This window comes from Petromyzon marinus, chromosome 23 (assembly GCF_048934315.1).
Source record: "Petromyzon marinus isolate PM22_M1 ecotype Great Lakes invasive population chromosome 23, UKy_Petmar_22M1.pri1.0, whole genome shotgun sequence".
In the NCBI taxonomy this organism is placed as follows: domain Eukaryota; kingdom Metazoa; phylum Chordata; class Hyperoartia; order Petromyzontiformes; family Petromyzontidae; genus Petromyzon; species Petromyzon marinus.
Window position 1 is genome coordinate 4,590,641 of NC_133689.1, and position 56,007 is coordinate 4,646,647.

General features: G+C 55.6%; 1 protein-coding gene across 1 annotated transcript; it reads left to right on the forward strand.

Annotated features, from left to right (window-relative positions):
- The first annotated feature begins 931 nt into the window (after positions 1 to 931).
- Positions 932 to 51,775, forward strand: APOB (apolipoprotein B). The gene is made up of 40 exons (XM_032959484.2): positions 932 to 1,126; positions 3,479 to 3,529; positions 4,092 to 4,207; positions 5,316 to 5,458; positions 8,797 to 8,950; positions 10,105 to 10,260; positions 11,001 to 11,125; positions 11,478 to 11,563; positions 12,211 to 12,433; positions 13,284 to 13,511; positions 13,874 to 13,991; positions 14,878 to 15,024; positions 15,612 to 15,823; positions 15,999 to 16,242; positions 16,946 to 17,119; positions 17,942 to 18,142; positions 20,996 to 21,163; positions 21,705 to 21,916; positions 22,181 to 22,363; positions 23,004 to 23,113; positions 23,256 to 23,475; positions 23,867 to 24,051; positions 25,321 to 25,532; positions 26,099 to 26,259; positions 26,904 to 27,105; positions 27,859 to 28,084; positions 29,339 to 37,327; positions 38,066 to 38,186; positions 39,358 to 39,541; positions 39,934 to 40,103; positions 41,194 to 42,856; positions 43,688 to 43,775; positions 44,367 to 44,582; positions 45,246 to 45,463; positions 46,065 to 46,189; positions 47,065 to 47,246; positions 47,606 to 47,766; positions 48,324 to 48,560; positions 49,474 to 49,723; positions 50,317 to 51,775. The coding sequence occupies exons 1-40, from the start codon at positions 1,066 to 1,068 to the stop codon at positions 50,478 to 50,480; spliced, it is 16,086 nt and encodes a 5,361-aa protein (XP_032815375.2). The 5' UTR covers positions 932 to 1,065; the 3' UTR covers positions 50,481 to 51,775.
- Positions 51,776 to 56,007: the final 4,232 nt, after the last annotated feature.

Consider the following 56,007-nt stretch of genomic DNA (forward strand, 5'->3'; position numbering starts at 1 on the left):
AACTCAAAGCGATTGACATCTCAACTAAAACATTTGAGGGGCACCCACAGCAGCAGCTGTCCCTGTGCAGCATCACGTGACGCGGTGGCGAGGTGTTAACTGCCTTGCATGGTATGGAAGAGGCTGTTGATTCAATTCTGACCCGTAGTCGCGTGGATTTTTCGCCAGGTCTTTTCGGTTTTCCCTCCACATTTAGAATCAACATTCGTTTAAAGTATTTGGCTGATACAATGTCCACATGATAAGCCACTTCGTTGAGCTATCTTATCTGGCCAGGTCACTTCTCAAACAGAGCTGCAGTTTAGTGGGCCTTTGTTGGTAAAATAAAAATAGGTTCATATACGCAGATTGACAAGCACCTTTGAATAACCGAACAGTAGTTTACTTCATCTTCGCGACTCAACTATGAAATTCCCTGTAATGAGACAACACTTAAGAGCAGTGGCGTAGCAAGAGCCGTTCCTCGGGTACGGTGACTCCGAATCAGGGCGACCGCCCTGGGCCCCGCGCCTTGGGGGGGGCGTACTTTGACGTCAAAGTGGCAAATGTAGTTGTTTGAAGGCATTGGGGGGCCCACACCGTGGGATTTGCCCCGGGCACCCCCCCCCCCCCAGCCGAACCGAGGCCCACGGGCCGGAGAGGAAGACCCAGCTACCGGGCTAGGCAGAATTAAGTACGGGGTAGGGTCCATTTTATGTATTGCACCGGGTACATGCCAACCAGACTACGCCACTCAGATAATAGTGGAGCTATCGCTATCATTGCCCCCCCTCCCTCTTCGAAACCCACTGCCCTCGGAGTATTACGCAATCGTGACCTACCACCCAACAAACACCTTACAACCCCCTACCTCCACCACCACCTCCACCACCTCCCACCGCCACCAACCACCCCCAACCCCGTGCGTGCGTGGGCTGTCCGAGAGTTTAAAACGCTGCGCCAGATTTGGCGTTGCTCACTTCGAGAGGGAGAGAGTGGAAGAAGAAGGAGGAGGAGAAGGAAGAAGAGCAAGGGAGAAAGGAGTGAGAGGCAACAGACGCTGCCAACGGGCAGCAGGGGCGCAACATGGCACGGTTATCGCCGTTCCACGTGGCCCTTCTGCTGGTGTTGGCCACAGCAACTGCACGTGAGTGATCTTGCACCTACGAAGCCTTTGGGCTCGAGGCCTGGTTGGGTCACCACTGCTTACTTGGGTGACTTGGTTAACCAGTGGTGGTGAGTCGTGTCCGGTTCTGGGTTCTGATAATTAAAAAGTTTGTGTGCCACGACAGCGAGATGTTAACTCGATTGCCTGGTGTACAAGAGATCGTGAGTTCGAATCCGACCCTGACGCCTGCTGTGTATTTGGAGTTTGCATGTTCTCTCTCTCCCTGTGGTCACGTGTATTTTCCTCCGGGTCCTCCGGTTTTTTTCCCTTCACATTTAGAACCATGCATTTATAGTATTTGGCTGCTATCAATGTCCACATGATAAGCCACTTTGTTGAGCTATCATTTGTGGCCGGGTCACTTCTCAAACAGAGCTATATAGCTCAGTGGGACTTACCTTGTAAAATAAAACGTAGTTCATAGTTTTAATGAGTACTCAGTGCGGTACGGTCCACGCTATCACTGGGGAAACAAAGGTGATCGGGTCACGTGCAAATCAAGCCGCTACTGTGTAATGTAAGCTTATTCAGCAATCGTGAATATTTTGTTTTTTTATATCAACAATGAAATTGTACTCTCTTAGAAATGTGTTGACGGTTTGACGAATATAAGCGTGTGGTTAATGTGATGGGCAGGCAATGTTGTGATGAGACTGATATGCATTATTACCACCAAGGGAATGTGCCTGCTTAATATGTAGCTAAGTTGAAATCTTCATGTTTCGGTGAGGGGCAATATAATTCAGGGTCATATATATTATCAAAGGTAACTTGTCACGCGATTTATGTACATAAAATGGCGCATAGTGACATAGGCTTTGATGTGATTAAGCTAAAGTCACAATTATAAATAACATTCACATACAGCTTAACATATGTAGCATTGCATAAGTATATGAAGGGGCCATTAAAATTAGTCATGGTCAATCCACCGCTAGTTCGAGGGCCTCCAGCTTTTTCAACAATGGGGAGTTAGACCATACCTCATCGTGTTTGGCCAGTACAGGTCTGTGAAGTGGGTTCTAAGACCGATTCAGATCTTAAATGTCCACTGGTGTCTGGTAGCCGTGGCTGGGAATCGAACTTGGGTAAATGGGTTCAGCCCACCCTCTCCACACTACAATACATTATACACTATACAGCATAGACCAGCGGGCATCTAAATGTGCATTATTTGTCTAAAACTTATTTGCTTTGATTTACAATTGCTGTCCTTTCAAATTGTTAAGTATGATATTGTTTTACCCAGGGCATAAAGTATATCGCTATAATTCGTGCATTATTACCAAGAGGGAGAAAAAAAAACATCGAAATATTTTTATTTTATTTCACCTTAATAGTGCGAAATAATGAACAATGTATCTTCATGTCAATTGTATGTATATGGATGTATTATACAGTATTGTTCGAGGTAGTGGTGATGCATTGGATAACGCATTGCGTTATGAACCTAGCCGACCGAGTTCGATTCCCTGGCCACGGCTAACATCAGTGGCGAGTGACATCTGAACCGTCCTTGAGTAAAATTTTGATTTAAAGCTTTCGTGACTGCAGGGATTCATATTCTTGGTTCTTTCGGTAAAGTCACGTAGAAGGGAAACAAAATAATAAAAATATAAAACAAAAAAATTCTCACGACGTTTCGACTGCAACACAAGCAATCATCATCAGGTGTGAAAACCACAGCAAAAAAAATTTGAAAAAAGTTCTGTGGTTTTTCACACCTGATGATGATTGCTTGTGTTGCAGTCGAAACGTGGTGAGAATTCTATTGTTTTATATTTTTATTGTTTTATTGTTTCCCTTCTACGTGGTGACTTTACCGAAAGAACCAATAAGTACTCAGCTTTGTTAATCGTTTTTTTAGTTAAATTCGTTATACAGCACGTATGGCGAAGCCAGATCAAAGTTTAAACCGAGCAAAACTTTTTAGTGTGGGCCCACGACTGGTGGTGGTACACTTAGCTATGCTTTGGCTTTATTTACCCAATGGCCTGTAGGATTTATCAGTTGCTATACTTTTTGCAATTCAGCCATTATAAATCAGTTTACTGCGCATACTTCTGGTAAAGGTAAAGGCGCAGCTTCTGCAACTGCTCGCCCACGCCACTGCTGGCGGAAGGGCCTACACTAGAGGCAGTTCAAGAGAGTCCACCCAAGCAGTATTTGGCCTATTCTTCCACACTGGCCAGACGTGTTGGGAAATGTTAATCTATAACTTGGGAGGCACCTAAAAATCTAAAGCCGGCCCTGGGCACGAAGGGGCGAGTTGAGTGTCTGGAAGATCGTGTGTTGTGACTCATGAAGCCTTCCCAAATCTTGCCCACGCAGAATACGCGGAAGATGACTCTTCCGAAGAGGCGACGTCAACAGACTGCCCGAGTGAGCATTCATAATTCCGCACGCTCGCTCCTCACACGCAGCTTTCGCCTCGCCGCCTCATCCTCCTCACTCTGCCACCAGCAGCACCGGTGGTGTCACCGTCGATGAATGACCATAGCAGACCTCTCCGAGACGTTTCCCAGTTAACGGGCAACGTTAGCCCAACGTTGGCATGTGGTTGGCACCGTTGGCCCAACGTCCGCCTACCGTTGGCATGTGGTTGGAACCGTTGGCCCAACGTCGGTCGAACGTTGGCATGTGGTTGGAACCGTTGGCCAAACGTCCACCCAACGTTGCCATGTGGTTGGAACCGTTGGCCAAACGTCCACCCAACGTTGCCATGTGGTTGGCACCGTTGGTCCAACGTTGGTCCAACGTTGCCATCTGGTTAGAACCATTAGACCGACGTTGGAATGTGGTTGGCACCCTTGGCCCAACGTCGGCCCAACGTTGGCATGCGGTTGGCACCATCGGCCCAAGGTTGCCATGTGGTTGGTACCATTGGCCCAACGTCGTTGCGCCACGTCGCTAATAAACTCGCCTGCTCCCTGTGGCCCTGCAGAGGAGGCAGCGCGCTTCAGGCCACTCCGCAAGTACACCTACAGCTACGAGGCCGAGGTGGGCAGCGGCGTGGAGGGAGCGGCGCCCAACCGAGCCGGATTCCGCATTCAATGCAAGGTGCTCCTTCCCACCGCTCCACTGCCCCCTAACTTCTCCCCCCCCGCCCCGCTCCCCCCCAAGCCCCCCGGCTCCCCCCACTCCATCCCCCCCCCCACCCGGTCCATTCTCCCACTCCAGCTCCACCTGAACCAGACCTGAACCATAACATTAGCCCTGTACCATAGACCTGAACCACAACAATAGCCCTGTACTATAGACCTGAACCATAACAATAGCCCTGTACCATAGACCTGAACCATAACTACAACAAATATAATAATTTTAGCCCTAACCCTGTGCAATTGACCTGAACCACAACACGAACTATAACCCTGACCCTATACTATAGGCCTGAACTTAAACCTAAACCCTTATACAATACCTATAACACTAACCATTGATCTGAACCCTAACCCCACGTCATAGATCTGAACTTTAACCCCCAACTCCCCTTCGCCATGAGCAAGGAATAATCATGATGATGGTGACGGTGATCATCTCAAGCATGATGATGATGATAAAGGCGATAATTATGTTACTGAAATTGGAAACTATAAGCAAGCAGATATCGATTCAGTCTCTCCATAGAAAAATATGGTTTAGTCCATCAGCCGATTGGCTTTCCAGACCAAATTTCCCAAGCAAAATTTGTTTAAGCAAGTAAACTTCTGGACCCGTTTCAACATTTTGGGACTCATCAGCAGTGTCAGGCTTGTTTAATCTTGCTAGATTACCAGATGTCATTGGCAAGCACACTTTATATAAACTGTGCATCCTCCTTCGTCACATAGAGCGCAACTCATGGGACATACACGTAAATAACAATTGTCCATCAGCCGAGTAGATTTTACCCATGATTCTCTGCGGCAACTCACAACGAGTCCGTGTTTTGACATCACGTGTTCTCGACGGTGCCAATGATGAGGCAGTTGATGACAAAACGACACATGGCGACGGTGTTATGCACGCTTGTGGCGGACTAAGCTAATAACAATTGCGTATTCTCCTGCATCTCCTTCTGTTGCTGCCACTGCTCCTGCTGTTTCTCTCGCTCCTCCTACCTTCTGTCGCTTCTGCCGCTTTTTCCCTGGCGCCGCCGCCGCTTCTCCTGCGCGCTTTCACACAGGTCGAACTGGAGGTCCCGGAACGCTGCGCCTTCGTGCTGCGCGTGAAAGACTGCGCGCTGCACGAAGCCACGTCCACGGGACCCAACGGACAGCCGAAATACAGCCAGATCCGCGGGAGCGAGCTGCAGCAGAGCCTGAGCCGGTAGGGGACACGCACTCGCCTGGCCTGTGTACAGACGTACGCAGACTGCCGACGCCACCCCCCCCCCCCGCTCGGTGCAGTTAGCGAGTACCTATTAAGGCCGGGGGTGGCGTGGACAGCACCACACCTGGCTACCTCGGTCTCCCTAGTGCACGTGTTTCCGGACTGGCAATGTTGGCAGTGGTTTAGGGTTAGTGCGATGATTCGTGATTGTTTTTGGTTGTTGTGCGTTACGCCACGTAGTAACCATCTGGCTACGTTTGTGTCGTTAAAACCCTCCACCACCCTACACAGCCAAACGAATTAATTTGTCGCGCGGGCAAACGTTTCAGCTCACTACCCCGGTAAGCTGAAGAACAATTCTCGCAACTAGATTTAGCGGCAGTCAGACACAGGCTTGGGGTGCCATGGTGGCGAGATGTTAACTACCTCGCCTGGAATTTAGGAGGTGGTGGGTTTGACCCTGACACCTGTATATTTGGAGTTGGTTATCTCTCCCCGTGGACAGGTGGATTTTTCTCCGGGTCCTCCGGTTTTCTTCCTCCACGTTTAGAAATACGCATTTAGAGTTTTTGGCTGATGTACATTTCCACGTGATGAGCCAACTTCGTTGAGCTATCATTTGTGGCCAGATCGCTTGTGAAAAAGAACTGTATAACTCCGTGGGCTCTGCCTGGTAAAATTAAAATAGTTGAGTTCAGATTGAGATAAAAATTAACACGGGGGTTGATCGCAAGGTAGAGGTTAACAAACAAAGCAGCACAAGGCGTATCCTACGTGTTGCATTCACGCACAAAGTGTGAACCGTGTAGGAGTCTACACTTTGTTCCACTTTCAGAGCAGCTGTTCATGACGCTATCACAATTAAACACGCCCGGGTTAGGACACACACGGTCATAAAACAGCAAAACATCTTGAGCAATAGGGGTTACCCCCTGCTCAATAACCCCCCCCCCACCCCCCGACAATCTTAAGAGCGCTGCACCTTTGCGCGACCCTCGGCACGGTGTGTAACGTGGCCCGGGTGGCTCAGCGGGGTCAGAGCACGGAGCCAGCGCCCTTTGAGAGCCTCGATTTAAATCTGGGTCTCGGCCAGAAGACCCTTCCTCGGTTGAACCGCATTCCAAAAATGCAGTGAGCCTGCGGTCCCGGTCCGGTCACTGGACACCTGTGGGAAAAGGGCTCCGAATTCTCATCGGATTTCTCCAGGATGAATAAAGATTCTAATTCAATGACTGCAATCGTAAAGAAAAATGAGAAATGACAGGGAGAAGTGGAGGGAACTCACTGGGGCCTCATGTCCCATAGGGGACGAAGCGGATTAATTAGCTAACGAACTAACCGAAAAGACACCCCATTGCGTCAATTTTTACTTTCCCACTTTAACTCGGCAAACGTTTGTGCCCTGAAAATGACCCCCCCACCAAAAAAATGTATCGCGACAATATCATGTTGACTGTCACGTGACGGGCATCTCTTTCTCTCTCACTCACTCTCTCGGTGGCGGCGGGTCCACTCTTCCCGACTGCCGCGCCATGCTAATTCCGTGCTAACGGATGATATCGACGGTCCTACACATCATTGCGCCTTTACCCCCACTTGGGTCGCTCCTACAATCACGGCCGACAATTGGCGCGCCGGTCTTTTTCGGCCCATTTTTATTTTTCACGATCGGCCGGTGACAACGCGAGATGACACCGTGGTTCTTTATCTCGATTGCCCGACGCCCCGAGGCCTTGAGCAAAGTCACGGCAGGTTTTCTAGGGCAGTTTAAGCCGCGACTATCGCGAGAGTTCATTCGGTTCAGGACGTGCTGATGCGGAGCAATTTATTTGCTTTATTGGTTCGCCCACCCCACCCCACACCCATATCGCGCCGCCAGAGTCAGCGCCACCTTATCTGCCGCGGGCCGCTATCAGGGCCCTGCTTGCTTGCAGAACAAATCTGAATGGCAACATTTCAGCACGGTTAATCATTGGCCCGGCGACCTTGGCTGGGTCTGGCCAATGCGATTGGTGGGACGCCCCCCCCCCCACCCCTTGGTTTAATATGACGCAACGGAGGCGCACCCTCTGCTGGGGCTTTGGGAGTTGTGAACGATGGGGGGGGGGGGGAGTGTGCCAATGAGGAGAGCCGCGCAGGCAAATGCCGGTCGGCGCCTCCCCGTTCAGCGTGGAGTCAACTGATCAATAGTCAACTGATCAATAGATACACATATTGCTCAATAATTGACCCTTAATAATCAATAGATCTGTATGTATCAATAGCCGCCCATGCTGATTAATAGACCTATAGTAATAAATAAACACCTCTACTGATCAATATATCTATTTGGATTAATAGACACCCATATAGATCAATAGAGACCCACATAAACCAATGGACAACCGTTCTGATCAATATACTGATATTGATCAATAAAGGTACGTACAAATCAATGACAGATCCATGTGAATCGACAGAAACCCATATTGATCAATAAGCATTCGAGTCACCCTTGCTAATCAATGGAGATCCATATTAAACAGAAACTCATAATCAATATTAGACTTGTATCAGTGAATATAGATTCTAGAGACTCGTATGGATCGATCGAGACACACATTCAGTAGAAACCCATAGACGTCAATAGGGACCCATAACAAATATGGTCTTTATCAATCAATGGAGTCCTAACCGAATATTAACATTAAAATCAACAATACCGTATCTAATAATCATAGTTAAGAGATAAACATACATACATACATACGATAAAATATAATAAAAATTGATATTTTTTAATCACGTCTTTTTTTCTAAAACAGCCCAATATTAATCAAGAGACCCAAAATCAGAATGTTGATTTATAACAGATGGAATCCGATGAGCGATAAAGCTCTTGTTCACAGATCTCCAGTAGAGTCGGGTCAGAACGTTACAACAACAAGAAATATAAAAACATGAAAGGAGTGCAAAGTACAGGGAAGTAAACAAATCACTTTAAAAAAAACTAAACTATTTTTATTTTACCAGTTAAAGCCCACTGAGCTATATCGCTCTTTTTTCAGAAGTCACCTGGCCACAAATTATAGCTCAACGAAGTGGCTTATGTGGAAATTTTTCGCAGCCAAAAAAATATAAACGAAACTATATTTATTTTAGCAGGTAAAGGCCACTGAGCTATATCGCTCTTTTTTCAGAAGTCACCTGGCCACAAATTATAGCTCAACGAAGTGGCTTATCATCACGTGCAAATGTACAGCAGCCTATCAAGACGAGCCAGGCGGCTCATCGATGGCGCCCCGGGACTAACGCATGGGGCAATGTGATGGTGGTGGTGGTGGTTTGTACGGCAGATTCGAGCTGGGATTCCGCACCTCCTACGGCTCCGTGGCGATGCTCTTCCCGCACAGCGACGAGCCCGAGGCAGTGCTCAACGTCAAGAGGGGAATCATCGCGGCGCTGATGCCACCCCCTACGGGGGAAGGAGACCGCGACACGCGCGATCTGGTCAGTCTCTCTCTCTCTCACTCTCTCATAAGCTCTCTCTTTATTTTACGCTATCTCACCCACTCTCTCTCTCTCTCTCACGTTCCCTATCTCTCTCAAGCTTTCTTTGTCTCATGCTCTCACTCTCCCTATCTCTCGCAAGCTCTCTCTCTCTTTCTCTCATGCTGTCACTCTCTCTCTCACTGTCGCAAGCTCGTTCGCGCTCTCTTACTCACTCTCCCAATGTCTATCTGTCTCTCTCACTCTCTCACATGTTCTCTCTATCACTCTCACATGCTCTCTCACTTCAATCATGCAGGTCACTCTCTCTCATCCTCTCGCACCCTCTCTCTCTCTGTCTCTAACTCACTCTCTCCCAAGCATGCTGGCCAGAGCAAAACTCAGTGTATGGGATGCCCATGCCTGATGTTAGCCTTGACCAGGAAGCCAACTCAGGTTGCAGCGTTCACAGCGCAGCGTGCGAAACGAAAGGCAGCATTCGTCATAGTTCATAGTTCCATTTATTTGGTATAGCCCTGTGAGCCATTCGGCTCTTGAATCGGGTGCAACCGCAACAAACAAAAAACAAAAACATGAACAAGAAAACATCTTAAAGTGACTATGTGACTGTTCAAACAGAAAATCCAGGAGAAAAACATCAAAATATTCCTGAAATAGCACCGTACACCAACGCTGTGTGCAAAAATCCCAGTGGGATGCAAGTCAAATAACAACTTCAACCACAAGACAACTAAGATCGATGAAGTAGCGGTGGATCAGCTACGGGAGAGAGGAACGAGACGGTTGAAGGCCTCTTCCCGCCACCTTCACCAGCGTGGTGAAGTATGGTCAAACAACCCCCTCGACTGACACGGTGCGGGGGGGGGGGAGGCTTTCATCCAGCAGGGGACAGACAGAAAGGGGCTGTAACCGAGCACGACTTGACGGTTGTGATCATGACGGCCCGGGCTAACGTTGCATGCGTGTCTCCCATGCGTCTCCCACGCGCGTCTCCCATGCGCTGTCTCCAATGCTCCATGCGTGTCTCCCATGCGTGTCTCCCATGCGTGTCTCCCATACGTCTCCCACGCGTGTCTCCCATGCGTCTCCCACGCGCGTCTCCCATGCGCTGTCTCCAATGCTCCATGCGTGTCTCCGCGCGTGTCTCCGAGCAGCCGAGCGTGCACGGCGGGTGCCCCACGGAGGTGACGGTGACCGCCCGCAAGGGCATTGTCCCGTCCGAGGTGACCCTGACCCGCGACCTGCGCTCGTGCGACTCGCCCGTGGGCAAGGGCGCCATCGCGAGCCCACTCGCCCTCGTCTCGGGCCTGGTGGGTAGCGCGCCTACGCACGGGCACACACACACACACAAAGATCCCCCATATAGCCTCAATGGGATGTTGGGGCAAGTGTCGTTAACGAGGAGCGCCTACGAAGGCCGGGACGGCGCACGAGGGGAGTGGGTGGTCGGCACCACGCCCGGCCGCCGTTGCATCCCCAGTGCCGATGTTTGATACACATCATACCGGGTACCCGTTTTGAGGTTGAGTTGACCTAGGGGAGGCCCAGGACCAGTTCAGATAATCGTCACTGGTGTTGGCCGTGAGCAAGGTTCGAAGCACAGTGCGCTAACCGCCACACTACCAATCCCCACACATACGCACACATGTACACGTGCACACAGACGAGGAACTCCCGTGCAGTGTACACACACACACACAGGCATGTACGCATTTACACGAACGCACACACACACACACGTACGAGCACGCACACTGATACACATGGCTACATATGCACGTACACTCATGAATATCCAGAGGTGGACACACACACGTGTGTGACAGGAACGTCGTCACCCGCAGAGCATCATTTGAGACCTCGCATGTACCCCCCTCGCTGCATCACCTGGGCATTTAGAAAATAACGATGACGACGACAATGACGTCATCGTCGAGGCACGTGCATCGCATCCGCGCGATGATCCCCCGATCGACGCTCGACCGACGTGACGCTTGCTCACCGTGGGGAGGGGGTTGGTGTGGAATTATCTCGTTGACGCTGTCCACAGACCACGTTCGCCACGTCGCTCTTCGCCTCGACGCAAGAATGCGCCTACAGCCTGGACAGCCGTCGCAAGGCGGTCAGCGAAGTGACCTGCACGGAGCGCCACATGTTCCTGCCCTTCTCCAGCAGGTGCGCGACAATACCGGAGGCGTTTGAAGGTGTTCAGACGCCAAATAATCGACGCGTATTTACAAGGCGCACATGCTTTGTGATTAAAACATGCACACAAATATGCTTCGGTAATGAGTGCGTTGTCCTTGAACCTGATTGGCCAAACACACCAGAGACGGCCTCCTTTATGGATTTGTCTCACCGGTGCTATAGACCAAAGGACGCCAATAGGCGAACAGTACGAAGGCAATGCAAGTCTCAAGATGTTGATAGCCCCGGGGTTGAACAGTTATACCTACGGGACCTTTTTGGCATCTGTGTTCGGGCGGCAGGAATTGATGTGGATTTTATTTTTTTCATCTCCTTCCAGGGGTAAAAGCGGAGCGGTCTCCACCGTGAAGCAGACGCTGAAGATGACCGAACAGGCCAAGTCCAACATTCGCAACTTTGACGTCAGTGAGTTCCCACACCTTTTCTCGATCTGGCAAGGAAGGAAGCGATGGCGAGGTGCGGTGGCCGCCGGTGTGGCATTGGATCGCGATGCCACACCGGTGGGGGTGGGGGGGGGGTGGTGAGAGAGGTGGGAGGGGCGGGGGGGTGACCGGATCGCCCTCATCGCTAGTCCCCCTCTTGCGGGCGAGGTAGCCGCGATGGGTCACACGGGGCTCACGAGTTGTACGAGACGAGCGGGGGGGGGGGGGGGGGGGGCGGGCAATTTTAATGGATCGCTCCCACCGCCCGCTCGCCCCCGCTACAAGACAAAGATCCCCCGTGTAGCCTTAACAGACTGTTGGGGCAAGTGCTGTCAGTGAGTAGCACCTCCGAAGGCCGGCGCGGCACACCAGCGGGTGGGTGGCCAGCACCACGCCCGACCGCCTTTGTCTCGTGAGTGGCGATGTTAACACGCCGCACCAGGTACTCATTTGAGGCTGATTCGACCTAGGGGAGGCCCAGGATGGGTTAAAATCATCGTCACCGGTTTTGGCCGTGAGCGAGAATCGAACCCCGAGTCGCCTTTTTTTCAGCGCAGCGTAGCGCTAACCGCTGCACCGCCGCTCTCTCACCCCCCACCAATCACTCCCCCCATCCCCCCGCCACCGCAGACGAGAAGAACGGGCGCGGGCTGACGTACGAGCCCCAGGCGACAGATGCCGCTGGGGAGGATCCGCAGCGCGTGCTGAGCACGCTGGCCGAGATGGTGGAGCTGGGCTCCGGCGCCGACAACAAGCGCCAGGCGGAGCTGTTCGCCAGCCTCCTGGCCGGCCTGCGGGCGCTGTCCAACGGGACGCTCTTCGAAATCCTTCCACGCCTGCTCGAGTCGTCCAGGTGCGCGACGCCGCCGATCGACGCGGTCGGCCACGCACGGCGCGATAGAAGTTCAACGGGCATCTGTACACGGGGAGGGGGGGGGGGTGTTTAAGGGGGAGCGCAGGGGGAGCTGTGGGAGCGCAGGGGGAGCACAGTGAGTTGTAGGGGGAGCACAAGAGGAGTGCCGGGGGGGGGTTGCCGGGGGAGCGTAAGGGGGAGCATAAGGGGAGCCACGGGAGCACAGGGGGAGCACAGGGGGAGCACAGGGGGACACTGGGGGGGGGGGCGCAGGGGGAGCACTGGAGGAGTGCAGGTGGAGCGTGCACAGCTGACGGTGGCGTTCCCCCTCACTGCTCGACTCCCACGATGCAGTTCAGCAGTCCCAATTGTCGAGGGAGAAGCGCCTCTCGCACTCCCTCCTTCCCGTTATCCGCGCGCCCGGTTAGAGACGACTCGGGGATTTCTCAGTGTCCCCACGTGAATGCATGAAGTTCGGAGAGCCAGACGAAGGCATCTTTAAGATTCTAGTTGTTCAGTGTTAAGTGGTTGATTGACCTGCGAGTCAGGCTAAGGCAACTTTAGGATGCATAAAGTGCAGTGCCAGTACCCAAGGTTAACATAAACAGCCACTCTTAAACAGACCGAGCCGCTCGAATTGTGGGGTTCAGTGATTATGACGTTCATGATGATGATTATGATGGATAGTGATTGTTTGCCTTAATTAACGATGATGATAATGACGGTGGTTACGAGGAAGACGTTAATCAACGTGACGAAGACGTTGGCTAAATCCCTGTCACACCATGTGCCGTCCCCCCCCCACCCCGCCCCTCCTCGACCTCCTGCGCCCCCCCCCCACTCCCAACAGCTCCATCACCCTGCAGTCGCTGCCCCAGTGTGGCACGGCGCCGTGCTACAGCGCGCTGCTGCAGCTGCTCCGCTCCAAACGCGTTCCGCCGGCGCTCTCCGGCGTCGTGGCCTACGCCCTGGGCTTCCACCCGGCGCCCTGCACCATGGTGGTCCGGGACACGCTCACGCTCGCGCAGGCGGCGCCGACGCGCGCCAGCATGCTCGCACTCAGCATGGTCGTGCACAGGTGACTCGCGGCGCCAAACGACGCGCGGGAAGCGGCCGTCGCGGACGCGGCCGACGCGGCGCCTCTCTCGTGCGCCGCGCTGAGCTTCCGTCGCGCGGCGCGCAGCCAGCCGTGCTCATTGTTACAGGGCAACACCCCGGGTTTACGGCGGGGGATGCGTCATTACCCGCGTGAACAAATTAAATCAACTGGGGCACCTACCCCGATGGAAATGCGCGGGCTACACTTGGGGAGGGGGGGGGTTTCTGCGTTTGTGTGTCAGCTGTATGCACACTTGCGTGCGTGTGCAAAGCAGTTGGTCAACCGTGCTGCTGCAATGCCCTTTATTGAATTTGACCCACCCCCCCCCCCCCCGCTTGCAGGCACTTCACAACACACAAGCAGGTTGGGCCGGAGCTGCAAGACGTGGCCGCCTTCGTGCGGTCGCAGCTGGGAGCCGACTGTTCCGGCGACGAAGACAAGACTTACCTGGCGCTCAAGGTACGGGGCCCCCACATTCATAATACAGTTTTGTTTTTTTGGGGTTGGACCGCGTAAATATATAAATGTGTCGTTAAAGCCGCCACCACCCGAGACAGCCAACTAGTAAGGTTCGTCACGTAAACAGAACGCGCCAATTTGCTACTAGTGCAGCACACCGGTGTGTTGGAGAGCAAATCCACAACATTTACAATCTCGGTACAACGTTTCGCCAGTAATTACAACTAGCATCATCAGGCGACAGCCAGACTTGTGGAGAAATACCCCTCCTGTTTCATTCCTTAAATTGAGGGATAGATGTGATGACGTCACTTGTGAGGCCTTCTTGGCTATATTATGGATGATATTGGTCGCGAAAGCTTTACTACGTGTTAAACTGACATGTTATTTAATTGCAATTATTATCATTATAGCTTAGTGCCCCAATTGTTTTTCTTACTACAACAAAACGTGAGATGGTACAACACGCCGAAATATTCCAGTGATGGGGTACGGAAAATCCACGGTAATAGGGCCCCTATGTTTTTTTTTTAATCTTGACACATTTCCATACCACGAACACCCCAGGGGATGTTCCAAGATCCCCCACCCGGCATCCAATGGCGAGGGAGCGACTCGCATACCAGTCAACCCACTCGGTTTACCCCGTATTCTTGTACAGGAAAATTTAGTTTTCAGGTCCATACTGCATACAGCCGTTTCGATACAGGCAAAAAAAGGTGTCTATTTGTTTGTGTTTGTCCCTTGTGATGGGACTTTGTGGGATGAACGTTGAGATTTATAAGGGGTTGACAGGTATTGACTCGGGCAGCAGGCAGTGCCGCTGACCGGTGGTGCGACGGGCGACACATGACGTGGCATTCCCCTTGTGTTCGGCTCCCTGCAGGCTGCTGGCAACATGGGCGGTGCCCTCCAGGCGGCGGACGGCGCTGTGGTGGACACCCTGGCAGCGTGCGTGGGGAACACGCAGCTGCCGCTGCCGGTCCAGATCGCCGCCATCCAGGCGTTGCGCCGGACCCAGCTCACCGAAGGGGTGCGGTCAGAACGCACGCTGGCACCGACACAAACCCCTCTCCCCGTCGTCCGTGGTCGGGCCTGATCGTCACGGGGTGGCAGAACGCTGTTCGGATTCTTGAATCTGCCTTCGCGGGAGGTTTCAGTGGTGCTCGTGGGAAAGAGCGGCAGTGCGACGTTCGGCACGGGAGAAGTTGATAATGCAGGCGCAGTGGCAATGCGGACCGGATCGATCACCCCGAGCGCAATCGATCGTTTCGGATCTCGCTGGCTAAGCAGGGGTTTTTGAGCCTGCCCAGGCACTTGAACAGGAAGGCAACCTGGGCGCGCTCGGTGGTGTGGTGTTGGGTTGCTGCCAAATCACAAAAAGCAGTTCAAAAGTTTTCAGTCGAGATGGTTTCAGAGTGCATAACTCCGAGACGCTTCCTAATATCAGAAAGGAAGAGCGTTCCAGACGGCCGCGGAAGCAGCGCATCTGAAAGCGCCGCGCGACGCGGCGAACGTCTGTGTTTGACGGCCAGCCAGAAAGGTCCGCAACGCCGCCGTGGCCAACGCTGCCGCCGCCGTCAACCTGAACCCACCCGCACCCCCTTCTCCCTCCCGCAGACTCGCACGGCTCTGCTGGACGCCTACCGCAACTCGCGGTCGCCGGTGCAGCGCCGCATCGCCGCCTACCTGGCCCTGATGTCGCAGCCGGAGCCGGAGCTGCTGTGGGACGTGCTGAACACGCTGCCGCGGGAGGAGAACAAGCAGCTGCGCAGCTACGTGGTGTCGCACGTTGAGGCCCTGCGCACCAGCAAGGGCCCGACCGCCTCCGCGTGAGTGCACGGAAAACTCGGCGGCACCAAATTAGGAGGAGTCCGACTGTGGAGTTTTCCGCGCCCCACTTCCCCTTGTTGTTGCTCGCGTTCTGGAGTAAATATATGTTATTATTCAACTACGACTCGGTGTGGCTCTCCACGGAATAAATGAATAAATTGGTCTTCACCGCAGGCTGCGCAAGAAGCTGGAGCAGGTGATATCCGGGATGGAGCTGCCGGCGTCGTACGCCTACAGCTCGCTCAAGTACTCGCGCAGGATGTCGGCGTCGCGCGTCGTCAGGCTGCCCGGCGCGGAGCATCCCGTGACCGGCACCGTGCAGCTCGACGTCATCCTGGAGCCGAGCGGGTTCCTGCCGCGCTCCGTCGTGCTCGAGACGTCGCTGGACGTGCTGGGAGAGTCGCTCGACGTGTTCGAGGTGCGCGCGTGCGAGACCGGACGACCCGCGGCCGCCTTGTCCGCGTCTTTTCGCGAGCGGTTGTGCGCATTGTCCCCGCGTCTCGAACTTGTGCGCGCGGTGTTTTTATTTTTTCACATCGTGACGATCGTCTCTCCTGGTGCCCGTCGCTCCTTTTAAACAACGGTCACGTGAATGACCAAAGAAAGAGCTGCCCCCCTATTATCTGTCGTTGTTCCCTTGTGTTTACAAATGTGTTTTTTTTTTACGGTATCATTCGACGTTGCTTTTCTTTGATGTCGCTCTGTTGCGATAACTCTGCAGAACCTACCGGGCTGCTTGCTGGCCAGGAGATGACTACACAGCTAGCGGGTTCTTTAACAACCGATCTGGGGAGATATTTTTTGGTATTATTTATATCCACTCGTGGGTGTTGTTGTAAGTCACCTGTCAGGCGGCTAAGCGGTCGAGCGTGCGGCTCGCAATCGGAAGGTTGCGAGTTCGAATCCAGGTTTGGGCATTATCATCCCCACCGGTACTCAATAAAATGAGTACAGCTTTATTGGAGAAGCCAACAGTGGTTGTCCTCTGGATCGACGCGCCCCCACCGCCATAGGAACGTGAACACTTCGTAAAGTCTCATTTGTTTTTGCCAGCGTGGCAATGCGTGTCCCCGAACGGACGAACGACGTTCTGAGCGTGATGTTCACGATGTCGACGACAGATCGGCGTGGAGGGCCAGGGCTTCGAGGCTCCGCTGGAGGCCCTCTTCGGGCCCAAGGGCTTCTTCCCGAACAGCGCAATGAGCGCCGCCTTCTGGGTGGACGGCAAACTTCCCGAGCAGCTGGCGGCCGTCCTGCGCAAGTGGACGGGAGTCAACCCCGACCAGCGCAAGCAGGTACGGGCACGAGCCACTTCCACCCCACCCCACTCTCCCGCGCCCTCGCCTGGCTCACCGCCGCAGGCAGCCCACCCGGGAAAAGTCCGTGAGTCAGGAACGCGTTAAGAGTCCTGGATTTTTTGTTGTTGTTGTTGTAACTTTCGTTACGAATAGCGCAGGCACGCTCAAGATGACGCGTTCACATGGGCGACGTAACAGACGCTTGGATTAGAGAACACGCGCAGTCAAATTACATCGGTCACACCGTTCACAGTCGCAGCAAAGGAACGGAGCGCGTTCCAGAGGACCACCGCTGCGGAGGTAGAGCAATGAAATCGCCTCGTGTATAGGTGCTGGCTTGATAATAACATAATAATTAAATAGAAATTCGATCGTACAATTCGTACAATAGTCTCGGAATGTTTCACGTGAAGCTTAAGTAACGGGGAAAGCTTGCTGTAAAAACACGTGAGTTTTGCGACGAGAACGAAAGAGTGTAACAGACTCAGATTCCCCAATGGACCGATGAAGGAAGGGAATTCCACGATCGTGGAGCCTGGCTGCAAGAAGCTCCGTCTCCCATCGAGCAAAGTTCTGCTCTTTGGAATAATGAGCAGACCGTAATCAGCAGATATACGTTTTGTTCACAATGGAATATAAAACTAGAAGCAGATGGGCGAGATATATAGGAGCCAACCGATGGCCACATGGGAGGATTGAGAGAGAGGGAGATGGCGGATGGCTAGGCGAGGCCTTCGCGAGTGTGTCCGACGCCGATGATGACGCACCAATGACGCGGCGCCTACCTCTCTTCTTTTTTTTGTTTTCCCCGTGTCCCAGAACATCGACCTGCCCAAGGAGATGTTGGGCACCATGCAGAAGCTCATGCAGGAGGTGAACCTCCAGAAGCTGCCCATGGAGGCGTCGGCGTTCCTGCGCGTCATGGGCACGGAGCTCGGCTACGTGCGGCACAGCGACATCAAGATGCTCATCGGCTTCGCCACCATGGCCGGCCGCGGGCTCCAGGCCCTGCCCAAGCAGGTGAGATGGGGGGTGCCGCCTCGTGGCGAGGACTCCTGTCGTACGGCGCCTGCCTAGGTCGACTCGGCCTCAAATGGGTAGCCGGGTGCGGCGCGTAAAACATCGCCGCTCGGGAGACGAAGGAGGCCGAGGCGTGGCGTTGGCCACCCGCCCCCCTCGTGTCCCGTGCCGGCCGGCCTTCGTGGCTGCTCGCTGACACCGCTTCAAACGAATCGCAAAAATAACGAAGCGCTTTCCATTCAAACACGAATTAACAAACGGTATTGCTGTTTGAGTGCCACTTGAGGTTTTGTGCCAGCGTCTTCGTCGCTATTTGAATAATGGCCCGCGAATACCCAACCCGGGTGACACACGGCATGGCACAAAACCCCTCTGCGACCGGCAAGATGCTAGAGCAGTGGTTCTTAACCTTGTTGGAGGTACCGAACCCCACCAGTTTCATATGCGCATTCACCGAACCCCTCTTTAGTGAAAAATAAAATGTGATTTTTTTCAAATTCAAGACATAGATATGTTTTTTACTGGTACACAAAATGAGCCGTGCATGAACATTACCTTGTTCAAAGAATAAAACCAACACAATGCATAATCTCACAACAAATTACATACCTGGAAATCAATGTGACTTCTGCTGTTGCCTTTGAGAGATCAGTTCAGATATGTGTGGCTTCACCTTGGCAAGTGCCACTCTCATGTCATTTTCACAGCAAAGTCTGTTCCTTTTCTTCGTTTTTATGTCCAGCATCCTCGAAAAGGATTGCTCACAAAGATATGTTGTAACAAATGGTATAAAAAAATCCAGTGCTTTCTTAGCAATAACTGGATACTTGTTCATTTGTCGACACCAAAACGTTGAGAGCGTTGTTGTTCTGAAGAGTTGCTGTTGAACCTGGCTCTGCTGAATTTCAATGATTTCGTCGAGGAATTCATCATTGACATCTGCTGTTTCAACAGCAAACGTGAACGGCTGTCTCACCCATGCTGGATATGACTCTCTTGTAGGGAAATATCCGTCGAGAGACTTTGCAAGCTCATCTAAGTGCGTGGCAATTGTTTGCTTCAGTTCCGTGGATACAGAAATATCTCCGATTCCAGACACATCTTCGATCTTACTTGCACAGTCGTCCAGAAGCGGGAAGTTTGCGAAGTTATTGTTCTCTGTTCGTCGTTTCCATAACGGTAGCTTTTTTTGAAAAGCCTTCAGGTGTTCTTCCGCTTCCATGATATTGACTCCACCACCCTGCATCTGCTGATTGAGATGATTGAGAGCTGCGAATATATCAGCCATGTACGCTAAAATGAGAATGAACTCAGGATTTTTGAAGCAATCTGCATGGCAGTGTTGGTGCTCTTGCAAAAACAGGGCTAATTCCACACGCATGGCAAAAACACGATTCAGCACCTGTCCCCGGGATAACCACCGAATATTAGAATGGAGCAGAAGTACCTCAAATTCAGAGCCCATTTCTTTACACAGCTCACTGAAGATGCGGTGCCTCAGAGCACTTTTTCGCACATAGTTCACACATTCCACCACAGTTTTTAATACTTCTGCCATTTTTGGAGGTAAGGTTTTTGTTGCCAACGCATGCCTGTGCAGAATACAATGCGTCACAATGATGTGTGGTGCATCGGCCTTTACTAGCGCACCAAAACCAGACTTTCTTCCCAGCATGACTGGAGCTCCGTCCGTACAAACTGCAGAAACCATATCCCATGAAAGATTGTTGTCTCTGAAGAAGTCATCCACAAGCTTCTTCACATCGGCTGCCTTCGTTGTTGTTGTAAGAGGCTTACAAAATAAAAACTCTTCTTTTATCATGTCGTCTTTCACATAGCGTACAAAAACAGCAAGCTGGCTTAGATCAGAAACGTCTGTGGTTTCGTCGAGTTGAAGGCTGAATTTTGCCGGGCTTGAAATCAGATCCGCGACTACTTGAGCCAAGATGTCTTTACTCATGTCTTCTATTCTGTCACTGACGGTGTCATTTGAAAGGGGAATTTGGGATCATTTACCTTCGGCCGCTGTTCCGAGTATCAGATTCGCCATCTTTAATGCAGCTGGTTTCACAAGTGTTTCACCAATGGTGTGTGGCTTGCCCTGCTTTGCGATCAGGTAAGCAACTTCGTACGATGCTGTCAGGATCGGTTTGTTAACAGGTACAAATCCAAGAGCAGGCAGAGTGGCCCTTTCATCGAATCTGGCTCTCTTCACCCTGAATTCAGCAAGTGTTGTGTTCTTGTATTCCCCGTCTCCATGCAGCTTCAAGAAGTGTTCCTTTAGTTTTGCCGGTGCAAGACTAGAGTTGCTCAACTTGGCGTTGCAAATCATGCAGATAGGACGCTCACTCCCATCACGTTCCGTGATACATGAGAATCCATGTTGTACATATTCGTCCGACCACTTTCTTCTTTTGCCCGACATAGTTAGTATGGATAAAATATTAAAGAAATCACACGACGTACGACAACAACAGTCACACGTTGACTACTGAGTACGCACTAAATTCCCCGCAGCGCTGATTGGCCAAGCAGTGTAGCATGATCATCTGCAGCCAGTGATGGCCAAGCGGGCCGTGTGTGTCATCACAAATTTACACAATAATTCAAGTGTGTCCGGACCTCCGTGGCGGGGGCTCTGCCGAACCCCTGAGATCGACTCACCGAACCCCTGGGGTTCGATCGAACCCAGGTTAAGAACCACTGTGCTAGAGCTTGCGCAATCGCCGGCTTTCCGTCCGTCCCGTGGTCTCGTGCACTGGCGAGCGAAGCGGCCCCAGCGCTCCCCGGCTCCTCGCTCGTCATCTGACTGCCATTTCTCACGCCTGCTCTGGTGTCGGTCCCCGCGCGCAGATCCTGAGCGCGCTGGCGGGCGGCGTGGAGGCCGACCTGTTCGTGCACTACGTGTTCATGGACAACGACGTGACGGTGCCCACGGGCGCCGGCCTGCCCCTCCGCCTCGCCAGCACCGGAAGCCTGGTCGCCGGCGCCAAAGTCAAGGCCTCGATGCGCCCCGGAGAGGTGCGTGTGTGGGCACGCGTGCGTGTGTGTGTGTGCAAGTATGTGTGTGTGTGTGCACATGGGGAGCGGTAGTGTGGCGGTTAGCGCTACGCTGCGCTGCGATTCACGGGTGGTGCATCTGCCAGTCATCTCAGACATTCAATCCAAGGGAGTAGTGAGCACAGCGAATGGCTGGAGGTGCCACTCACTGCCTGGGCTGGGCCAGTAATGTGGAGTGAGCTGATGGGAGAGAAGGAGCGAGGGTGGGTGGGGGTGCCAGCTCAGCATATGCCCTGGTTGAGCCTCCCAGAAATGCGGTGGCCTTTTTGGTTGCTGTAAAAACCCAGCCCGGTGGAAATCCACCGCCGATTCAATCCCTAATCACGTGACGCATGCGCTGCCGGCATTTCTTCTGTGACGTGAGCCGGCACAACCGGAGTGGACGCAACCACGTAGTCCGCATTTCGAGCTGTGGCCGAACGACGTGGCCCAGGTGATTGGAATGCTGACGCACGTCTAACCCCCCCCCCCCCCCCACGTCACATGTCCGCCCCGTCTCCAGGCGAGGCGAGCCTCCGCCGCCCCGTCGCTCTCGCTGGAGGTGGTGTCCTCCATGGAGGTGCTGCTGCCCGGCGGCGTGGCGCGCGCCGGCCTGCACTCGGCCACCAGCCTCTACCACGAGTCGGCGCTCGGCGTGGCAGTGCAGGCCACGGGCGGGGAGCTCCGCGTGACGCTCACGCCGCCGCAGAAGACCAACCGCCTCCTGAGCGTCGGGTGAGTCCTCGGCTCTTGCAGCCACGCGGTGAATGTCCGTTTATATAACCGCGGTCGGTTGGGGGGGGGGGGGAGGGTGCTGGGTTCCAGGTCGTGTTTTTCCTCCCACCGATGGAATTGTGCAAACGGTGTAAAGTAGGTCCACGTCGAACCGTGGCCGGGATTTGAACCTGCGGCCTTTGCGATGGCGGGCTGCCACCAGGGCTTCACGGCCCAGAACTTGTTGACCTCTAACCCCTCCCCCACCACCCCGGTCACCCACAGGAACCAGCTGAGGCTGCTGCACCGACAGAGGGTGGAGACACTGCCGAGCATCGAGGAGAACCGCGAGCAGTGGCAGTCGTGCCGGCCGCTCGTGTTCGGCGTGTCGCTGTGCCAGAGCGGTGCCTACTCCAACGCCAGCTACATCGAGGCTGCGCCCTGGTTCCCGCTCACCGGCGCCACCAGGTGAATTCCGTGCGCCCCCCCCCCCCCACCACCCATCCGCGTCCGAAGCCCGATTCCTCCCCTGGAGCGGAGTCGAACACGCCGCCGCTAAGTCGGATACACGCTCCGGCAATTGTGCTTACAAAGGGCAGCTGCGTGGCGAGTTTGAACGCTGGTGGCGTCGTTCAGCGATGGAACTGCGCTTGTCAAAAAGTGCGCTTGATGAACAAGTCATCTCGGTCAAGCCATGGCAACGAGGTCTGTCCCTTGGCCTTCTGTCAGCAAGCAGGTCTTCGACACTTCACGTGGCCTCAAAGTGCACCTAGCACAAGCACCGTGGTGACATCACCGCCACTTAGTGTCGAACGGCGGCCGTTGTCGTTGTTCATGAGCCGCGATGGGTTTTCCAGAGAACAACAACCTCAGGTAGCCGCGTGACGTCTGCCCATGATCCCATGGGGAGTTTTGCATAACAGGGCAACTGAATTCTTTGACAAACGAAACGCGGTGCACCAAACGTTGCGGGTGACCGTTTGCCGATGACGGTCGTCCCGAAAGTTCCCCCAGGAGCGGAGGCCTTTCCGCCCGCGGTGTTGCCGAGTGAGCGCCTGCGAGCGACACAACCTTCATCCATTCTTCCCCGTCACGTTCTGCCCGCTAGGTTTGAGATCTCGACAGAGCCCGCGGACGGTGTGACTGAGTACTCCGCCATCGCTGAGATCTACTCGCGGGCCGGACAAGAGAACCTGCAGTTCAAGGTGCAGGCCACAGGTAAGGCCTCCCTCCGCACGATGCAACGTTGCACAGTCCGACGTAACTGCGTGCGTACGTATGTATATCTGTTGAACTTCTTAAAAGTCGGTGACCCCCCACCCCGCTCCCACCCCCGCCGTCTCCCTCCGTCTCTGCGAAGGCACGGGAGAGACGAAGGAGCTTGGGAGCATCCTGATGCTCGACCGTGACCGCCACCGCATCCAATGGGACCTGGACCTGCCGAGCTGCCCCGGCTGCCTCAGGGTGGAAGTGGGCGTCGACGACGAGTCGGACGCCCGCCTCAACCAGGGTGGTTACGCGGCCTCCTTCAACGTGAGCTACCAGGAGCAGCGGGAGGCCTTCCTGCTCGCTCGGATCAGGTAAGGTCGGCATGCGCCGCCAGCAGCAGCCCCGAGATTGGCGGCGACTGGGCACCGACGAACGGGGGGGGGGGGGGGGGGGTGGGTTCATATGGAGGGGAAGGGGAAAAGGGGTAAGGGGGAAAGATAACGAACACACTCGGGGGGGAAGGAAGGGCACAGGTGAGAGGAGGAGTTTGTTGTCCTTACCCCGCACCTCCGATTAGCACGGTTGGCTACGTACGGTGCGAAAGAAGTTCAACGCACGTACGTACAGCGGAAGGCGGGGAACCGGTAGGGGGGTGAGCGGGTGGGGGGGCGCCACGAGTTTTTGTCTGACGCGCGGGCGGGCGAGCGGGCCGGTGAAACCGTCCCCTCTCTCTCTCTCCTCGGCGGTTCCATGCACGCGCAGGCAGACGGTGACGGACGCTCGCAGCCTGCTCTTGCAGTACTCCGCCGGGGTGCCGCGCCTCGACCTCCATGGCAACTATGTGGCGAGGGCGCTCCTCGGCCAGGACGACCGCATCGTCGTCAACGCCGAGATGACAGGATCAGGCCCTTTCTCCTCCGCCTCTTACGGAAGCGAGGTGGTCTACGGTACGTCGTGCCCACCAGATGGCCGGTGGGAACCGGCGAGATGTTAACTACCTCGCCTGGTGTACAGGAGGTCGTGGGTTCAATCCTGACCCTGACGCCTGCTGTATATTTGGAGTTTCCATGGCCTCTCTCCCCGTGGTCGCGTGGATTTTTGTCTGGGTCTTCCACATTTAAAATTGGATGCTATAAATTTCCACGCGATAAGCCACTTCGTTGGGCTAACATTTGTGACCAGGTCGCTTCTGAAAAAGAGCTACGTAGATCAGTGGGGCCTTGCCTGGTAAAATAAAAAAAATGTTTAGTTTCAATAACAAAAATTGTTTATAGTTTAAAGCCAAACATCCACCACCGCAATGCGATGCGGTGGTGAAAGCCACCGAGTGTATTCTTTTTTAATATGGAATAACGATCCGCACGGCAGTGTTCACTGTCAAGAAAAATGTAATGTTAGAGTTTGGCCGAGAGGCAGGGAACATGCCCCTCGCCTCTTGGAACGCTTCATTAGGCTCAGCGTGTTGGTGTTAGTGGTAGTAGTGGTAGTGATGTATATATGCATGTTGAACATCTTTCGCACCGTACATAGTCAAGCGTGCTAATCGGAGGTGCAGGGGAAGGAAAACAGACTAAACACAAAAAGCAGTTCTAAAGAAGTTAGTTTTCAATCTATATTTTAAAGTGCATAGCTCCAGTGGCTTCCTAATATCAGAAGGAAGAGCGTTCTAGACGGCTCCAGAAGCACATCTGAAAGCGCGCCATGCGGTGACCGTCTTTGTTCGATGGCCAGCCAGAAGCCGCTGCGTGGATGACCGGAGTTCGCTTGATGGTTTATGCTCCCTGACGAGATCAGCGAAGTGATATTAGTGGTGGTGATGGTGGTCATCCTATTGACTGCGAAGAAAAGTAAGAGGGCTTGGCCAGGATACGTCAGACGATCATGACCGATGTTGCTAGGCTAACGACGGATCGGCAGCCAGAGAAGGAAACACGCGGCAAGAGGATGTCTCCCACAGCCGAGATCAGCTCTCGTGCAGGAGCCGAATGGGTAATTACACACAGCAGGAGCGTGAGAGATGACAACGGCCAAGGGGTTGTCCTTCGTCCAGCGGTGGGCTGATCACGGCTGCTGATACAACGATGAATAATCGCGGGGAGAGAGAGGGGGCGGCCCGGAAAACGTGCGTCCATCCGCCCGGGATTGAACCGGGTCCTCGGGGTTGTGGTGGCGTGACACGTGACTCTCTCTCTCTCTGCCTTCCCCGCCCTCTGCAGACCTCGACAAGGTGCAGGCCCAGTGGAGCGCGGAGGCATCGTCGGACCCGAAGGGCGCCTTGGAGGCCCTGCGCGATGGCCTGGCACGCATCGACGTGCCGTCCCCCGATGAGTACCGCCTGCAGCTGCAGAGGGCGCTCAACGCCATGCTGGAGGGCCGCGTGGCGCAGACCGATATGACGCTGCGGCACATTGTCGTGAAGGGCCTCGAGGTGAGCGGCGGGCCCCCACGCGTGCGTTGCCGGCGGCAGAATTGTCGAGTCAATTTATATTTCTTGGTGAACGCGCTGGCGCCTGTCTGGCAGGAGTCTGTAACCCGAAAGCGCCATCGCGCCGGTATTGTCATTGTCATCATCTGCATCGCCGTCATCATCAGGAGCAGCAGTGGCGGCATTGTTACGAGCAATATTCCCAGGTCGCCCTTGCAAAAGGCGCAGTGCTGTTTCACGTGTGTCACTGGGTTCATTTGATCTCCGGGGTTAAATAAAGGACACGTCACAAAAGAACGGAGTAGCAGCAGCAGCAGCAGTACAAGCAGCAGAATTGTCGTCCTTTAGTATCATCTGCCTCATCTGTACTGTCTTCAGCAGAAGCAGCACTGTTTGTAGAATCAGCATTCATTGCATAGGCAGAATTGTCGTCATTATCATCGATGTTATCGATATCATCATCACCAGCAGCAGCAGCAGCTGCAACTGCCCATTAAGTCGCTACACTTGATAGCCCGATTTAATCCTCTCCTCCTTGACGATCGCTCGCTTGGCGTCGTGTCCCTCAGGCCATGGACCTGTGGATAAAGAAGTCGACAAACAACGGCAACTGGAACCTCTCGCAGCTGCAGCGGCTGCAGACGCAGCTGTCACGGGGCCAGGAGATCACTATCCCCTCGCTCAGCGAGTTCATCAACATCGAGATGCCCCACAGGACCTTCGTGTCGAGGTGTGTGTGCAGTCGCCAGATCTTCTCAAGTTCGCCTTCACTCTGTCTCCACCGTCTCCAGCTTGTCTCCTCTCTTCTACCCACCTCAGCGTTGGCGGGCTCATTATCTCTCTCTGTCCATCTCTAAACTAAACTATAAACAATTTTTATTGTACCAGATAAGGCCCACTGAGCTATATAGCTCTTTGTCAGAAGCGACCTGGACACAAATGATCGCTCAACGAAGTGGCTTATCATATGAAAATTTAGAGCAGCCAAGTACTCTAAACGCGTGTTTCTAAATGGTGAGGAAAAAACTGGAACACCAGGAGAAAAATCCCCGCGACCACAGGGAGAGAGAGCAGGCGTCAGGGTCGCTATCGAACCCACGACCTCCTGCATACCAGGTGAGCGAGTTAACATCTCGCTGCCGTGGCACCCAAACTTTGGAATTCTCAGAACCCAGAACCGGACACGACTCACCACCACTGGTTACCCAAGTCACCCAAGTAATCAGTGGTGACCCAACCAAGGCTCGAGCCCAAAGGCTTCCTGCGTCCGTAGGTGGGGTACGAGATCACTTACGTGCAGTTGCTGTGGCCATCACCAGCAGGCAAGGTAGTTCACATCACGACACCGTGGCGCCCTCTCTCTCTGTCTCACAGCGCCGTAACCGTGGGCTACCAATTCAACAAGCGGTCGTGGACGCTGCAGATCCCGGTGCCCATGGGTGGGCGCGTGACCGAGCCAGTGCGGCTGCTGCCTCGCACGCTCCGCACGCCGGCGCTGAGCATCGCTCCTCTCGGCATCAACGTGGCGCCACGGCAGTTCACCATGCAGCCCGTCCACCTGCCCGGCCTAGGCATGGTGAGTTGATAATGGAAATAAGTAAATATATAAAAATATATATATAATCGTCACCGTTCATGCAACACAGTGCATCTCACAATCGCCGAGGAATGACAGGCAGGCTGGCAGGCTGCCGGGCGATTGAGCCGGCGTCAACAATTGCTCTGCGGATCTCTACATATTCAGATGTTTTCAGCCGATTAGCGAGTGTTGTTATGGATTTTGGAGAGAACTGCAGCATCCGGAGACAACCCATGCGTGCGAGGGGGCAACGCTCTATCCCGTTCAGAAGGGATCGATGGATATCAGTCCACGCTTTGCTGCACTGCATTCTGCTGGCGAGCAAGGCGTATGGCACCTCGATGCCCGCGGGAAAGGGGAGAGTGCACCAACATTTTGTAATTTGCACGGTGATCCACCAACTCTCGCTGCCACATTGCTGGACTACAGGCCACGTGCAGCACAGCCACCACCGCCTGAGTTGGTGGCCGTTATGTCAGTACGAGAGCAAATGATCGATTTTGATTTACGCGACATCCGTTATGAGCCAAGTCAAAGGCATCTCGGCTTTGCATGACGCCGACGGCATTCCTGCGTCGTGTGTGCGTATGAACGTTGAACTTCTTTCGCACCGTACGTGGGCAACCATGCTAATCAGAGGTACGGGGGAAGGACAACAGACTAAACACAAAACGCAGTTCTCAAGAAACAAGTGTTCAATTGAGATTATTGAAAAGTGGCTTCATCTGCAACCCCGTGCCCTTCGCGCAGGTCGACTCCATCCCGGCCTTCAAGGTCCCCGAGCGTGTCACACTCAAGGTGCCGCTGTTCGGCGAGCTGAGCGTCGATGCCAAGGTGAAGAGCAATGTGTACAACTGGACGGCGAGTGCGCACGTCGCCAACATCGTGGGCGACGAGGAGGACCCCTCCGAGATCCGGGTGCGCTCCGGCGTAACGGCCGTGTGCCCCTGCGACATGCTGTCGTACGTCTTCAACGGTGAGAGCCGGGGGAGGGGGGGGGGGCGAGACGCGCGTGCCGAACCTCGTCGTGGCGACGATGACGACGCAGCAAAGGCGCAACATTTATCGCTTGGCTTTGAGCCGGCTCGCCAGATCAGCGGTGCCCAGAGTGGATAGCGACGACGAGACGACACGATGACGACGTTGCCCCCCCCCCCACCCCGCGCGTGCGTGCCGACGCTAAAGTGGTCGGGCAGGAACCTCGCGGTCGAAAGTTCACAATCGTCGACGACGCGCGATGTTTTCCCCCGCTCCCAGCGGAGCCTGGTTGCTACACCGGTGGCGCACTTGCGGCGGAGAGTTGGGCACGGGCAGTTGCCCGGTCGCTCGAGTGGCAGGGCGATCTAGACACAGGCATGACGCAAAAAAACCTTTGCTCCCTCTGCTCCGTCGTGAGAACAGGAACCCTAGTTCGCCGGTTTAACGCGAGTACCGCCAACGCCACTCGCTCAGTGATGGCGGCACCGTGACGTTACAATAAAAATCTATTTATTCATTTATAATATGCGTCCAAATGCAGTGAGACCTGTGAAACAGTGGGGCCTGTGAAACAGTGGGGCCTGTGCAGTCACAAGTAGCGTCATAAAACAAGGATATAAATATGATTATCATCACTATTATACGTGAATCAATTAATAGATGAAAGTCCTGATCTTGGGCAATTCAATTGCTGGGAATTGCCAGCAAGGATTGTAGGGGGTGGGGAGGGACTTCCAGACCGTGGGTGCAAAAGCAGAGGAGGCAACCTTCCATTGAGTGGCGGTGAACAGAGGGTTCTGACATAGGGCCTTGGTTGCCGGAGTGGAGAGAACGTGAAGGGGAGTAGAGTGATACAAGCAGCGGTGCATCCACGGGCAATCTTGAAGATAGCGAGGGCCTTCCTGTAGTTAAAACTATAAACTTTTTTTTTATTTAGCAGGTAAGGCCCAGAAGCGGCCTGGCCACAAATAAAAGTTAAACGAAGTGGCTTACCGAAGACTCTAAATGCACGTTTCTAAATGTGGAGGGAATCAGAGAAAAATCCACACGACCATGGGGAGAGAGACAAGCAAACTCCAAATATATAGGCTTCAGGGGAGGGCTTGAACCCACGACCTCCTGTATACCAGGTGAGGAAGTTAACATCTCGCCACCGTGATGTGGGAATGGATTGGGAACCAGTGTGGTGATTCGAGTGACGCAGCCTTTTGTGACACTTGGCGCTCGCGCTGACGGCGGCGTGTTTCTGCAGGCTACACGGCACTGTCACACAAGCACTGGAGCACGTTCGAGATCCGCACGGACAACACCATCACCAGCCAGCTGCTGAACCTGACCACCAGCTACAAGAGCACCGCGGACATGAGCGAGGGCCTGAACGTCAAGACCGAGTTCACCAACCGCGTCGCCACCGGCCTGCTGACCACCACCGCCAACGTCGTCGCCTCCGCGACGGGCGATGCCACCCAGTCGTCCTTCGCCGGCGAGCTGGCCGCCAGCGCCGAACTGCCTAGGGGCATCCGCGCCAAGGTGGCATCGTCGTCGTCGGGCACCGTCAACTTCCGGACACGCAACCACATGCTCAATGGCGAGCTCCGTGTCGACTCTGACTTCCACTCGCTGGCGGCGACCTGGCGGAGCGACAACGACGGGTCGCGCTACTCGATGGTGGCGTCGAACGATCTGACCGTCGGTGCGGGCCTCGTGTCGCGCAACCGCATTGAGCTGCAATCGGGGCTGCGCGCAGACAACCTGGCCGTGCGCACGGAACTGGCCTTCCGTGAGGAGAACGTCACCAACGTGCTGAGCGTGATGTGGGACGGCCGCTTGTTCCGTATGCAGGACACGCTCCAGGGCCGCCTGCTGGGCTCCTCCTTTACACACGCATCCACCTTTGATGCGGGCGAGGAACGGGCATCGTTCTCCGGGCAGACGGACGGGCTTTTCGGCGGCGTAGGCGTGACGAGCAAGCTGAACGCCGCGTATGCCACCGGCGCCCTCAGACTCAGCGCGGAGAACAGGGCCGAGTGCGCGCGCGGACGCTTCGACCACATGCTCACGGCCGGCGTGACGGCCGAGGGCCTGGAAGTGTCGGTGGAGACGAACCTCGCGGGCGCGCCCGGCCGCGCCGCCTACAAGGCATCGCTCGTCGTGGACGCGGCCGGCGCCGGGGGCAGCGCCAACGCCGCGGTAACGTACGGCCGTGTCGTGCTGGAGACCTCTGCGGAGGGCAGCGCCCGTGCGTCGGGCCTCAAGGTCACCGCGAACACAGTGGGACGGGCGGAGGGCAGCAAGGTGCAGCACAACGCAGAGGGGAGGCTCGACGGAGGCGGCCTGGCCCTCGTCAGCGCCTACTCTGGGCAGATACTGGAGACGGACTCGAGCAGCACGGTCAACTTCGAGCTGAACAGGGCAGGCCTGAGCTTCGTCACCAAGACCGTGGCCTCCTACGCCGAGAACAAGGTCGACCACGGCTGTAACCTCAAGGTCGCACCGTGGTCCGTCGACTTCACCGCCGCCGACGAGGTAAAGGTCCTCGGCGCCTCCTTCTCCAACCAGTTGGCGGCCAAGGCCGGCTTCCTCACTGCGTCGGTGAGCGGTTCCGCGTCCGGCGACTTCCTTGGCAATGAGGTGCGGCACACATACAAGCTGGGCTACGCCGACCTGGCCGGCTCGGCCTCCTTCGACACCGTCGCGAACCTCAATGGCGGCAAGCTGCAGAACCAGCTCAGTCTGGAGTTCGCCGGGCTCGCTGGCAAGGTGGGCGCGACCACGACGTGCGAAACGCCGGCGCTCAAGTTCTCGAACGTGGCGCGCGGGGCGGCGCTGCCGTACTCGCTCAGCCTCGAGGTCATCACCGACTCCCAGGGCAGCCTCAGCGCCTACGGCGAGCACATGGGCAGCCTGTCCAACAAGTTCTTCTTGCAGGCCGAGCCGCTCGCGCTGGTGCTCTCCAACGAGTACCGTGGGTCGACGCAGCATGACGTCGCGGGCGGCAGCCACGCATCGGCGCTGCGCCACAAGCTGGGCGCGCAGGTGAACCCGACGGAGCAGAGTGTCGGCTGGGAGCTGACGGCCGAGCTTAACGACAACCGGTACGTGCAGAAGCTGGAGGCGCAGAACGACCCGCTCAGCGTGGGCGCCAAGCTCAGCGCACAGTCGACGGTCAACCTGGGCTTCCTCGACGTCAACTTCCAGACGCCTGCGCTGACGCTGCCATTCCTCAACGTCGCGCGGCCCGTCCGAAGCTACAACGTCATCTCCAGCCTCGGCCTGGACCGCGCTGTCGTCAGCAGCCCACAGGACTTCAGCGTGCAGGCGTCAGTGAGCTACGACAAGAACCAGGATGTCCACGTCATCAGCATCCCGTTCGTGGAGAGCCTGCCCGCACTCTACGCGCAGCTGCGCCATTACATCCGCTCCGTCCTGGACAACATGAGGTACTCACTGACGCGTCAGGAGATCCAGCGTTACTACCAGCAGTATCAGAGGGTGCTGGATGAGATGCCGGGCAAGATTAACAATGCCATTGACCAGCTGGAACTGAAGAACAAGGTGAAGCATGTGCAGGGGCAGCTCCTGCTGGCCCTCCAGAACTACGACCCCCGTGACCTTTCCGCCCAAGAACTGATGGAAAACTTCCGTCACTTCTCAAAAAACGTGGCATCCTGGGTCAAGAGAGTGCTCTTCTACCCACTGTCCGCACTCGACAGCGACAAAGTGAAGGAAAGCGTCCAGTTGTACATCGAGCAGGCAGTACGGAGGGCTAAGGAGTTCGATCGCGAGTACGGGTTCACGGACACCCTGATGAAGGCCATCGAGCAGCTGATGGACAACGTCAGGAACATGGACCTCTCCGAACTGACGAGCGGAAACAGATACGTGCAGGAAAAGGTGATCCAGGCTCTCGATGACCTCAAGCAGTGGCTGCAGCGGTTCGACGTCGATCGGGTGGCACGGCAGATCCAGGAGGCGATCAGATCAGTCGACGTGCGTGAAGTCCTAGGCCGAATGGAGCAAGTGATCTTCGTGGAGATGCAGAAAATTATGGAGAAGATCGCCAGCTACCTGGAGAACTTCATGACCACGTACAGGGTGCGGGAGATGGTGCAGAATGGCAAGAAGAATTTGATGCAGTTTGTCGAGAACTACGAGGTTTCTGAGAATCTGAACATCATCAGGGACACTCTGGTGGGGCTAGATTTAGAATATCAGTTTAGTGCGAAGGCCCAGAGGATGATGCGTGACATGAAGGCCATCGATTTGAAGGGCTACCTCGAGAAGCTGAGCCAGGCGGTCAACAGCATCAGCCAGAAGCTCATGTCCATGGACTACCCGGCTTTCATCAAGAGTCTCAACGAGCTCCTGAAGGTTGCCCTGGAGCATGTCGAGAACTTTGACTATAACCAGTTCGTGGTCACGGCCAACTTATGGCTTCAGGAGCAGACGGCGATGGTGAACAACAAACTCCAGGAGTTCAACATCCCCGAGAGGGTGCAGCAACTGAGAGAGCGAGTGAACACGGTGTCCTTGAACCTCTTCAGCTACATGCAATCGTTCTCCATGCGTGACGTGGAGGCCTATGTCTCTGACTGGGTCTCGGCGCTCTTCGAGATACCCGCTGTTCGCCAGGTGGCCAACCGGGTCCTGGAGTACGTCGAGTACATCCGTCTTAGGATGGAGGAGACCGACATCCAAGCTGAGATGCAGAAGTTCTGGAAGGGAGCCACCGCCTCCATCTCGGACGTCGCCCGCTCCGTCGCCGAGTTCGACATCAATGCGGCGGTGACAGATGCGGTCGAGCAGCTCAACGCCATGGCCGCGAGCCTCGACATCCAGGAGGTCATCCAGAAAATCCTCCGCTACCTCGAGGAAGGCGTCATCATCCCACGGTTCAAGCTCTTTGGACATGTGTTCCACAGGACCGAAGTAAGCCTCAGGGCCCTGCGCAGGATGCAGATCTCGACATATATCTACACGCCGCCGCTCATCGTGCCATTCACCAGCCTTTACCTCCCACCGGACCTCGTCGACCTGAAGACGCTGTCTTCCATCGAGATGCCGACTCGCATCTCCTTACCGGCCTTCACCTTCCTGGGCAAGTTCCATGTTGAGCCGATCACCATCGACTTTCAGAAGATCAAGCAGCAAATCATCGAGTTCCTCGACAAAATCCGCAACATGGACATGGCCACGGTCCACAGGGCAATCCAGGACTCCACAGCACAGATGGGAGAACTGACGCTCAATGACATCCCCTTCGAGAAGTACCTGGTGGTACCAGAATTCCGTTTCCCTGAAATCCGTATGCCAGAGTTTAACTTGCCCCAGCTGAACCTGGACGACGTCAAGTTCATCAAGATGCCCGAGTTCCAGCTGCCGCGCATCCCTCACGAAACGCGGCTGCCAGCGCTGGGCAAGCTGAACGCCAACCTCAAGGTGATGTCGCCATTCTACACGCTCACGGCGACCGCGGGACTCCACAACTCCACAGAAGTGTACGGCTCGCCGGCCCTGCGCTCGTTCGCCAACGCGCAGGCTACATCCATGTCGAGCCTCCTTGCGTTCGCCGTGAGCACGGAGGCACGGCTCTCTGCACCGCGGCTCCAGCGGCTGGAGCTGAGCGCCAACGCCAAGCTGACGCATGACCTCTGCGGCCTGACGCACAGCTCGGACGTGACCGTCGACCGCTCGGGAGCGACGGCCCAGTTCAACACGCAGGCGTCGGCTAAGTCGGCGCCCTACACCGGCGAGGCGAGCTCCGCGGTGACCTTCACGCTGAACCGCGCCGTCACCTGGGAGGCGACGGGCAGCTACCGCCATGTCCTGGACGTGCCCGCGGCGGGCACCGCCGGCTCGATGAATGTGCGGAGCACGGCGAAGCTCATAGCGCAGGGGGCGAAGCTGGAGGCGGACGTGGTGACGACGGGCGAGGCGCAGGGCATGGTGTATGGCACATCCCACGAGGGCATGCACAAGACAGAGGCGCGGCTGCGCGTCGATGGCGCGGTGCTACTGCTCTCCGGCAAGGTGGACTCGGTGGAAAAGTTTGGCTCGCTCAAGCACGAGGCGACCCTCGAGGTGGCGCCATTCGACCGCGTGGTGTACGCACACAGCGGCGACACTGCACTGACTGGCCTGGGGCGTGGCAGCGTGCAGGTGAACGCCAAGGTGCAGGGCCTGCGGGTCGACGTGACCGTCCGCCACTCGGCCGTGGGCACCAAGCTGACATCCGGCAAGATGACGAGCGCGACGACGTTCCATGCTGAGCCATTCCAGCTGCTGCTCACCTCCAATACGTTGGGCGGTGGGAAGCTGCAGCTGCCGCTGCGCCTCTCCGCTAAGGTCGAGGTGGTCAACAACTTCACGGTGTCGCTGGCACCGAACGCGCAGCACGCTGACTGGACTTTCGGCGGCGACTTCAACCAGTACCGCTACCTCCACGATGTGTCGGTGGACAACAACGCTGAGCGCGCAGGGGCACGCATCTCCATGAGTGGCAATGCCAACCTGGAGTTCCTCCGCAAAGAGGTGAGCCTCCCGTCCGTCCTCCTGCCGTACACCAACTACCGCACGCCCGAGGTGCGCGACTTCCGGATCTGGGAGCACACAGGCCTGGGGGCGCTGCTTAGGACGCCGCAGCAAACGCTTAATGTGACTGCGCAGCTGCAGTACGCCAAGAACAAGGAGTGGCATGCGGTGCGCCTGCCGGTCGTGCCAGCGCTTCACTATGCCGCCGAGCGCTACCGCCACGTTGCCAACGCGGCATTTGAGCGCTACCGCGACGCGACGCTGCAATGGGCACGCGAAGCCTACGATGACACGCGCGCGATGGGCGCCGACAACCTGCCGAAGCGGTTCACCGTGCCAGGCTTCACCGTGCCACTGCTCAACATGGAGGTGTCACCTTACACGGTGGAGCTCCCGGACACGAGCATCCTGGTCGCGCAGTCATACCGCACCCCGCGTGTCTACCTGCCTCTCGTCGGCTACCGCGTGCCATCCTTCGAGCTGTCGCTGCCCAGGGTGAACCTACCTCCGATGAAGATCCCCGGGGCACTACGCCGGCTATCCCTACCGGAGATCAGCCTGCGCGCGCTGCCGACGGCGCTGTACCTGCCGGCAATGGGCAACCTGACGTACGACTTCACCTTCAGGTGCTCTGCCATCGCCGTCGCCATCAACTCAGGCGTGTACAACCAGAGCGACATCGTCGGCAAGCTGTCGGCATCGTCCGCGTCGGAGCACACCATCCTGAACGGCGAGCTGAGCGCCGCGGCGACGCTGTCGCGTAAGCGCGGCGTCAAGCTATCGACGGCACTCGCGCTCTCCCACCGCGCGGCACAGGTGTCCCACAGCGGCGTCGCCGTGGTGAATAAGCGCGTCGGCGAGCTCACATCTGACACAACGGTGAAGGTGGACATGCCGTACCTGCGCGTCGACTTCAAGCAGGCGGTGAATGCTAGCACGAGGCTGCGGCCACATGTGCGCGTGCGCCACGTGCTCTCCTACAAGGTGACGGCGCTCGAGCTGGAGGCGGACCTGAGTGGCAGGCTGGAGCACAATGGCACGGCGGAGGTGGCGTGGCCCAGCCTCTCGCTCGACTCGAACTTTGCCGGCGCGACGCAGTTCAAGCAGAGCTCGTCAGCGAACGCCTTCTCCTGCAAGTTGGACAACATGGCCAACCTGTACATGGACCAGCGCGGCGTGCGCTCAGCCCTGCGCAACGAGGCGCAGAGCAAGGCGTCGCACGCCTCGGGACTCGCGTGGGACATCAACGGCAAGCAGGAAGCTGACCTGGAGATGTCGCCGCTGCGGCTCTACGCCATCGCTAAGCACATGGGGCGCAACCAGCTGCGCGGCGCCGGCGTCTTCAGCACGCAGGGAACGCAGAGCACCGAGGCGCGTCTCGAGTTCGTGCAGTGGGAGCTCAAGGGCCTCGCCAAGGGCGAGGCAAGCCAGGGCAGCAGCCTGACGCCCAAGGCCGCCTCCAAGCAGTCCCTGAGCCTGGCCGTGAGCACAGAGAAGCAGCAGCTGGCGTGGACGGGCGAGGCACAGCTGGGCAGCGTCGCATACGCACACGAGGCGGCGCTCTCCAATGAGCGTGCACGCGCACGCTGCAGCGTCGACGTGTCACTGCAGGGCCACGCCGCCTTTCTCAAGGGTGTCGTGCTGCCCGTGTACGGCCGCAGCCTGTGGGATGTGCTCAAGATGGACGTGACGACAAAGGCCCGTGACGTGCAGGTGCTCCGGGCCGCCTCGTCGGTGGAGTACACCAAGAACCCCAACGGCTACGTGCTGGCACTGCCTGTGATGTCCGAGGGCAACGGCTACAGGGTCAGCATCCCGGAGATTCGCCTGAGGGTGCCCGAGTTCGTAAAGCAGATCCCGGCGGCCATCCAGGCGATGCTGAGGGACGTGTTCGACAGTGAAGTCGTCGGACCGCCCATGCCCATCAACATCCCGGCGTTCCGCGTGCCGTTCATCGAGATGTCACTTGGGCCATACACGATCGACCTCGACAACCTGGCGGCGCTGTTCGACTTCCCCGAGGAATTCACGGTGCCCGCATTCCGCGTGCCTCTCTTTGACGTGTATGTTCCCGCGTACACGGTGCGCCTGTGGGACATCACCTTGCCCACTGTGTTCATGACACAGTCATTCCGAGTGCCATTCACTAGCATCGTGGTATCACCGTACATAATTGACCTGCGCAACATCCAGGTGCCGAAGATGCTCCGAGTGCCCTCCTTTGCGTTCGAATTACCCGCGCTGCCCAAAATACCGATGCCCCAGCTGGACGTGACTCTCGAGTACGTGACCATGGCGGAGGACTACACGGTGCCCTTCTTCCAGCTCATCGTGCCCGCCTTCCGTGTGGAAGTCCCGAGCTTCACGTTGCCCAAGGAGCTCAACATCCCAGCCTTCTCGTTCCTCGGCCTGGACTCCCCACGCTACGTGCTCAGGCTTGACGACGTGTTTTCGTACGTCGCCAACTTCGAGCTGCCAACCTTCACGCTGCCAGCCGTGAGCGTGGAGGTGCCGGCCCTGCGGCTGGCACTGCCCACGGCGGTGACGCTGCCGGCGTTCGGCAGCCTCGTCGGCAGCGCCAAGGTGCAGTCACCCGTCTACAACGTGACGTGCTCGTACAGCTCGTTCGGCGGAGAGGACCCCGACGCATTGCTCATCATCGACGCCACGGCCAGCTCCACGCTGCGCTTCCTGGAATTCGACGTGGATGGTGAGGAGGAGGAGCGGCGGTCGAGCGGCGCAAATCCCGTCGTCGCTTTCACACCGTATTGCAATCGAGCCAATGTGGAAATATATAACGGGGTCAAGCCACAGCCCCTGCAGTTGCTCGTTCATGCCACTGCTGGCGGAAGGGGCCTCCACTGGAGCTCTTAGAGAGCCCCTCGAGTGTGAGGGCCTCCACTAGAATGATTTTCTCATATAGTTTTGGCACTGTGAACCACTCGGCAGAATAAAACATTTCACCTGACCACCCAGCCACCCCCCGCCCGGCACCCCTGGTGACAAAACGCATTCACTTCTCTCTCTCAATACCAGGAATACAAAATTATTCATATTACCAGAACGTATAAACAAAAACATTTTAAACGCAGCTACAGGTAAAAGGTTGTTTTTTTTAGGGCATTTAGATCTTAGGGTTAAGGTAGTTTAATCCGGATAGTTTACCTTTTTTTAAAATCACATGTAAAAATATTAATTAATGTCTGAAACAAAAGGTATAATAAATGTATTATACCTTTTTGTATATCAAAAATACGAACAATGGTCATTTCTTCCATGCGGAAGAAGTTCCAACATACATACGTTGTCGTAGTCAGTCGTAGTCAATCTGCCACTGGATGAAGGCCTCCCTACGAAGCAGCTGCCAGCGATCGCTGCGACATGCCCCTGGCAGCGAGGCGTCGCTGATGCATCTTTCGACAATGTGTTTTTTTTCTGCCGTTCGCAGTCAAGTCCAAGATCTCACCCAAGGAGGACGGCAGAGAGATGAGAACTCAAGCAAGCCTCTCCCACCCTGAGCTCACCGTAGAGTTCCTGGAAGTCCTGACCTTCTCTGACAGCGACACCAGGTTTGACGCCGCACAGTTTCTCCTGGCCCCACATTGAAAGTGTAAAGGCTATATTATTTGGGTGTTACGGTAAAGTCACGTAGATAAATTCAAATAGAATAACAAATAAACTGGTTTAATTTTTTTTTTTAAACAACGGTTTTATCATAACTTCGTTTAACTCATGGTCGAGAAGTACGTCAATGGCGCCTGAGACACGCGGCACCTGCTTTTTGTGCGAGCCGAATCCACAGTTTAGGGACCGCGGCGTTCTTGACCTACACAAATATATATAAATAATAAGGCGTCCATACAAAATGTAATTTGCTTTAAAGTAGCGAATTCATTGATTAATTGATGCCGATTTTGATACTGGCATGCAATGTCACCGGATCTGAGTACGTATGCAAAATGTAGAATTGATTGGACAACGGGAAGTGGACGAGATTTTGATTCCAAGATTTGACCACGACAAACAGAGGAATCAAGTTAAATAAAACCGTTGAAAAACTACGTTTCTATCGCAACACAAGCGGTCGCCATCAGGAAAAGGGGGTTAGCTTCTAAGGGCAAACTGTTTATAAAGATTTGAAATGGGCGTAGCCCAAATGTCAGCAGCTAATGTTATTGTAAGTGGTGGGCAGCAACCACGATGGTGGTTGGTTTTCCACCAATCAAAGGGCTGCCAGGTAAAAATTTGCATGTTAATGTAAGATCAGTGAGCGGCCTCCATGGCGCACGTGCCGAGTCAAGTCAAGTGTAAAGTAAAGACTGCCCGCTGCAGCGCGGCCATGCAGTGCATTCGGAAATGTGTGCTGTGGTGTGGTTAATGGCCAATCGAATGAAATGCGTGCGGTTGACAAGATTGCTCAGTCGCCCACAACCGTGCGCTTATTCAGACGCAGACTAATTCACTAATTCACCCATATAATCGCTCACATACTCCTTCACCCACCCGTCTGATCACTCACCCACCCACTCAATCATTCGCCCACCCATCTATTTAGTTACCCACTCACCCACCCATCGAATCACTCACCCAATCACTCACTCACTCACCCACCCATCGAATCACTCCCCCACCCACTCACCGATTCACCCGCCAGTCTATTCACTCACCCACTCACCCACCCACCTGTCTATAATCGTTCGAGCACCCACCCGTGCCGGGAATGGTTTGCGCTGAATGCAGTGAGATGTACGAGGCGACCATCGATTTGCTGAGCCCCTCTCTGACGGACGCGAGCATGCGCTTGAGCTACGGCAACGCGCGAGCGCGCATGTCCATGTCATCGCCCTCGCTCGGCTTCCTGGGCTTCGTGGCCGAGAGGCAGAGCCCGCAGGTGCTGAGTGCGCAGGTGTACGCCCGTGACACGGTGAGCCCCTCCCCCCCCACCGCCTCCACACACCCACCAATGCATTCACTCGGTCCGTGTGTCCGTCAGTCCATCTGTCCGTCTGTCCGTCTGTCTGTCTGTCCGTCTGTCAGTCTGTCAGTCCATCCATCCGTCAATCCATCTATCTGTCCGTTCATCTGTCTCTCTGTCTGTTCATCGGTCCATCTGTCTTATCAAGCTGCCCATCTCGACGTCGCTGATTAAACACAATTCCGAGGAAGCGTGTGTGTCAGAGAAGCGTTACGGAAACCGTGGACACGTGCAAATGACTGTTACCCTTCGTTTGCAATCGTGATCGATGAGCGTCTGTGACGCGGCCGTTACTGTGCCGCCGCTGACGGTGATCGCCCCTCGTGCCGTACGGCGGACAGGCGTCGCCGGAGTCGGACGTGCAGCTGGCGCTGCTGACGCTGTCGCTGAACACCCCCGACATCCTGGGCGTGGAGTCGCACTGGAAGGGGGGCATGGCTCACGACGCCGCCTCTCTGGTGCGCCGCAGCGCCCCACGTGCCGCCCGCAGCCTCTACAGCGTCGTCGACAAGTACGTCGCCCCTGGAACACCCCCACCCAGAACACCACCCCACCCAGAACACCACCCCACCCAGAACACCCCCACCCAGAACACCCCCACCCAGAACACCCCCACCTGGAACACCCCCACCTGGAACACCCCCACCTGGAACACCCCCACCTGGAACACCCCCACCCAGAACACCCCCCCACCCAGAACACCCCCACCCAGAACACCCCCACCCAGAACACCCCCACCCAGAACACCCCCACCCAGAACACCCCCACCTGGAACACCCCCACCCAGAACACCCCCACCCAGAACACCCCCACCTGGAACACCCCCACCCAGAACACCCCCACCCAGAACACCCCCCCACCCGGAACACCCCCACCCAGAACACCCCCACCCAGAACACCCCCACCCAGAACACCCCCACCCAGAACACCCCCACCTGGAACACCCCCACCCAGAACACCCCCCAACCCAGAACACCCCCACCCAGAACACCCCCCCACCCAGATCACCCCCACCCAGAACACCCCCACCTGGAACACCCCCACCCAGAACACCCCCCCACCCAGAACACCCCCACCCAGAACACCCCCACCCAGAACACCCCCACCCAGAACACCCTCACCCAGAACACCCCCACCTGGAACACCTCCACCTGGAACACCCCCACCCGGAACACCCCCACCCAGAACACCCCCCACCCAGAACACCCCCACCCAGAACACGCCCACCTGGAACACCCCCACCCAGAACACCCCCACCCAGAATACCCCCACCCGGAACACCATCACCCAGAACACCCCCGCCTGGAACACCCGCTAACCAGAACACTCCAGGCAGAACACAAGGAACACATGAACCACTCCGTACGTAACGCACCGAGCACATGAAACACTCTGGATGCAAAACAAGGAACACCCAACAATTACCAGAACACCCTTCTGCAACATGCGGAGCATTGTGACAATGAATCGGTGCCATAGAAGAGGTGCATCGCTGCGTCGCTGGCAGCCTGCACCTCCCTTAGCGATACGAGAACGCCCACCACGGCGAGTAACGAGTGATCGCTCCTGCCACCCCTCTCCACACGTTCCCCAAACCCCAGGTACCACACGGAGCACCTGGGACTCACGTTGGAGGAGTTCCCATCACGGGCACAGGAGTCGCTCGACGCCTCCAAGGAAAATCTGCGCTCGGCGATCCTCAGGGCCAGGGAAGCGGTGGGGCCCATTCCTGATAGACTACGCAGCCTCATCCAGGAGCTCTTGGGCAAGGTGGGGGTCTTCGCCGAGCAGATGCAACTCAACCTCGTGACCGCCATCCGCAGCATCCAGGAGGGCGTCCGCCCGTTGCTTCGGCAGCTGGCTAAGAGGGCGTCGGACCTCGTCGCGAGGATCGACGCAGGCCTGAAGGACGGCTTCGAGAAGGCCAGTGAAGCCCTGGAGGTCTCCGCCAAGTGGCTGAAGCAGACGCGGCTTCAGATCGCCGGCTCCAGCAAGTACTACACGGTGGAGCGCCTCTTCAGCTCCGCGCTGCAGGTCACCACTGAAGCCGGGGAAGCCATCCTCCAGGCACTGCATGTGGCATACCGCAACCTGCACTTCCAGTTGTACCACCTCGAGTTCCGCGAGCCATTCGCGGGCCAACTGGTGAAGGGCTCCGACCTGCTGGCGACATTGGAAAGCTCCATGGAATACGCGGCGGACCGCGCCGCGCTCGCCTACCAGAGCCTGGATGTGAAGGCCGCGTACCGCGACGCTTACTCCAAGGCGAGCTCCCTCGCGGACGACACGAAGCGTGCGTACGCCTCTGCCGTCAACTACGACTATGCCGCCGGCGCCTCAAGGGCCATGCTGAGCCTGCGCGATACGGAACAGCTGCGCCACATCCACCAGATGACGCAGGAGTTCTTCGTCTTGATCGGCGACGTCGTGAAGGCGACGCTCGACGAGCTCACCCGTTATTTCAACGGCATCGTGGAAACCGCCCGCACCATTCAGCGCAAGTACCTCGAGGGCACCGCACTGGACTTGAACCTCAAGTACTGGGAGGTGGAGGAGCGCGCGGTGGCGCTCATCCGGACCGTCCTCGACTACTTCCGCCAGATGGGACCCAAGTACTACCAGGACGGCCTGTCGCTGGTGCGCGAGCTGGCAAACGAGCTGACCGAGGTCGCCAGCGCGATCAACCTGGACCGCCCGGAGAAGATGGGCGCCAAGGCGATGGAGCTGTTGGTGCAGGCCAAGCGCGTGGTTGAGCGCTTCGTCGTGGCCACCACGGCCAAGCTGGGCGAGGTGTCGGCGAGCACCGGCGAGCGGGCGGTGCGGCTCTCGGCCGAGGCGCGCGAGCGAATCCGGGAGGCGTACGAGCGCTTCGCTGAGTCCTACGACGGGCTGCTGGAGCGGGCGTCGCGAGCCCTCGACTCGTCGCTCGAGCGCTACGCCGGCCTCGCCCGCTCGCTCGTCGAGTTCCTGCGCCGGCTGCCGCGCGCCGTCTCGGGCGCCCTCGCCGACTACGCGGTGGCGCGGCCGGGCCGCCTGTCGCTCCGGCTGCCCCAGGGCGTCGTGTCGTGGCGCTCGTTCGACGAGCTGCCCCGCCTCAGGGACGAGGCGGTGAGCGGCATCAACAGCACGGTGGCCATCGGGCGGCAGATCATCAACGAGCGGCTGGCGCAGACGCGCGCGCTCATCAGCGCCAACCTGGCCGTCCTCGAGATGACCATGGCGGACGCCATCCCCAAGCTGCGCCAGGGAGTGAACGATGCGAAGGTGAGCGACCCCTCCTCGATCGATATCGTACAGGGATCAGGTGCAGTCCCACTTTGATTAACAACTGTCAGGCATGCGAAGAGTCCAGCAGTTTGATTCGTACACGAACAAAAGCTGCACCCATGCAGCTTCCGTTCATATACAAATTAATTTACGCATTCACTAGAAACGTGGTTTTAGTGTACGAGTTTAACACAAAGCTGTAATTGCTACATACTGCCAAATAAAATACAAATTAGACTACTGCATCTGCCATCATGCAGGTCAATGTAAAAATATATAACGCGGTAAAGGAACAGCCCTGCAAATGCTCACTCACGCTACTTGCTCATGGGAGAAGCCAGCCGTGCCATGACCGGTCGACCGAGCTGCGCCACCCTCCCGTGCAAGCAGTCCGCTACAGGCTGCTGGCAGGGTCAGACTAGGGTCATCCTGGTTGGGGATAGGGGTGGCTGGCTCGTCAACCGTTTTACTGCACACGTCATCAGCAGTTGGGATGCTCGAGAGAGGGAACTTTGGCCTACTCTTCCACGCCGGCCGGACATCTTGGGAAGATGTGCGAGCCCCAAAACTTTATCTCCAGCGCACATGACTTGCCGATCGACCAATTGGGGTGCACGCATCTATACGCGCGTACACATATATATACGTACCGCTGGGTGGGATTCAAGATACTTGCACCGTCGGAACCAGCGACCTCTGGCGGTCGTGGCATTCCCGTTTTGTTCCCCGTGAGCGTGTGTACAGACGATCACTCGTATTCCCCCCGCCCGCCCCCCGCTTCCCTTCACTCGCTCTCATTCTCCCGTATGCCCGCTTGTCTGTGAACAGGCGATCGTTGACAACGCGCTGTGGTTCGCGATGGACCCCACCGTCTACATAGGCCTGCCCACGCTGGACGACTTTCCCCCGTTCAAAGGTAAACCGCGTGCAAGCGAGCGAGCGGAGAAGCCACGGCGCCGCGTGTGGAGGAGCGTTCCCCATGTGTCCTCAGCCTGGCTCCCATTTGCCTGCGAGCAAAAAAAAAAATCGACCTGAACGGGTCGGTTCCCCCATCTACGGCAGATCCAGGGCCGGATTGAGGCCTAGGCTAAGTGAGCTACAGGCGAGGGCCTCACATTACGAGGGGGCCTCTAAATATGTAAAAACATATATATTTTGTATACTAAAACGATGTTTAAATGTTCAACAGGTACAAAAGACACTCTAAAAATGTACCGGCATTCCTCAATGGGGGCCTCTTCAGCTTGGCGTCACTTACGGCACCCAGCGATGTCAGAATCTGGCCATGGTCAGATCGTGTTAGCCTCATTGAGGAACGAGGCTGGGGTGGTGCTTGGAAGGGCAACCGACCGGTGGTGCCCATCGAGGGGTTGTGGGAGACGGCCTGCGAGTTGGCCCGGGAGATGAGGCACGGCGATGGAAAAAACTTAACAGTCTAAATCTGATTCTCATCCTCCTAACTGTGAACCACCCTTGCCCCATGCACCCCCTCTCCGCCCACCATCAGCGTCGGCCATGGTCTTTGCGGACGGCGACTACATGGTAACGTTCGACGGCCGCGTCGTCGAGACCCCTCAGCTGCCGGGCGGCCGCTGCGCCTTCCTGCTGGCGCACGACTTCCTCGACCAGAACTTCACCCTCGTCAAGCTGCAGGGCTTCATCGCCCTGCGCCTGCCGACCACCGTCCTCTACATGACCTCCGCCGGCGCCGTCTCCGTCGACAGTACGTCGCCGGGAGTCGTCCCGGCTTAAGCGGCGCGCGCAATCGCGGAGAGTGCCGGCGCAGCGGCTAGCGCGCTTCGCTGCGGAAACCCTGGCGAGGCGAGCCAGTGACAGATATCTGAGCGGGTCCCGAGCCTTCCCGAGGTCGACTCGTCCTTAAATATGTAACCCGGTGTGTAAACGTCAGCGCCGGGGAGATAAAGGTTGGGCGTTGGCTCTGGCCACGCCGCCTCCCCCTTGTGTGCCGTGCTAGTTTTAATAGGCGCTCGCTAACAGCGCTTGATCAAACAGTCTGTGTAGGCTACATGGGGGGATCTTGTCAGCTTTCCGGACCTCACCGTCACCCCAGTCTGGCTACAGGCTGCTCGCCTGGCAATGACACACCGCCCGCATTGACGACATATCGACAATTCGCCCAGACTCGGACGCGGTAAACTGACACAGGTCCTAGAGAGGCCCTCCTCCCAGACAGCTGCAGGATTTGTCGTGAGCCACTGTGATAAGAGCTCGCCTCTGGGGAATACCAGCGAGTCACACGACTCTGCGGAAACTGTTCGTCCGTCCGCCTACGTGCGCCGGTCCCTTGCGGTATTCAACATCGCTGCCCCCCCCCATCCCCCCCCCGCCCCACCCTCTTGCCGCTGGCGCTGGCGTACCCCCGCAGCGCCGTCCAACAAGGTCAACATCCCGTACGTCGACGGGACGTCCGGCGTGAGAGTCACCCGCGAGGGCGACCTCGTGCTGGTGGAGACGAGCGCCGGGGCGGGCGTGCGTATCGACACGGTGCGCCGCACCTTCCTCTTCGAGCTCAGCGGCTGGTACCACGGGCGCACCATGGGCCTGTTGGGCACCAACGACCACGAGCCGACCACCGACATGATGGTAAGGCGGTGGCCGCGATAGTGCCCCCCCTCCGCGTCCCCCCCCCCCCCTCACGCTCGACGTCTCCTGCCCGAGAGTGGTGTTTTGTCGTTGCTCAAAAGCGATTAACGGCAGAAGCAACCAGCATCAGGCACGGTATCGTCGTCAGAAGCTAAGCTCTGAGCACGCCTCTGTAATTGGATGTGGAGGCCGCCTGGCGATAGCGGGTGTCGTAGGCTCGGATGGCAATGTTAACCAGGAGATGGGTTTCACGTAAATTTTTGTGGGAACCAGGCGATAACTCAAGCGATCGGGATGGGTCGCATTTGCAAGAGTGATGTGAGGTCACCTACATAGCAAAAGCAACAGAATCAAATTCAGCAATGAAGCAAAGTAGAAACCAGGGCAAAGTCAGCCAACGGTACAGGAGATGGTGGTACAGCACTGGATTTTGTAACGGACAGGGCGATGCGCTGCTCGGTGGGAGTCCCGTGAGACATGATGCCGATAGTACGATTGAAATAAAACATAGCGACTGCTACAACAGCTTCTCACAGAGCAACTTTGAAAATAAGTCGTGAACGCAACGAACGACGACGCATCCACTGTGCTCGCTTTGCAGATCTCGAACGGGTACCAGGCATCGGACACGGCGGCGTTCTTCTCCTCGTGGGAGATGACGGGAGCGAGTGAGTGTGCCTCGGTGCGCGTCGTCCCATCCTCTCGCCGGCAGCTTTCCTCGCCACGGTGAGATGCTCGACAGAACGACACTCAGCCCGTGCTGCCCACCCAAAAACCCATAACCACCCTCCAAAAACGCATCCGACCCACTCAAACTAAACACTGAGCTATATAAATAGAATTTTAAAAAAATCTAAATATGTATTTATACTGGAGGAATCTAATGTGCTATAAAGTTATTTTTCACAGATGTCACCCACCCAAGCCCGTGCCAGCCATCCAAAACCTATGCCACCCACCAAAATCCCACGGCCATCCACTCAAACCCCAGAGCCATCGACCTAAATCCCACGGCCACACATCCAAATCCCACTGCCACACATCCAAATCCCGCGGCCACCCACCCAAATCCCACGGCCACCCACCCAAATCCCACGGCCACCCACCCATATCCCATGGCCACCCACCCAAATCCCACGGCCACCCACCCAAATCCCACGGCCACCCACCCAAATCCCACGGCCACACATCCAAATCCCACGGCCACACATCCAAATCCCACGGCCACCCACCTAAATCCCACGGCCACACATCCAAATCCCACGGCCACACATCGAAATCCTGCGGCCACCCACCCAAATCCCACGGCCACCCACCCAAATCCCACGGCCATCCACCAAAATCCAACGGCCACACATCCAAATCCCACGGCCACACATCCAAATCCCACGGCCACCCACCCATATCCCATGGCCACCCACCCACATCCCACGGCCACCCACCCAAATCCCACGGCCACCCAGCCATATTCCATGGCCACCCATCCATATCCCACGGCCACCCACTCAAATCCCACGGCCACTCATCCAAAAGTCCTACTGTGGCACCGTCTACAACTGTAGGTTATACAAGTGCGTTTACCTCTCTGATTGCCGGTGCAGGTGCAAACACCTCCTGGACAAGATGAACACGAGCTCTCCGTTCAACCCCTGTTTCAAAGAGCTGGATCCATCAGAGTTCCTGAGCCTGTGCCAGAAGGGCAGCGACATCTGCCCCACTTCCACCGCCTACCGCATGCTCTGTGAGCAGAAGGGCGTCGACCTCTCAAACCCGGATGACTGCGGTGAGTGTCGCTCTTGTCAGGTGCCACACACTTGGTGAGAGACGCCTGCGACTCTCACTGTGGTGGCGGCGGTGTGATTTCCGATTCGGAATAGAAGTTCTCTGACACGCATTGGCTGAATATAGCCTGCTCCCACAGTGTGCGTCCTGTTGTCGTGATGTAGCTCTAGTGTTCGCTCCCACAATGCACTGCGTGTCGTGCTGTAGACGTATTGAAATCAATGGCAGTCACACCGCAGTCACGACTTTTGACTTTCATATCTCTGCCCTCGAAGCATCAGCGGACAGTCAACCAGACCTACACGACGGTAGCCGTTTGAGCCTCATTACGCGTGTGACCACCCCCGATCCACCCCGCAGCTCGCTGCAACAAGAAGAGGCTGCAGGACCTGTGGATGGTAAATGGCGCGCCCAGCGCAGACGTGCTGTTCGTGATCGACCAGAGCAACAGGCTGCAGCAGGCCAAGGTCAAGGGGCTGCTGCAGGCAGTGGATGAAAGCCTCTCCGCGCAGGGCATCAAGGTAAGCAATGTAAACCGGCCTCAAAAGCACTAAACTAAAACAATAAACAACTTGTTTTATTTTAATAGGTAAGGCTCACTGAGATATTAGCTTCTTTTTCAGAAGCGACCTGGCCACAAATGATAGCTCAACGAAGTGGATTATCGTTGCATAGAAATTTACAGTGGCCAAATAGTCTAAACGCACGTCGATTCTAAATGTGGAGTGAAAAACCAGAGGACCTGGAGAAAAATCCACACGACCATGGGAAGAACACGCAGACCCCAAATATGCAGCAGGAGTCAGGGTCGGGATCGATCCCACGACCTCCTGTATACCGGGCGAGGTAGTTAACATCTCCTAGCCACCGCGGCACCCCAAGAGCAGCGTGGCTTTCGGCCGAAGGGGTACCGCCAGGTGGCAGCAGGCCTGCCCGCCCCGCCGCCCGATCCACCCGACTGCCAACGCGCGACCACAATCCGTAGCCGGCGCATCGCCCCGAAGCTCCACGGGGGAAGAAGCGACGTCACGTAACACCGCCACCCCCGTTCCCCCCTCCGCTCCCCATCCCGTCGCAGGACGCGCGCTACGGCCTGGTGACGTTCGGTGGCAAAGATAGCGACGGGCGGGCCCAGGTGAACGCGGTGCGCGGCGAGGTGTGGACCTCCGCGACCAACATGAAGAGGGCCCTCGGCGGCCTGGAGTTCACGGGGGCCAGCGGCACGCCGGCGTACGACGCGCTCGTGGCGGCCGCCGGATACGACTTCCAGCCCGAGGCGGCGCGCCTCGTGGTGCTCGTGGCCGAGTCGGACCAGGTCGGTGTTCGCCATCGGTGCACGTGCGTGCGTGAGTGCTTTTGCGTGTACGTGTGTGCGTGCGGGGGAGCGGGAGTGTAGCGGTTAGCGCGCTGCGCTACCAACCCAGCGGGACAGAGTTCGATTCCCGCTCACGGCAAACACCGGTGACGATTATTTACACCGGTCTTGGGCCTCCACCCGGTCGACTCAGCCTCAAATGAGTACCTGGCGCGGTGTGTAAAGATCACCACTGGGGAGACAAAGGCGGCCGAGCGTGGCGTTGGCCACCCACCCCCTCATGTGCCATGCCGGCCTTCATAGGTGCTCGCTAACAGCACTTGCTCCAACAGTTTGTTAAGGCTATACGGGGGATCTTTGTCTTCGTGCGTGTAACCGGGTTTAATATTTTACTTGTGGTTGAGTGGTAATGGGATTGAACGCAGAGGGGTCACCAGCTGCTCGCACCGGTCATCTCAGTCGGTGAATCCTTGGCACCTGGGTCTGTTCCGTGACCTCCTCCCAGTGAGACTTCGACGCTCACGTTGCTTCAAAGTGCACATAGCCTGGCACAAGCGCCGAAGTGACGTCACCGCCGCTTAGTGGCGAATGGTGGTTGTTGTTGTGTGACCGGTTGATGCTCTCAAAAAAACGTATTAAAACATGTAATGTATGACTTAAAAGAACATTCGTAATAACCAAGCAATGAATACAATTTCCTATAAACAACTGATTTTTTTTATTTTGTGCCACGAAGAAGGGCCCATCACCTGTTATGTTCTTAATTTGAAGGCCAAGAGTGTTAAATAACGAACGCGACTGAGTTTTCCCGTGAATTCGCTGCGCCATTGTGCAGCAACAAATAAAACCGCGTCGCGGGAAAAATCCGGCGAAGGAGCGGTCGCCCTAACGAGCGCGTTGCGGGGGGGGGCAGGTGGCATCCTTCCTGTCGTCCGTGGACCTCGCCAACGTCGACCACCTGCTCAAGAGCAACGGCGTCGTGCTGAGCGTGCTCAGCGACTACCGCGCGCTCCGCAAGTCCGGTGGGGCCAAGTCGGCGCTCGTGGGCCTGACCGGCGACGGGCAGCCAATCTCGGGCAAGGGCGGCCCGTGGGCGGGCGGCGATGACGAGGTGGTGCCGCTGCCCCGCGGCGACTACGTCAAGCTCGTCCGCTCCACCAACGGTAACGGGGCGACTGTGGCGCACATGACGGGACCGGCCGGGTGGTGGGGGGGGAGGGGGGTTACTGCGTTGATTGGGTGGTGGTGGCGGGGGGAGCACTTGGGTCGTCGTAGCAATGAGCCGGCGGCCACTGGGGTCCGACGATCGAATGCAGGGTTTCGCACGGTCTGATATCACCTCGGACTTAAATGAGCATTTAGCGTGGCGGGTAAACACCAGCATTGGGGCGACAAAGGCGGCCGGGCACCACACGCAACCTGTCCCCTCGTGTGCCGTGCCAGCCTTAATAGGTGCTAGCTTGTGGCACTTGCCCCAACGGATTTGCTAAAAGCTGTAACGGGGGGGGGGGCGGGGGGGGGGGAAGGAGCGGATCTGTATATTGAAAAATTAATTTCTTTACAACTGCTTTTTGTGTTTAGTTTGTTGTCCTTCCCGCGCACCTCCGATTACCACGGACGGTGCGAATTAAGTTCAACACACGTACATATACACGCCATCATCACCACCGACAGCTCCGATTAGCAACGGCAGGCTTCCGTGCGGTGCGAAACCGGTTCAGCACAAGCACGTGTCACCCATGCGGCTCGCGTGCAGGAGCCGTGTTCAGCGTGGACGCACTGCGCACCGACGTGGACGCCGCGGCCGTGGGCCAGGCGATCGCCGGCTACGCGGGCCGCAACGTGGCGCAGCGCAAGGAGTGCTCGTGCGTACGCAACGAGCACGGCCGCGGCAAGGTGCGGTGCCGCTACGCGTCGTAAGCAAAGGAGGAAGCGTTCCCCAACACCGCCGCCGTCGCCGCCACCACCAACGCAATAACAGAGAGCGACGGTGACATCCATCCATTGATAGGCACCTATCCGTTTCCGACAACGAAGAATACAAACAAAATCTATCGCCGAATATTTTTTTTTGCAAAGCGATTCCTCGCGGATGAAATGCCGCACCGCGCCTTTAGTTCATGGGTTTTCCCCCGGTCGCGAGCCGTCACGGCCCATCTCTTCAAGGTTAACCGAGTCTCGCTTCGTCCTAAAATGTTAAATTGTCAACGCGCGATGCCGCACACGCGGCCCGATGAACGCCGATAATGTCACGCCACCCCCCGCCCCCCCCCCCCCGCTGGGCGCAGAGAACGCCGCTGCTTTTTACGCAGCTCCGAGGGCGTCGAGGAAAAACTAAAAAATACGAAACGAAAATAGCCGCGTGTCTACATCGCGTGGGGAGCCTTCGACGATCGCCGGGTTGAACGCGGCGTGCAATCGCTGCACGAATTGAACGAGGAAATGCGTGCCACCGCGGCCTCCGCCGAGAATTGCAATTCGCGAAGCCCTTAGAGTTCGTGTCACGTGAGAGTTTTTTTTCTGGAGGTGCGAGGGATGTAACGGTGGCTTGAAACGTGTTTTGAAGGCCCTGTAAAGAGAGCACGAGGCGGCCTAAGAGTGCATTCACAAGTTTTCGTGTGTTTGGAAAATGTAATTTTTTTCGACCATTTTATATATTTTTTTGGGCCTAATTCTTGATGGATGATGCGGTCTGTATTCCTAGAGGAGTGTGCGGGAAGTGTTTATGCAAATTATAACAACAACAAAAACTGCTGCTTTAAAATTGAAGAATAAAGACGTTTTTAAATAATTACCCGTAAAGGTGTACCTCGTTTAACACACATGAAGACGCAATAAAAAAAACCTTCCGTTTCTTTCATATATTCTGAACACCGTAACAAATACATGTATTAGAAGCGACGCAAACCTTTTACGTCATCGAAAAACAAAAACTCAACACATTTGTCAATGCCACCCTTGTTGTGCCATGAAGAAGGCCCATTGCCCGAAACGTGACCTGTTATAGACTTCGTGTCCTTTTAAGGGCACACAGGGTTGTTATTGGCGATCGTGTTGAGTTGTGATTGTTAATTGTGCGGCGTGCACCTCTGCCAACGCAGCAGCAGCACAAACGTAATTTGCCTTTCTATGTAACCAGATCAGTAATCGAATTACATGTCAATTTAACCTTACAGGTAATATTAAATAAAGCAAATCTTTGACGAGAAATTTGACGCAAACGACTGGCTCGTGGTTATTTTACGCGCAAGTTCGCGAGCCGGCCCCCGACTAGGCCCAACTTTGCACTGCTCACGGGTGTAACAGTGTTCACGACGGCTACACGCGAAACGGGTTCCGCGCAACCCCCGCCACCCATCCTGCACGGAGGCGTTCCGTCCGGAACGCTCTTCCTGGAAATGAGCTTGGTTCGCCACGTCCATCCCGCCCTGTTTTGTTCTCGCGGTAGTGCGGTTGGTGATTCAGGATCGTAGAAACATATGGCAACGATAACTACGGATTGTTATAACGGATAGGCGCACCTTGTATTGTATTCTAGTGGTAGTGCCTTACGCCGATAACCCCCACTCCAAGCCAGCCTGGCGGGGTTACGGAAAATATTTGAGTGGCAAACTCGGCCAGCGCCCGCACCCTCATTCCAATTACGCGGCGTTTCTCAAACTCGCTTCTGGTCGGGTCCTTCGGCGGTGCGGCTTTGACTACCAACTATCAGGTGTGTGAAGTGTGCCGCGGCTTGATGTGTCGCACAAGCGGGGTCACCAGGATTGGTGAATAAGAACAAATTGATTTGTGCAAAAGGGTGCTTTAATGTACGCGTTTAAACACAACGCTCGAATTGGTACTGCCAAATGCAAGACAAACTTCTGTATCTCACATCAGAGGCAACCTAAAAATATGAGGTCAAGGAGCAGCCCTGAAATTGCCTCCATTGGAGGAAGCTCTAGAGGGCATTTTGGTCTCCTCTTCCAAGCTGAACAGAAGAGGTGGGAAGTAGCCACACTTGACCCCACCACACAAGCGACCTACCGATCGGTACGCTGCGCCCTACCCAGTAGAGCGGTGGTGTTGTGGTTGGCGCAACTGCGCTACAAACCCCGCAACCCGAGTTGGACTCCCGTTCACGGCTAATAAAAGTGGATATTTCAACCGGTTCTGGGGCCTCCCCTAGGTCGACTTAGCCTTTAACGAGTACCTGATGCAGTGTGTAAAACATTACCCATTGGTGAGACAAAGGCGGCCGGGCGTGGTGTTGGCCACCCTCTTGTACCGTGCCGGCCTTCATAGACTTGCCCCAACAGTCTGTTGAAGGCTATACGGGGGACCTTTGTCTTTGTTGTGTACCCAATGGCACTGCTGCTGGACGGACAACGATTGTGAACAATATATATTCTTGGTTCTTTCGGTAAAGTCACGTAGAAGGGAAACAAAATAATAAAAATATAAAACAATATTATGTTACTGTTTCCCTTCTACGTGACTTTACCGAAAGAACCAAGAATATGAATCCCTGTAGTCACGAAAGCTTTAAATCAAGATTGTGAACAATTTCAGAATGTATGCGTTGGTGCGCGTGCAATTTGGGAAACCTTCAACCCACAGCCTCCGATCGAGATTCAAATGGTTTAACCCACAGCTGTCTATTCAATAGAGGTCGCTGATGCACCATGCATATTTATGCACAGCGCGTTATGCACGCCGAGGGTCATACCACTGAGTAAAAGCCGACTGGGTGGAGGGGATGGGGAGGGGTCTTCAACAGCTGGAGCGGAGAGTCACATTGAAGGGAGTAGAGTGAGATGAGAGGGGAGAGAGAGGTAGGAGAGTCACATGGAAGGGAGTAGAGTGAGATGAGAAGGTAGAGAGTGGTGAGAGAGTCACATGGAAGAGAGTAGAGTGAGATGAGAGGGGAGAGAGTGGTGGGAGAGTCACATGGAAGGGAGTAGAGTGAGATGAGAGGCGAGAGAGTGGTGGGATAGTCACATGGAAGGGAGTAGAGTGAGATGAGAGGCGAGAGAGTGGTGGGAGAGTCACATGGAAGGGAGTAGAGTGAGATGAGAGGAGAGAGAGTGGTGGGAGAGTCACATGGAAGGGAGTAGAGTGATATGAGAGGGGAGAGAGTTGTAGGAGAGTCACATGGAAGGGAGTAGAGTGAGATGAGAGGGGAGAGAGAGGTGGGAGAGTCACATGGAAGGGAGTAGAGTGAGATGAGAGGGGAGAGAGTGCTGGGAGAGTCACATGGAAGGGAGTAGAGTGAGATGAGAGGGGAGAGAGAGGTGGGAGAGGAAGGGAGTAGAGTGAGATGAGAGGGGAGAGAGTTGTAGGAGAGTCACATGGAAGGGAGTAGAGTGAGATGAGAGGGGAGAGAGTGGTGGGAGAGTCACATGGAAGGGAGTAGAGTGAGATGAGAGGAGAGAGAGTGGTGAGAGAGTCACATGGAAGGGAGTAGAGTGAGATGAGAGGGGAGAGTGTGCTGGGAGAGTCACATGGAAGGGAGTAGAGTGAGATGAGAGGGGAGAGAGAGTGGTGGGAGAGTCACATGGAAGGGAGTAGAGTGAGATGAGAGGGGAGAGAGTGCTGGGAGAGTCACATGGAAGGGAGTAGAGTGAGATGAGAGGGGAGAGAGTGGTGGGAGAGTCACGTGGAAGGGAGTAGAGTGAGATGAGAGGGGAGAGAGTGGTAGGAGGGAGAGGTACGATTTTCCGGGCTCCGGCAATGTAACGAATCGTCGCGTGCTCAATACCGATTGAATACAATGCAATGATGAATACGGTAGCGTCTAAATGCGAACCCATCTCAGAAATCAGTGAGTACGGTAAAAAAATAAATTGGGGGGGGGGAGGCAAAGACTGTCATAGAACAGGTAAACCCAAGAAGGTCTGAGAATGTACCTGAACGGGTGCAGGGAGTCCACAGCACGGGCGGCGAGGGAGCTCCAGGCAATGGGGACTCGCGCGGCTTTCTCCCGGCCTGCGACGTCACGCTGAGTGAAAGCCGACTGGGGACTTCGACGGAAAGCGTTGGCAGCTGGACCGGAGAGTCACATGGAAGGGAGTAGAGTGGGATGAGAGGGGAGTGGTAGGAGAGGGCGTGGGAGCAGAGTGAGATGAGAGGTGAGAGAGTGGTGGGAGAGTCACATGGAAGGGAGTAGAGTGAGATGAGAGGGGATAGAGTGATGGGAGAGTTACATGGAAGGGAGTAGAGTGAGATGAGAGGAGGTAGGTAGGAGAGTGCGTGGAAATAGAGTGAGATGAGAGGGGAGAGAGTGGTAGGAGAGTTACATGGAAGGGAGTAGAGTGAGATGAGAGGGGAGAGAGGGATAGGGGAGTGCGAGGTGAGGAGCAGAGTGAGATGAGAGGGGAGACGTAACCAGGGGCGAGATCTTAACGGATCTTGAAGACGGTGTGTGCCATCTTACAGTTCATCTGGGAGACAGAGGGACGGATTGGGGTACTAAATTCAATCATCGTTGTTTGGCGACGAACTATCTACACGTGCAATAAGATTCTCTCAGAACCAATATTAACTGACGACTTGATGCATCGGTCAACCTAGTGCGAAAATATCACACGGCACGCGAGGCGTGGGGAGACCGGTCGGAGTGTCGGTGATTTCTAAATGCAATTGTTAGCCACGACGGACATCATCATGTGCGAGCAATATCGGAACCTTCCGTGATACAAAGCAAATGGACACCAACTTCAGGCGTTATATTGTACCAGTGCGATGTGAATTGGAAACACGTGTTCTGTTAATCAAGATATATTAATAACAGCGCAATGTAATACAATACACTACAGTTGCGAGTGTTTTGCAAGACGAGCAAAATTTTTAAATAAATAATTTGATAAACGAGCGATGTCTTGCAATACGAGCAGTACGTGTAGAGTATACAGCTTTGTCTGCCGAGCGTCACGTGATCACAACTGAGACAATGGATCTTCTCTCTCGCTGCGGGATTGTGGGTAATTATCTCCCATGATCGGTCTCAGTCGGCGTGCCTCACTCGTATAGTGAACATCCGTGCGAGCGTATACTGTTTACTACAGTACTATAGTGTTGTGACCACGTGTATACTGTTTACTACAGTACTATAGTGTTGTGACCACGTGTATACTGTTTACTACACTACTATAGTGTTGTGACCACGTGTATACTGTTTACTACAGTACTATAGTGTTGTGACCACGTATATACTGTTTACTACACTATAGTGTTGTGACCACGTGTATACTGTTTACTACAGTACTATAGTGTTGTGACCACGTGTATACTGTTTACTATAGTGTTGTGACCACGTGTATACTGTTTACTACAGTACTATAGTGTTGTGACCACGTGTATACTGTTTACTACACTACTATAGTGTTGTGACCACGTGTATACTGTTTACTATAGTGTTGTGACCACGTGTATACTGTTTACTATAGTGTTGTGACCACGTGTATAC

Bases quoted from the DNA above. Each gene is read 5' to 3' on its own strand.
- APOB (XM_032959484.2), top strand. From the start codon at position 1,066: ATGGCACGGTTATCGCCGTTCCACGTGGCCCTTCTGCTGGTGTTGGCC. The intron at 22,364-23,003 runs GTGAATTCCGTG...TCTGCCCGCTAG, and splicing joins CCGCTCACCGGCGCCACCAG to GTTTGAGATCTCGACAGAGC. The intron at 48,561-49,473 runs GTCGGTGTTCGC...GGGGGGGGGCAG, and splicing joins TCGTGGCCGAGTCGGACCAG to GTGGCATCCTTCCTGTCGTC.